We start from the raw sequence: 69535 nt of genomic DNA, 5'->3' as shown, positions 1-69535 counted from the left end.
GAGGGGTGCAAGATATGGAAGATGGAAAATAAGAGAGGCAGGGAAGAAATGACGATGGTGCAGATACGGAGAGTTATGATGATAGGAAAGAATGGACGAGGAAAAGGAAGAGGAAAGACGGAGAAACAATGCGAGGGAGGAAAATGGAATGAGGAAAAGGAAGGGAAAATACCTAAGACTGAGGACCGTAGGCTACCGTAGGGGGCTTCGTAGTATTATTTCCTCGGCGATTTATTTTGCGTAATTATGCCTTGTTCTTATCGGTTGTGTTACTGAGGCAAGCTATTTCGATACTAAAAATACATGAGTGCATAAAATAGAATATCAGGGAGTAATCTGCATAAATATCACTAAGATAAACGTACCACGAAGCCTCCGTTGTTAACAAGCCCAGTGTAGGACGAAGATGAAAGTAGAGGCTTGAGAAGGAGACATATAAAACTTGTATAATAATGGAGAACAGGAAGAAATAAAGCAACATGGATAGGTAGAGAAAGAACGAAGGAAGGGATAGGGAAGAAAGGTGAATGAGGAGAGAAGAAAGAAAAAGGAAGAGAAAGGCATGGTAAAATATGACAGGCTAAAATCGTAGAACTGAAAAATGGAGGAAGATGAAGGAAGGGGGAGACACGATGATGGAGGAAGGAGGCATCGTAATGAAAGATTAAAAATTAATGAGTTTCAAGATGGGGAAAGATAAAACGAGAGGGAGAAGACGAAGATGGAGGAGAAAGGTGAAAGATGAGGGAGGAAATGGAGGAGAAAGTGAAAAAAAGAGGAGATGGAGGAGAGGTAGAAGATAGGGAAGAGAAAAAGGAAAAATGGAAGGAAAGGGAGTGAACAAAAGAGAAAAAGATGAAGACAGGTGAAAGAAAATGGAGCAGAAAGCTGGGAGGAGAAGGAGAAGGTGGAAGAGAAAGGTAACAAATGAGGCAAGAGTTGAAGGAGAAATGAAAGAAGAGGAGAAGGTGGAGGAAGAAGAAGGTGATAGATGATGGAGAGGAAGGTGAAAAATGAAGGAGAAGAAGGTGAAAGATGAGGGAGATGATGGAGGAGAAAGATGAGACTATGAAGGAGTAAGTGAAAGAAGATGAAAAAGAAGGTGGAAGGAAAAGAAGGTCGATGAGAAGAGGGAAAGAAGGGAGAGGAGATAGAGGAGAAAGTTGAAAGAAAAGGGAGAAGATAAAAGAGAAATGTGATGCAAGAGAGAGGATATGAAGAAGAAAGAAGGTGGAAGATGGAAGAAAAAAATGAGTGCAGATGGAGGAGAACGGTAAAAGATGATGAAGTAGATGGAGGAGAAGGGTGAGCGTGGATGGAGATGGAAGAAATGTGAGAGAAGAGGAAGATGACGGAGAAAGATGGAAGAAGATGGAGGAGATTGGAGAGATGAGTAAAAAGATGGAGACGACGAAAAAGGAAGATGGTGGAAGAGATGGATACGAAATAAGAAGATGGATAGAAAAAAAGATGGAAAATATAATAGTGGATGGAGAAAAGAGGTGAAAACAGACTGAGGATAAAGGTGCAAGAAAGGGCAGAAGATTGAGGAGAAAGGTGAGAGTAGATGGAGGAAAAGGTAAGCGTGGAAAGAGAGAGAGAGAGAGAGAGAGAGAGAGAGAGAGAGAGAGAGAGAGAGAGAGAGAGAGAGAGAGAGAGACAGAGAGACAGAAACAGAGAGAGAGACAGAGACAGAGACAGACAGACAGTCAGACAGAGACAGGCAGACAGACAAAAAAAAAAAAGATAGACGAGAAAGGTAAGCGTGGTGAGTGAGAGGGAGAGATGGTTGGTGAATGTGAGGCAGGAGGTCAGGAGAACTGGGGGTGGAGAGGGGCTGAGGCACGCGGTTCCATCCCCATTTATCTCCGGTTCAATTTCCCCGGGGTAAAGCCTCCAATTATCCAGATCTAATTGAATTTTCGGCTCCAAAGGACGGAATGAGGCGCTGTAACTAATGCCGGACCAGAGACAAATTCGCGCCAGATTCGCCCCCTTTTAACACCGCCGTGATATGAGAAGCTGGCGCAGCGGGTAGGCGGTAATATGTATAATGAAGGGATGTTGTGCTGGCGACGTGGCAGTTCCCATAATGAAACCATGAGACCGAAATTCTGGATATGAATTAATTTGTATTGTCATTGATATCCTGTTGATCAAGGAATTCTTAGACATATTTTGGGGGGAAGAGAAAAATTAGCTGTTCTTAATTTATAGTTAAATTGCCAAAGAGAAGTGAAAATTTGGCAGTATCATTTGGTCTGATTTTTTTTTTTCTGCTGTAAATGAAGCTATGGAACTAAGAATGAGCTGGAAATAAAAGGCTAGGAAATAAAACTGTGTATGTATGTTCAGTGTATCCTGCAGAGCTTCCGTACAAAACAAACAACGTCGAATTACATGCTACTACAGACTCTGACCTTGGCCTGTGTTGTGTATTCACTTTATTGCCGAACAGTACCAAACTATTTCAATAGCACTGGATATCTGTACCAAAGTTTCCACGATTTCAGAGGAAACTCTCTCTCTCTCTCTCTCTCTCTCTCTCTCGTTTGAGAAATAGAAAGCAGGCAACGTCTACAATAGAAACATCTTCCTCATCATCGTCATCATCATTACATCATCATCCCTCATCATCCCGCCGTTGTGTACCCACGGCGTAGAGTGAGGAAGGATCCTGAGCACAGGGGAAAACACATAATAGTACGAGAATAAACCAATAGCAATAAGAAGATATCGTGGCAAGGGGAGGCTAAAGGAAGAAAAAGGTGTAAGAAGGAATATGAATATGAGTCGACATGATGGGGAAAGTGAACCAGAAAAAAAAGGTCAGAAAAAAAGGAAAAATGGCGATATTAAGAAAATGAAGGAAATAAGACGAAATTATATAGATGTGCAACAGAGAGAGAGAGAGAGAGAGAGAGAGAGAGAGAGAGAGAGAGAGAGAGATGGAATTAGTGGGTCGGTAGGAGGGAAGTGGGAGAAGCAGAATGTCAGAAGTGCAATAGGACGAAGGAAAAGCATATATGACGTATGAGAGAGAGAGAGAGAGAGAGAGAGAGAGAGAGAGAGAGAGAGAGAGAGAGAGAGAGAGAGAGAAGTGGAGGGAGAGAGGGAGGCAAGAGGAATAAGAGGACGGAAGAGAATAGGCCGTAATAGAGAAGGGGAGGGACGTCTCAAGGGAGGAAGAGGGATATCGAGGAGGAAGGGAGGGGAAGGATTAGAGGAGGAAAGAAAGAGGGAGTATAAGGAGGGGAAGGGAGGTATTAGGATGGTATGAGGGGGAGGGTATGGGGAAAGGTGAGGTAAGAAGGTAAGGGAGAGGCAGGAGGAGGTTGAAGGTGTAAGGCTGGGGGAGAGGTAACGGGACGGTGAGGGAGGGGTAAGGAGAGGAAGAGGTAAGGGGAGGGTGAGGGAGAGGTAATGGGAGGGTGGGGGAGAGGTAAGGAGAGGAAGAGGTAAGGGGAGGGTGAGGGATAAGTAATGGGAGGGTTAGGGAGAGGTAAGGAGAGGAAGAGGTACGGAAAGGGTGAGGGAGAGGTAAAGGGAGGGTGAGGGAGAGGTAATGGGAGAGTGAGGGAGAGGTAAGGAGAGGAAGAGGTAAGGGAAGGATGAGGAAGAGGTAATGGGAGGGTGAGGGAGAGGTAATGGGAGGGTGAGGGAGAGGTAAGGGAGTGTGAGGGAGAGGTAATAGGAGGGTGAGGAGAGGTAAAGAGAGGAAGATGTAAGGGAGGGTGAGGGAGAGGTAAGGGAAGGGTGAGGGAGAGGTAAGGAGAGGAAGAGGTAAGGGGAGGGTGAGGGAGAGGTAAGGAGAGGAAGAGGTAAGGGGAGGGTGAGGGAGAAGTAAGGAGAGGGAGAGGTAAGGCGACGGTGAGAAAGGTAATGGGAAAGTTAGGGACAGGTAATGAGAGGGTACGGGAGAAGAAAGGAGAGGGAGAAGTAAGGGGTTAATGAGGGGGAGATAAATGGAGGATAAGGTAGGGTAAGGGTAGGATGAGGAAGAGGTAAAGAAAGGTGAGGGAGAGGGAAGAGGAGAGTGAGGAAAAGGTTAGGGGAAGGTCAGGGAGGAATAAGCGAAGAGTGAGGGAGAGGTAACAGGAGGGTGAGTGAGAGGCGAGGAGCAGAAGACAAGGTGTGCGGTGGGGGAATGGGGGGAAAGGTATGGGAAGGTACAGGAAGGAGGAATGAGGAGAAGAGGGAGGGGGAGGTTGAGAGGTGGAGACACTGCGGGAGGTGAATAGAGGCGGTGACCGTAAGAATATAATGGTGGCCCTTTGGTGGGTGGCTAATGGACCGCTAGGCGGCTCTCCTATATACCACGATCGAACCGCGGACACACACACACACACACACACAAACCTCTCTCTCTTTCTCTCTCTCTCTCTCTCTCTCTCTCTCTCTCTCTCTCTCTCTCTCACAGTATATATCCGTATATATCCGTCTTTATGTCCATTTATCAATCTATCTGTGCATCTGTCTAGAAGAATTTATTCAGCTGTCTGAAATCCGTAAGACACCAGACTCCATACCTTTCTCATCTGCCTTACCTCTCCTACTCCTCTCTCTCGTTGTGCTTTTTAGATGGCAGAGGTTTCTATCTCGTGCTTAAAATCGTATAGCTTTAATACTGGACAACATATCCAAGTGTGGCAAAATCAGAACAAAATCTACCAGAGTTGGGAAGACAGTGTTTAGAGAGAAAGTGTGTAGTTTTTAATTGCGTCGTAAGGTGACAGGTGTGTGAGAGCGTCGCATGCCAGGCACTTACGTGTTTGTGTTGTTGTTGTTGTTGTTGTTCTTCTTCTTCTTTTCCATCTGAAAGAAAATATTCATTGAGTCATCGCCATGCCCAAAGCGGCCAACCCACAACGCCCATCTTCTCAGTGTGTAATATCCATACCCTAGCCCATCATCCACCACCATTCCCGCACATTCCACCCACCTCTCTCCACCCACCCCACGCTTTCTCTACCCAATTCCCTTAGTTGAACTACGAAGTCAAATTTGTGACTCGAACTTCTCAACTGTCAAACTTGCCTTACCATACAGCACCAGTCGACAGAGTGTGTTCGTTCTGCCCTATGCCATAACCCACCATAACCTCAACCTATCCTGTCGATTCCTATCTGCCCACCCACCAATTATTTGCTTTTCCACCTCTAATTTGCGTCTTACCAGCCTACCTGTAGCATCCAACTTCACATTGCATAATCAGCCTTGGATGCCTCACGACTCATCATTATTCTAGTTCATCGCACCCACTCCATCCATTAGTACTCTTATGTGATAAATATCATGAAAATTATTTCTTTAATTACCAGCCGTCCGACAGGACATGATATACTTCTCACAGCCTACTGCCCGCTACCATCCTCCTCCATCCCTCTTAGCCGTCTATGCACACCTCACCTTATCTTGAAAGTTCTAAATCGATATACGTATTGTATCTGAAAACTTAGTCCACCACTAGGTCTGTTTTATGGTACAAGCCTTCAGAGGCAACTCACTTTGATGGATGGATCAACATATATTTTCTGAGAGAGAGAGAGAGAGAGAGAGAGAGAGAGAGAGAGAGAGAGAGAGAGAGAGAGAGAGAGAAGTCTCTGGAGACTCCAAAGGACAAATTTTGAGTTTCATCTCTACCAGTTTGACAGTCACTACTAAGAGTGCTCACTTTACCTGCTTTAAGCACAGTTTTGGTGACATAAACTCTCTAAATTGTACAAAGAACATCTACATAAATGCCAGCGTTTATTCGACACCAAATATAGCCAGAGATCGCACAAATGCCCTAAATATAGCCCAAACCTCTCCCCGGAAATTCTAAAAATATTGTATTGGATAATTAGTACGGATAATTACCAATATATTGATAAAAATGCTAAAATATGCCCTCAAATACATTCATTTTCATTTCAAATCAATACTTATGCAAAACAGAAGTCTGTCAAGGCAAGTTGGCGTGCTGAAGTTGAAACACTTCCGCTAACTTTAGCCCGTTTGCACTCTAAATCGTTATTTTTTTTATTAATAGGTAAATGAAACACAAAATTTTGACCGAATTTCGGATGATTAGGTGTGTATAAACCTACTGTATTTAGTCATAAAAATGATATTTTCCAATTAAAAGTGCCGATTAGGTAAATGTCCACCGACTCGGTATTTCGTCGCACCGGTTCCAGGAGGAAAGGGCATAACTTTGAGATATGATAGATCAGGAAATTGTAAGTAAAAAAATGTTGTATGAATATTTATCCAAATCTCACCTTTCACGGAGCTATTTACTGATGACCGTATGGGCGAAAATGGTCTTCTTCAAAATTTGTCCATAAGATCATCAATAACTGTGACTTCGTAACTGGCGAGTTTTGGACACGTTCAAATAAAAACGTTTGCTTAGAATATCCTTATCTACCGATCCCCAAAGTTATGTCCTTTGCTCTCTCTCTATTGCCAGACGCCTTAATATATATATATATATATATATATATATATATATCATCAGCCGTTTGAGTATCCACTGCAGGACCGGCCTATCCCGACCGAAGTCGGGACTATACAGCCAATGTATCTCTACCAAGTGGCTTAGAGATTGTATGTAGGGTGAGAAGTGCTTGTTAGTGTAATTGTCGTGTTGGAGTGGCTTTGGATGTGTGTGTAGTCTGTGAACCAAGTGTAATCGGCCCGCGCAAGCCGGCTGGGTGCAAGCATACTTTTATAGTAAACGACACTGGTTCAACCACAGCACCCCTGGTGTCCGCCAATGCAGTACGTGGCCGGGTGAACACTCCCAAAGTTTATTACCCTGGCGGGGCGAGAACCCTGGCTCACCCGTGTACGAAACGCACACTCTACCACTGTCCCACAGAGGCTCCATATATATATATATATATATATATATATATATATATATATATATATATATATATATATATATTGCCAGACTCCTTTATTCCGCAAGGGGTGGCCACAAAAAAATCGCCTCCATGTCACTCTGTCCCCGCCATTTCATTGCCCATCTCCCAGCTCAGTGTCATAGAATAGGTCTCAGTTCACACGCACCCTCTCTCATATACCTCTCCACTCCCTCCCTCCCTCTCCAGATTCTCATCCTGGGCCTCCCCCTCCCTCCCCCCCCCCCCACCTCACTCACACACACTCTCCTCGACAATCTCTCACCCGCCATATATATATATATATATATATATATATATATATATATATATATATATATATATATATTGCTCACATGCAAATGTTATTGTAGAAAAAAAAAAAAAAGTCCACTTATTCTGCTTTAGTTTGCCATAATATTTTTGTTTTCTATAACTGCATGTTTCAGAGAACGGATTTAGATTAAAATAAGGTAGACTAGAAACTTCATATATGGTATTCATACATTTTATATATATATATATATATATATATATATATATATATATATATATATATATATACTCGAATGATTAGCAGAGAAAGTAATTGGTTTAAAATTGCACATTTTCATTAATTGCTGGAGGCTTGCAAGCTGTTCTGTCAGGTGTATCCTATGATCAGCTGCTTTGGAGTGTGTGTGTGTGTGCGTGGATATTCGCCCCGCACTTGTAGGGGCACGGGCAAACAGAGAGCCCGTCAGGGAAAAGGCGGGATCAAGCTCTCCAATCAGAGCAAAGCGGGAACAGCAGACTGAAGAACGAGGGGAAAGGCAGCAGGGGCAGGGGAAGGTGCGATGGTCGGTGGTGAAACGGCTGCCCGATGATCGACGAGGCACGACGGGGCAGCAGGCGGAAGGAAGCAGAAGCGGCTGGGCAAAAAGCCCCTCAAGTCTGCCCATCAGAGTCCGAGATGTCTGTGTACTCGGTGTCGAGATCTACGTCCTCGTACAACTCTAGCTCTCCCGAGTCCCTAAGGCGAGGTGGAACGCCTAACTGGGAGTCTCGAAGGACCCGGCCTAGAGCTAGAGTTATGCCGCGTTCGAGCCTGGCGGCGAGGAGCTCACGAGTACACGCAGCATCGTCGGACTCAGCAAAGGATGGCAGAACAAGGGTAGGTGAGGGGCTTGCAGGCGGCGGGTTGGTGGCAGAAGTCGTGAGATCCACTCCCTCAGCAGCAGGTGGAGAAACGGGAGGGGAAGGGCCCTCGACGTCGCGGTGGTCGGACGAAACGGGGACGGCAGCCCTTTCCCCCTCGGCTGCAGACGGCAAGGGGTGGATCTCAGCAACGGTGGTGATGGTGTCAAGCTCCATGGCCGTGATCGGTGCCGGGTCGGTGGGGGCAGAGACAGACAAGCCAGTAGGCCTGTTGAGTGGTCCATCCAGGTACAGCCGTTTGCGCGGTGTACAGCGGGGCCGAGGTGGAGGTGGCCGGGACTTAGGCTGCGCAGGAGGCCGCCGGGGACGACGCTCTGGACGAGGGGCTGAATGTACGTCGCCGACAAAGCTTTGGGGGATGGCAAGTCTTGGTAGCCCGTTCTCCTCGAAGATCTGAGGGAGGAGAACGTGCAACAGAGCCTTGTCACCTCCACAAAAAGCCTGTGCCGTAGCGACGCACATCGAGACCAAGAGATTAGTCTCCCCAGAACACCCAGGACCACGAGACTGGCGTCTCTGGGCCGTGGGGCGCCGCCGTGCATGGGCAGAGCCCTGCACAGCAGCACCTCCCTGCCCAGTGACATCCGTAGCCTCGGGACCCTTGGGTGACTGACGGAGCCGAAACTCCACAGCCTCACCCTGCTTTGGAGTTGGTTGGTGCCTTTAAGTCAGCCCTCTATACAGATCACTATAACTCAGTCTTTATACACCAGCTTAGTAATGACTGTTTTTGAGAGAAATAAAGTCACTGGATGTATAGTGAGGTGGTGTGATGAGGAAATGGAAAATGTGAGTGCATTTAGGACCCACTTGGGTAGTGTGGTGAGTAAGGGTCAAAATTTGGAGGGTGATACCAACTCTATAGAAACTAGAGAAAACAGAGAGCGAGACACTAACGAGGAGAGTGTTATTTTTTTGTTTTTAATAACAGAGCGGAGGAAGGAAAAACAAATGAGTCAAAAAAAAAAAAAATAATCCATACACCAGATTACTGGTGTCCTCTGTTCATAATATATCTGTAACAGTTAGACTTGAACAGATGTGGATTGAAATTTGGAGGGAAACAACTCTGGGGAAGCGAGTTCCAGAGAGATGCAGTTCGGGGAATAAAAGAATTCTGATAGGCAGAAGTTCTGCAATATGGCTGAGTGACATTCCAGTCATGAGCGCTACCAGATGCCCGTGTAGCACGAGGGAAGGCATGGAGAGGTGGCACCATGGACGCAACTTCGTCTGAGCATTTGCCAAAAAAATATCTGTAAAATAATGCAAGGGAGGCAACATTCCTTCTTACTTGCAGGGGAGGTAGTTTATATGTAATGGCAGGGTTGTTAATGATTCTAACAGCTTTGTTCTGAATTTTGTCTAGTTGTCTTAATGCAACCTCTCCACAACCATTCCACAAGGGTGAGCAATATTCCAGCTGAGAGCACACATGACTCTTATAAATTATAGCTATCTGCTCATCGGCGAAGAAGTTACGGACTCTGTACAATAATCCAAGTTTCTTTGAGGCGGTTTTAGCAAGTGATCTGACATGAGAGGTCCAGCTGCATGAGGGCACTGTTAAGTGAGACGCCAAGAATTTCAGTGCTTTTGGAGATGGGAATATCAGTAGCACTGAAGGTAATATACGAATCTGGCAATATCTGTCTATTAGTAAACTGTATATATTTAGTTTTACTAGCATTAAAAGAGACAAGGTTATTTTGTCCCCATTCACTGATTGTAAATAGATCTTGATTTATGGAGTTATATATTTTGAGGGGAGCATGTGGAGTTACACGGAGAGACAGACAGATGAGGAAGTGAAAAAAGGGAAATGTTCCCCCGAGATAGACCTTATTAGATCGTATAGCCCTGCTGGGTGACAGGAGGGCGCCACCCCTCCCGGCATGGCAGCTACCGGGCGTGGCTCGAACTCACGATCCCCCGTCCCGAGTCCGAGGCTCGTGCCACTGAGCCACCCTACCCCCTTGAGGAAGTGAGGGATCGTTGTGGTGTGGATGTGATAGAAAGCGTTAGGAGAAATAAACAGGTGGTTTGGCCATGCGTGGAGAGGATGGAGAGTGAGAGACCAACGAGGAGAGTGTATGTGAGTTAGATGGAGGGGGAGGCCGAGGATGAGATGGAGGGATAGAGTGGAGATGTATATGAGAGAGGGGGATGCAAGCTGGGAGCGGGGCAGTGAAATGCGTCTGGCAATAGAGAGATAAACAGACTGGCGTACAGATATGAAGTGCCCCATATACGTCTGAACCTTGCTTCTCGTAGCTTACTGTAGTTAACATGCTCTGGGGTAGCTGACCAGGTGAGGTTAGTACGTTGCTGATCTGGCAAAACATAATAATGACAACCTTTGAAGATAAAAGATTAAAAACAGTTTAAGCAGGAAATCTCCAGTCAACCCTTTGAGACATGAAAGATACGCTGTTTAGTAGTTACAACAGAAAGGAGTACAAAGTATTTTATGAAAGGCCTTAGTTTTTAAATTCCCCGCTAATTACAGAATCAAATGAGAATTCTAGTAATAATAGACAAACATTTAGGTAATATTGAAAGCTATAAATATTTCTTTTCATTACTACTAATAAAATTATTTTACATTGCATTTATAATGAAACTTGCAGCTGTAGTAATAAAGCCTGATTTTTTTTTACAGTCAAAAGATTTTGATTTGGTATGGCAGTGGTCAAGAACAACAGTGATGGCTGATTGTCAAAATAGGGACGGTATGTGATGTGCTTTTCTCCGTAACAAAAGCCCTTTCGGAAAATTTAGATAACCACTTAACAAGGTGAGTGAAAACCACAGCAGGCTGTGATAGTGGTAAAGACGAAAAAGTTACGTTTATGAACTAATGAAAACTAATTGCTGAAACGAAGTTATGAGCAACCTGGGGAATGTTATGACTCAATCAGCTGATTTGTGATGCAGCTCATGATCTTGAGTTTTTTTTTTAAATTAACCTGTATCAGATACAGATTACTCAAGGAAGTGTTAGGGATTTTTATGTGAATTGTGGTATATGTGTCGAGGCTGTTGTGTGAAATCCTTGATTGACATCCTCAAGACTGGTGCAACATTCCTGGGGTTTTGTGAAGCATCATGTGGGAACTAAGGGTAAATTTATGAAGTAACCAACGTTGTCTTTTCTTATTATTTTTATGTTTTCCAGTGCAAAATACTGTTTTAATTAGTTTTGACCTTCATTTCGGGGAGAAAATCCCCCTTTTGGAATTTTGAGTAAGATTTCCAAAAGAGGGTTTATCCCCCAAAATCAAGATCAGAATTAATTAAAAGCACACTGTTTTGCATTAAACTAACCCAAACTAACTTAACCTAACCTAACCTAGGGCCTGACATAGACCGAGTGCACGCGCCTGCACCAGCCAATATGGCGTGACATTCATCCACTACTGAGCGATAGCCTAACCTAAGCCACTATATGACTATCCCTACAAAATTTGCTCCCCCCAACTCAAACTAGGCTTAAAAGGTAAGTCTTAGAATAGTTCAGGGACGTAATATATTGAAAATTGGTAAAGTTGGTTACTTCTAAAGTTATACCGAACTAAGTTAGAGATATACTGTACTGTAATTTTACCATAAAACTATATAGAGTATTGGAGTTACTTTTGCAGACTTTTTTAGTGGGCCTTTTTATAATAAGAGTGAAAGATGAGTGAGAGTAGAAGCATGTATGGACAAATTTGAGAGGAGCGAGAGAGTGCTTTTGATTGGAGACATGAATGGCAAAGTTGAGAATGTACGAGTGGATGGAGTGGTTGGTCAGTGGGATGTGCCAGCTGAAGTAGATGGGAATGGTAGAGCTTTGGTGGACATCTGTGCTGGTAAGGGGTTGACAATAGCCAACACCTACTTTCGGCATAAGATGATCCACTAGTATACATAGAGAGTAATGAGGAGGATGGATGGTGAACTTGTTGAACGAAAGGCAATGATAGACTACGTGTGCGTGGATGAGCGAATGAGAAGACAAGTGTTGGATGCAAGAGTGTGGAGAGGGTGGGGGAATGGAGTCTCAGAGCATCACTTAGTGATGGCCAAGATAAAGCTGCAAAGAAAATGGTTAAGGAGACAAAGAGGAAGACAGGAGGAAACAGCTCCTGTGAGAAGAGTGGAGAATTTGCAAGATAGTGAGAAAATGGCAGAGTATAGTGGAAGAAAGATTGGGAAGGTATGAGCTAGAGCAGATGGAAGGGGTGGAAGACCTATGTAAGATATTCACGGAAGAGATAGGTGCAGCGTGTGAGGTGGTTTGTGGAGTGAGGAGGAGATGCAAGGGACAGCATGGTGGAATAATGAGGTGAAACGAGCTGTGGAACAAAAGAAGAAGGCATATAGTGAATTGTTAGCGAGTAGAGGTAGGGGAGAAGATGAGAGAGAGAAGAGAGAGGTATATGTGAGCAGGAGAAGGGAGGTTAAGAGACTGGTGAAGGAGAGTAAGAAGAAAGTGGATGAAGAGTTTGGGAGGAATCTGAGTGTGAAATGGAGGGAGAGTAAGAAATTGTTTTGGAAGGAGGTAAAGAAAGTAAGGCAGTGTGAAAGGGGATATAGTAGGGGAGTGAAAGATAGGAATAATAGATTGTTGGTGGAGAAGAGAGAGAAATTGAGGAGATGGAAGGAGCACTTTGAGGATTTGTTGAATGTAGAGAGTGAGAGCAATGTGAGTATAAGTGGTTGGGGAATGGCTGGGAGAAGAAGAGATGAGAGGAGGGAGGAAGAGATCAGTAGGGCGGAAGTAGTGGAAGCAATGAAGAAGATCAAGATGGGAAAGGCCCCAGGAATTGATGGAGTGTGTGGTGAAATGCTGAGGTATGGGGGTGAGATTGTTGTGGAGTGGATATGGAAGTTGTGTAGATTGGCTTGGGAAGAGGGAAGGGTCCCAGAGGACTGGAAATCAAGTATAATTGTTCCTTTATACAAAGGAAAAGGGGAGAGAGAAGTATGTGGTAACCATAGGGGTATTTGCCTTCTTAGTGTGACTGGTAAAATATATGGTAGAATACGGTACTCATTGATAGGGTTAGGCATATGACAGAAGAGCTAGTTGGAGAAGAACAAGGGGGATTTAGGAAGGGAAAAGGGTGTGTAGATCAGATATTTGTTCTAAGATGTTTAGTGGAGAAGTATAATATTTAGAGAAGGGTAAGAAAGTGTATGCTGCCTTCATGGACTTGGAGAAAGCTTATGACAGAATAGATAGGCAAGGTATGTGGAAGGTATTAAAATATATGGGGTGGAGGGGAAATTGTTGAATGCTGTGAAGAGTATGTACGAAGGAGCTAGGGCTATGGTGCGAGTGGATGGTGAGCTGATTGAGTTCTTTGGTCTCAATGTGGGACTGAAACAGGGTTGTGTGATGTCTCCATGGCTGTTTAATATATACATGGATTGGGTTGTAAAGGAGGTGCAAGGTAGGGCAGTGGATGTGGGGGTGGCTCTAATGAATGAGGGTGAGATTTGGAAGATTCCGGTGTTGCTGTTTGCTAATGATACAGTATTGTTGCGTGAAGATGAATGGGAGTTGCAAGGTTTGGTGAATGAATTTGGGACAGTGTGTAGGAGGAGGAAGCTGAAAGTTAATGTAAATAAAAGTAAAGTTATGGTGTTTGAGAGGAATGAAGTCACAGAATGTACAGTGAGGTTGGATGGTGAGGATATGGAGAATGTGAGTGCATTCAAGTACTTGGGTAGTATGATGAGTAAGGATGGAACTTTGGGGGATGAAGTGCGTGAAAGGGTACAGCAGGGAAGGAAGGTTGTTGGTTCACTGAAAGCAGTGATGAGCAATAGGGAGGTGAGTATGGAAATTAAGAAGTCACTGCATGGTAGTATTGTGATCCCTACCCTGACGTATGGAAGTGAGGCGTGGACCTTGCAAGAGGGGAACAAGTCAAGAGTGAGAGCAGTGGAAATGAGTTACTTGAGAGGAGCATGTGGAGTGACATGGAGGGACAGGTTGATGAATGAAGAAGTGAAGGAACGTTGTGGGGTGGATGTGGATGTGGTTGAGAAGATTAGGAGAAATACACTGAGGTGGTTTGGACATGTGGAAAGAATGGAGAATGAAAGACTGACTATGAGGGTGTATGTAGGTGAGGTGGAGGGAGGGAGAGGGAGGGGTAGACCGAGGATGAGGTGGAGGGATGGAGTTGAGAGGTATATGAGGGAGGGGGGGGTGAGTTGGGGGGAGGGTAGTCAAATGGTGGGTGACAGAGCGACTTGGAGGCATTTTGTCTGCGGCCACCCTTTACGGGATTAGGGCGTCGGGCTATAGATAGATAGATAGACATTAGATACCATATTGGTTCGAGATGAATGAAGAATTTAAAGTATTGAAGAAACTACATGTAGCCTTAGCTTAATTGTGTTGTCCTGATCATAGTATAGGAGAAAACTTCTTTGAGTTCCAGTTTTGGCATTGCTGTACAAGTTGTTACAGTTAACATTCTTCAGGTTTATTTTGTTCGTAATGGAGCTTAATGAGTGATGTGATGCAGTTTTTCAAAGAAAATCCAGGGGAGCTCCCTCTGATATGATAAATTATAATATATATATATATATATATATATATATATATATATATATATATATATATATATATATATATACATATATATATATATATATATATATATATATATATATATATATATATATATATATATATATATATATATATACAGTTTTATAATTACAGGACCAAAGTAGGGGAGGAGTTAGAATGAGTGAATTGGAATGATGTGGATCTAAACAGCCTGTGGAATGTATATAGGGATTGCTTAGCTAGAAATGCTAAAGCAGTGTATGGTGTGGCAAGAGTAACAACAAAGAAGAAAGGTACGGCATGGCAGGATGAAGAGGTTAAGAGAGCAATGGAGGAAAAGAGGAAGAAGTGGCTAGAGTAGTTACAGGACAGGGGTTCAATTGAAATAACTGAATATACTGGGAGCAAGGAGCACATAAAGAGACTAGTAAAGAGGAAATAGGAGGAGGTAGCTATATATCATATATATATATATATATATATATATATATATATATATATATATATATATATATATATATATGCATGCATCAGAGCTGGGCACCGCAAACAAAAATTCACTCCTCAAACGCAGATCTGCAAACTCAAATCATTACCTTCTGCAACTGCAAAATCTGCAAACTTCTTGAAATTTGTGGTTCCGCAAATGTAAAAGCACACGCAAACCATTTGTATCCCTTTCCATACCATGGCATCAGTTGCATTTTATTCTGGATGCCATTAGAGGATACCGGTATTATTAAGTTTAGGATGATATTATTCGCAATCAAGGGGTGAAAAAGCATCTCAAGTTACTCATCCACTACAATTATATATTTTTTTACTCCATTCTGATTAACAGTAGATGACTTTATGAAGTTCGGAAATTGTCTGGGTCGTGGTAGGTTGGGGCGCTCACCTTCCACTCACTCGATGTAGTGCTGCTCTTGGGTGTCTGCCCTTTCCTCTCCTTCATCCTTTTTTCCTTCCATCCTCTTCTGTCTTTCTTTCCTTCACAATCTTTCCTCGTCCTTCTGCCGACGGGTGACTTTACACTCCCTCTTCTGTCTTTCTTTCCTTCATTCTTTCCTCCTCTTTCTGTCTGTGGGTGACTCTACACTGAGTGACAAGCCAAATGGTTTCCTGTACACCAGGAAACCATTTACTGCGCTGGGTGGTAACGATATAACCAAATTTTGGCGCCTGGTGGTTTAGTGGGTGATTACGGAGCTCCAGTCAGATTGAGCCGGTGAAGGTTTATATCCAAGGGGTGGTTGGGGTTTATTGCTTATGTACTGCCATTCAGGGATGAGTGAGGCTGGTCACACTCATCTTAAATGTCAGGACCAACTTGCCTAGCCCCGGGCTCCTACGCTCTCATAGAGCAATGTAGGATTGGATGATGAATGAATGAATGATATATATATATATATATATATATATATATATATATATATATATATATATATGGTATGTACAGGAAGTAGTATATACAAGGAGTGTGGAAAGGTTACAAGAGGATGAGAAAAAGGCAGAATGTAAAAGAGAAGTTTAGGAGCAATAAGGTAAATAGGGATTGGAGCAGATAGGGGACGTGGAAGGTGTGTGTAAGATCTTCACAGAAGAAATCTGTGCAGCATGTGAGGTGGTGTGTGGGGTGAAGAGAAGACGAAAGAGGGTGCAAGGAACAGCAAGGTGAAATGAAGAGGTGAGACAAGCTGTGGCACAAAAGAAGAAAGCATATAGTGAGTGGATGAGAAACAGGGGCGTGGAAGAAATTGAAAGACGGAAGAGAGAGTTATATGTAGAGAGGAAGAGAGAGGTGAAAAGATTAGTAAGAAGAGAGTGGATGAGGAATTTGAGTGTAAAATGGAGGGAATGTAAGGAAATGTTCTCGAAAGAGGTAAAGAGAGTTAGACAGGTTGGCAAAGAAGTTAGTCGGAGAGTGAAAGATAAAAATGATAGATTACTAGTGGAGAAGGGAGAAGAAGTGAGCAGATGGAGAGAACACTTTAAGGAATTGTTGAACATAGAGAATGAAAAGTAGAACCTCTCTCATTTGGACTATATGGGGGTAAGGGTTGTCCGAATTAGCAGATTGTCCGGACCATCAGGGTAATCTCCAGTTCATATCAAACTCTATCTACATATGGTATGTTTGTTAATTATTAATATACCGTATGTGGCATATGTCAACCCTACATAACTGCAAAAGATGAAAGGATACTAAAATAACAAAACTAATCATGTACGACAGTTTTGTATTGCATAATTTACAGGTAAGGCCATGACAAGAAACTAGCCTACATTTTAAATTGTAGTAAGTGACTAAGGCCCGTGTAGGCAAAAAAATAAATTAATTAATTAACTAATATTTGGAATAAAAATAAGACTTATGTAGGCAAAAAATACATTGTCATCTTTGGCATATTGATAACACCCATATGGGCAAGAAGCTAATGTCTGATGTACAAGTAAAGCACATTTAAGTACAAAAAATAACCTACAGTAATCACTAAACACTGCAGAATATTCTGACCCATTTTTGTGTAAGCAAACTCCTCCATTTAACACCTTTATTCATTACAGAAGCTACACTTGCATTAAGGGGCATGGTAAGGAGGATTAACTTTTGAACTACAGCGTAAAAATATAAATGGTTGGTGAACTAGTTGATGGAACGAATGCTAGTGTGTGTTTAAACAGGCACCCATGCTGCGACCTAGCGTGATCCAAGACTAAACGAATGACGATCGCTTTCCGCGCCGATACTGAAAATGACTTTAGAATTACTTTCAACATATTTTTGGAGCTTATTATTTTTAAGTTTTGTCCGGATTAACAGAAATCCGGATTAAAGGGGTCCAGACCAAAGAGGTTCTACTGTAATGCAAGTATAAGTGACTGGGGAATGGCTGGGAGATGGAGGGATGTGAGTAGAGAGAAAGAAATCAGTAGGTTGGAAGTTATGGAAGCAATGAAGAAAGTCAAAAAAGGGAAAGCCCCAGGAATTGATGGAGTGTGTGGTGTAATACTGAAGTATGGGGGAGAGAGAGTACACTCAACCCTCGTAAATCGCGGTAATTTGGGTCTGGACCACTGCCGTGATTTACAAATTCCGTGGTGTATAAATAATAACTCTTTTGTGAAAAATGAATTTCGGTCTGGACTTTGGCCAACCATCCCCCACAGCACCCTATCTACACCTATCTAAGCACCATCAAACACAAACATACAAATTTAGGAATATTCAGTGCATGTATTTAATAGAAATAAGCAATGTTAAGGGATCTCACCTTAATCCTATGAACGGCCATGCCACATTGAGTACACCGCTTCCCGTCCGATAAGCGAAGTTAAGCAACGTTGGGTCTGGTTAGTACTTGGATGGGTGACCGCCTGGTAACACCAGATGCTGTTGGCATAACTCCCTACGTGTCAAGTGGGGTTGGTGGAGGATTAGTGCCCCTCCCTGTAAAACAATTAACTCTAAGCCCTTGACCACCCCGTTTGGGATACATGGCGTCTGGCAATGGATGGATGGGATATTGCTTAAGTGAATGATGTGGGGTGGTGTTGGGAAGACCTTAGAACCTCTCAGCATGAGGTGGGGGTGCTCCCTCATGCTGTTCTTCCTTCTCCAGCTCCTCTGCCTCCCTCAGGAAGCCCTCAAAGTCTGCTTCAGAGATGACAGATGCTACATCATCCACGTCCTCAGTGTGTGAAGGGTCAGGCTGTTGTTCAGGCTCAGCTTCTGCCCTTACCCGGGCAAAATAATGGGTGATGAGTTTCTGATGTTTCTCATTAACTCTGTGATTATGCAATTCCTTGTAAAAACACACAGCTTTTTCTAGGTAACCAATACTCTCACTACACCTCTCCTCATCACGTTCAATGGATTTCACAATCTCCTTGGCCAAGTCTACGTAAACAAGCAAATCACTGAGCTCCTTCTTCCCAAGGAGCTCTTTCGCCAGCCTTGAAAACTTCTCTCCCTTCTCAACACGACAAATGAGCTCCAAACGTTGACTGTACAACAACGGCGGCTGCTTCTTGATACCATACTGCTTAGAGCGCTTCATCGGGGGTTCGGTAGGGGCCATGGAAGGTAGGAGGCGGGGGGGGGGGAGGTGCACGAAAATGACAGGTAGCTCTCGTACTCCACGGCGATGGTCTGTAGTGTGCGGACTGGTGGGAAGAACAACAACAACGTGGCGGCATTAGTTTGCAAACTTGCCACCAGGGACGAGTGGTGATTGGTTGTTGGGTTGCGATTTTCAAATTGAATGCCGCAGTTTACGATTCTCCTCGGAAAAGGCCCACTTCGGTGCCTAGGTCCGCGATTTTCATGACTTAACAGCGATTTAAGGGTGCCGGCAGTCTGACAGTCACTTAGCCGTGATTTACGAATCTGTGATTTATAAACACTCGATTTACGAGGATTGAGCGTAGTAGAATGGATGTGGAATATGTGCAGATTGGCCTGGGAGGAAGGTAGAGTCCTGGAGGATTGGCAGTCAGGAATAATTATTCCTTTGTACAAAGGAAAAGTGGAAAAAGAGGTGTGTGGTAATCATAGGGACATTTGTCTTCTGAGTGTAATAGGAAAAGTATATGGTAGGATACTTATCAACAGAGTTAGGGAAATAACAGAGGAATTAGTTGGAGAAGAACAGGGAGGTTTTAGGAAAGGAAGAGGTTGTACAGATCAGATATTCATTCTTAGATCTTTAGTGGAAAAGTTTCTAGAGAAGGGAATGAAGTTGTATGCAGCCTTCATGGATTTGGAGAAAGCATAGGTCTACGACAGGATGGATAGACAAGGATTGTGGAAAGTAACTATTAAGAATATAATTATGGAGCTGATGGGAAGTTGTTGAATGCTGTGAAGAGTGCCATATGTATGAGGGTGCTAAGGCTGCATTGCATGCGGATAGTGAACTGAGCGAATTTCTGAACTTGAAGGTTGGATTGAAACAGGGATGTGTCATGGTTGTTCAGTCTGTTATGGATGAGGTTATAAAAGAGATACAAGGTAGGGCAGTGGATGTTGGAGTGGCCCTAATGAGAGAGGGCAGTGCTTGAAAACTCTCTATACTGTTGTTCGTATATGATACTGTGTCATGAAGTGAAGATGAAGGGGAGCTTCAAGGCTTAGTTCATGAGTTTTGGAGAGAGTGTAAGAAACGGAATCTAAAGGTGAATGTAGGGAAGAGTAAAGTTATGGTCTTCAAGAGAAGTGAAGTCAGTGATAGGACAGTGAGGTTGGATGAGGAGGAAATGGAAAATGTGAGTGCGTTTAATTACTTGGGTAGTGTGATGGGTAAGGATGGAAGTTTTGAGGATGAAGTGCTGGAAAGGGTACAACAAGGAAGAAAGATTGCTGGTTCCTTGAAAGCAGTGGGAAGAAACAGGGAAGTGAGCATGGAAATGAAAAAGTTACTGCATGACAGTATTGTGATACCAACTGTAACGTATTGACGTGAAGCTTGGACCTTTTTGGAAGGACAGAAGTCAAGAGTGAGAGCAGTGGAAATGAGTCATTTGAGAGGAGCCTGTGGAGTCACATGGAGGGACAGACAGACAAATGAGGAAGTCAGAGAGCATTGTGGTGTGGATGTGGATGTGATGGGAAGCATTAGGAGAAACAAACAGGTAGTTTGACCATGTGGAGAGAGAGTGATGAGGAGAGTGTATGTGAGTGAGGTGGGGGGGGAGAGGGAGGGGGAGGCCAAGGATGAGATGGAGGGGACAGATTTATGAGAGAGGGGGTGTGAGCTGGGAACAGGGCAGTGAAATGGCGGGGGACAGGGCGACATGGAGACGATTTGTTTGTGGCCATCCCTTACGGGATTAAGGCATCTGGCAATATATATACTGTATATATATATATATATATATATATATATATATATATATATATATATATTTATATATACACACACACACACACACACACACACACACACACACACACACACACACACACACACACACACAGAGGCACATCCCAGTTTAATGATGTGATTGGTTAGGTAAAGCCCCATCATTAGGTGGGGTATCGTATGTTGGGGTACTTTTAACATATATATAAAGTAAAGTGGTGCGCTTACCAGCCTTGGGTTTCCCCCCAAACCAAGCCCAAAAACATGTTTAAATACAATCTAAATGGCCTAACAGCTGTCAAGGAAGCTAACCTATGCCTAACACCTGTAAATAACTCACTAAAACCAACAAATAAAATCTGAAAATCGTAAAATATAACTCTGGAAAAAATCAAGGTTAGTAAACTGTACCCCAAAATGACAGTATTCACCCCATCTATGGCTAAAACACATTGATCTAAGTCTGAAAACAGTTTATAAATCAACTTAAACACACAAGTTTAGACTAAAATACAGTTTAATCAAAATCGTAAAAAAAAATAAAAACCCGTCGTTAAAACGTGGTTTGGCCATTGTTAGGCGGGGTATGGTGGTATTTCTGCCCCCATTGTTAAGCTGGGGCATCGCATCTAGGGGTATTGTATATTGAGGTATTATAATACTGTGTGTGTGTGTGTGTGTGTGTGTATATATATATATATATATATATATACTGTATATATATATATATATATATTTACATATTTATTTCAGACATCAGGATTTTTGTTTAGTCCCATGCAACTCGGCAAGTGCTTTTTTGTTAAGTTGAGGGCTTTTATCATCATAATTTGAGAGTAGATAAAAATGAATTATAATAATAATAATAATTATTGTACAACACAGAGAACACAACTTAGTCGGTATCCATGCATGTTTGCTTAAACGAAATTTTGGCTGTCAATCAGTCAGATAGCTACTTGAGTCTCCAATACAACCCTAACTTTTTTTTTTTTTATTATTAGATACAGCTGTACAAGAAGTTCTAAAGCCTGCAGAGAAAAGTTGGAGGTGTCTCAGTCACTAGCTATGTCTAAACCAAGTGTATGTAAAAGTGACCTGTTGTGGCTGTAGTAAGGTATTAGAAAATAGTTTGTAATGGAAGTAAGTGTGCTCTACTATAGGTTATAGTGCAGTACCTACCATAAAATTATCTTCATAACAGGAATGTTTTATATTTTGTAGTCAGCATCTTCACCGCTTACATACATACAGCTGCAGTGCCTACCTTCTCTACCCAATAGTAGTGGCATTAGTTAGTGGCAACCATCATTCACTCACTTGGTGTAGTGCTACCTGCTTCTTCCTCTCCCTTTCTCATTCTGTCTGTTTTTGCTTGCCTCTCTTCCTGCCTCTCCTTTTCCCTCCTGTCACTTTTTATTTCACTTCATTCTGCTTCAGGTGGCTCTACACTAAATGACAAGCCTAATGGTTTTTTTGTTACTCAGGAAACCATTTACAGCACTGGGTGGTAACCATATAACCAGATTACGAGATGAAGTGGGGCCTACTTTTATGCCTCTGCTAACTGGTTGGAGAGATGCAAATGGATCTCTTCAACCAGATAGCAGAGGCATAAAAGTAGTCCCCACTTCATCTTGTAATCTCTCCAACCAGTCAGCAGAGATTTTCCACACCTTGAATGAAATCAAAATAAAAGATCCCAGAAAACTTAGCTAAGACCTCATGTATTCCCAAATGGCCAGCAGCTTAATATGTGAGTAAGTAGTAGCACACATACATAAATTGTTTAATATACGTAAGTACCAGATACAAGATATCTAAGAAAAAAAAATGTAACCATTTTCAGAAGAAAGGCAGTTAAGTAATACTAAATTTATTTTAATTTTTTGTAGGGTAATTTTATTTTGTTACAGTAATTTAATGTAATTGATGGTCGGTTTTGCCTTTTTCACTAATGCCAGTTGCTAGGGGATAGCCTCATCTGTTTAACACTGACCGTAACTTCATTCTGCAAAATTGACATCTTTGCACTTTCAGAACTAAACACCTCAGAAAGGTGGTTATCGAAAATCTGTACCATTCTCTGTCTTAGGAACGTAACCACTGTTTATAACGAAGGAGACCTGTATACCTCTGTAGAGGAGTTGGATAGAATAACGTTATCTGATAGGGTCTGAGCTGAATTATGATGCATAAATGGGAGATTACAATTCAGTTATTGTAGTATTGTAGTAGTTATTAATAATTATGCTGTAATGTATATGATATCCCTTTTCAGCTAGCAGGACGTACCTCCACGATGTCAAGTGACCCAGCTGCCTTTGTGGCTGGCGTCCCTGTAAAGATCAGTGAGCGGTACCGGCCTCCTCGCAAAGTTACCCTCCCAGCAGCCTGTCAGCATCAAGTTAATCCTGAAATTTTTACACAGGAGGTAATTGATGAATTGTGTTCCACTTGAGTTTCAGTTCATATATAGTAGGGGAGGGCGGTGATGATTCGGCCACTTTTTCGAAAAAAAATCATAATAAATAAAGTTTAAGAAATTCTTAAAATCTGCTTATTCCAAGAGGAAGCCACATCTTTTGGCTCTTTTGTGTGCTATTGTCAGTTCTTAAACTTACGTCATTTCTTGGCAGTAATCCAAACTCTTAAGGTCTCCAAAATGGCCGAACCATCCCTCTTGGTGTGGATGATTCGGCCACTGGCGTTGGATGGTTCGGCCACCATGTGGGATGATTTGGCCACTTGCCTCTGGGGCTCAATTAAAGAATTAAATACAGTAGGAAAATTAAGAATCAAATTTTCATCTGTGCTGACATGATTTATTGGATTTATTTTTACCTAAACAATCTCCTTTTAATGAAACAAGGAACAAACAATCTCCTTATAATGAAATTAAATGGCTCTACTCTTGCCTATCTCAGATAAAATAAAACTATAATTTTGTGAAAGAAAATATCCGAGTCAAATGAAAGCTACTTCTCTTACATGCTGTTTACTCTTAATGCATTTTAAATCCAGTGAAACAAAAATCCAAAGTTGTAATACCTTTGCCTTCGCTTAGTGCTTTGTGAAACTGGTTCAGGTAATACTCCAATTATAACGATTCTTGAAACAGAAGCTTCATCAATTTCTGAGGAAAAGTAGAGAAAGAGAGAGAGAGAGAGAGAGAGAGAGAGAGAGAGAGAGAGAGAGGAATATGTAATTTTATAGAAAAAAGGTAAGGGGATGAGTCTGCTATGATGTGGCAGGGGTAAACCAGCTCTGCTGTCGGGCCCTGCTGCAGATGTCACTGATTGCATTGCGCAGTTGACCCTTGTGCGGTGTGGTGCGGTGAGGATCTGTCCGTTCTCCCCTTTGGGGCTAAAATGCGAATGAATGTGTTTGAATGGATGAGTAAATGGGGAGTGTGTCGTCCTGTCTCGGCTACCTCCCTTTCCTTGGGGGAAGCAGCCTAGGTATATAGATAGATAGAGATAGAAAAAAACTGTTAAATAAAGAAAATAAATCATTAGATAATTATGAGAGATGGTTCGGCCACCTGGCAACCCTGCCGAACCATCCCTCACTTCAAGTGGCCGAATCATCCCCCATGTATAAAGATGTACACATGGCGCCCCGAAACCCAGAGTTCATAAGCTGTTCGAGTGTTATCTACTCTCACGTCACCTATAGACAATAAATGATATTTGCACTATATATGGACAACAACCCTGAAGTATTAATGGAGCTACTGCTTACGTTGGATCACCGAAAAAGTACATAGGGGTCATGAAAAATCATAAAATCTAACCTGATGTTGCTGTTTCCCGGCCAACCAAAACAAAAACACATGTGCCATTTGTCGGCAAGATCACGCAACTTCATGTGAAATCTCAATGATCTAGGTCCCCTACATTATTCAGGAAGGCCAGTGGCCGAACCATCCTCCTGGCCGAACTATCACTGCGCTCCCCTACAGTATTTTTAGCACTAATAATCCAGCTTGATAAATTATTTTACATTTCACTCTCCGTTTTAATTTTCTCTGAAGTATGTGTAGTGTATTTATATGCACATGCAAGTAAACAGTGTTCAGTATGAAAACAAACCAGAGTTGGCTTAATCAAAATCCCACAAAATATTGGCATCTATGGCATATTTATATACATCCCAATCCTGGTAATGACTGATGATATGCAATGTGAAAGGGGGAATATTATCTGTTATTTATTTTTATCCTGATACAATACATAGGTGAGAAAATTTTATGTGCTTAGTGTCTCATAGAAGACACTAGTGGAGGTTAATAGGGAGACATGAAGTTGGTGTTGCTCTTTTTAGCATTCACATACTTCATGTATTGTAGTTGTCTTAGTATAAAATGTTTAATATTTTTTTCTGCTTGTTGCTGTATTCAAGCATTGTTTTCAGTACAGTAGAACTTTGATTACTAGTATCCATGGTGTGACTGTATAATCCATACAGCTTTCATGCTGTGTTTGGTGCAGTAGAATGTTTTTATGACAGTAGCAAAACATCTACAGTAATGCCCCAGTATGCAATGGTTGAATATGCTGTCAGTCAGTACTGTACAATGATTGATGAAAACTTGTACCCGGTATGCAGTGGTTGACTGTGCGTTCAGTCAGTAGAACAATCGATGAAAACTTATACTCGTTTTCAGGTTAACTATAGCGAAAAGTACTTACACGATTTTTTTTGATGGCTGAGAATGATGATTCCATGTGGACATGTGCCGGCCACACAAACCAACAGTCGTATGTTTGAGCAGAGATGGCCGCCCAGTGTTTACATGTACATTGAAACACAGCTATCACAAAATAACAGTGCAAGTGCATGAAGAGTAATGCAGTGTGCAATATTAATGGGTGGAAGGCAGGTTTGTTAAAGCAGAGTTCATGAAATCCAGGGGTCCCCCCCTTTAGGTGGGAATTCCGGCACGTTTAAAAGTAGAGTACCGCACAGTGTCATATTCTAGTACAAAAAATAAGACATCCATCCATCCATCCATCATCCAATCCTACATTGCCCCATGAGGAGCATAGGAGCCCGGGGCTAGGCAGTTGGTCCCGACATTTAAAATGAGAGTGACCAGCCTCACTCATCCCTGAGTGGCATTACATGAGCAATACATACTCGAACCATCCCTTGGATATAAACTTTCACTGGCTCAATCTGACTGGAGTGTTGTAATTACTCACTAAACCACCAGGTGCCATAATTTGGTTACCATCCTGCAAAGTAAATGATTTCTTGGTGTGCAGGAAACCATTTGGCTTATCACTCAGTGTAGTCACCCATAGACAGAAGGAAGAGGAAAGAATGAAGGGAAGAAAGACAGAAGAGGGAGTGTAAAGTTACCTTTAGGGAGAAGGACGAGGAAAGAATGAAGTAAAGAAAGACAGAGGAGGAAGGAAGAATATAAGGATGGAGGAGAGGAAAGGGCAGAAACCGAAGAGCAGCACTACATCGAGTGAGTGGATGGTAAGTGCCCCCACCTACCACAGTAGATATGAAATACGTAAAATATGTAATTTTTAATAATGAGATAAGAATCTCATTAGATTCCTGCTTTTCTATACATATGAGTCAACTTTCCTGTATTGTATTTGCATGAGTAATGTTTGGCAGTAATTTTTATTTTCAGTATCAATCATTGGCTTTTTTATTGTGATATACGATTAGCTGCCTAGGATTGTACTTCTTAGGATTGTACTTCTGGAAAATGTTTGTGTAAAGTCTGAAAAATGATGGAAATGAATAACAGCAGCTGTCAGTGAAACTTGTGTTAGTAGCCCTTCCTTAGGACTGCAGTTGAGGTGGAGGCAGTATTTGCAGGATACTGAAAAAAACATAAAGGGGTGCATTTTGTATGAACTGTTACTTGGATGTGGTGATCCATGAAGACCCAAAGGCACCAGCAAAATGATGTTAAACAAGTACAGTACATAGACACACAAATCAGTGAAGTTGTTTCCTGCTTTCATTGTGCTATTTTCTTGGAAGACTGAGGGCAAAAATTACAATGGAAAATCATGTGCTAAATCCAGTGGTTGGCAACGCAAACGAAGAAAGACCTTGCGCAAGTGCGATGCGCAATCCACAGTTCACTACCTTGCGCAAACGCAAGTGTGCAATCTGACAAATATTTAGCTTGCACAGTGTCGCAAAGCGCAAGCGGAAACTATTTGCATATGTTTGTGGGAATTACTGTAAAATATTGAGGTATTTAAATAAAATAGCATACTTACTTTTATTTCTTAATATTATTTTCTGTTATTTGTAATTTGCGCAAGTGCGCAATCCAATATTTAGCTTGCACAATTTCGCTAAGCACTAGTGCAAACCATTTGCATATATTTTTGGGAATTATTGTAAAATATTGAGATATTTAAATAAATTAGCATACTTACTTTTATTTATTATTATTCTATCTATCTGTCTATTGCTAGATGCCTTAATCCCGTAAGGGATGGCCACTGGCCACAAACAAGCAACAAATCGCCTCCATGTCACTCTGTCCCCTGCCATTTCACTGCCTTGCTCCCAGCTCACACCCCTCTCTCTCATAAACTTCTCCACTCCATCCCTCCATCTCATCCTTGGCCTCCCCCTCCCTCCTCCCCCCTCCACCTCACTCACATACACTCTCCTCATTAGTCTCTCACTCTCCATCCTCTCCATATGACCAAACCACCTCAGTGTGTTTCTCCTAACGTTTCCTATCACATCCGCATCCACACCACAACGATCCTTCACTTCCTCATTTGTCAGTCTTTCTCATCATGAAACTCCACATGCTCCTCTCAGATAACTCATTTATTTCCACAGCTCTCATGCTTAACTTCTGTCCCTCCAACAAGGTCAAAGCTTCACTTCCATACATTAGAGTTAGTATCACAATACTGTCATGTAACTTGACTCGTGGAAGTTCAGAGGAGTGAGTGGTCTGCAAAGTGGAGGGACAGGGAAATGTGATGTTGCCAGTTTTACTTTTATCTGCATTTGTGCAAGACGTTCTATTTAATCATTCAATATAGATATACAACAGAATGTGTAATTCCTTACAAAAATCATTAAAATGTATTATTTAAATCAAATATCCACAGCCTAATAAATTATTAGTGAGAGACTAATAAATTATTAGGCTGTGGATGATTTATTTAAATAATGTTTTAATGATTTTTGTAAGGAACTGCATATGCTACTCTTAATATATTTTTAATTTATTATTATTTACTAATAATAATAATAATTTAAAAAATATTAAAATACATTATCTCTGTTGATGCATTTTAACCCCTACACCGCGGGCATGTTTACCGATGTTTTGCGTGTGCTGCGGGGTTATTCGGGCTCCGACAGACTCTCAAAAAATATTTGCCAAAAATCAGTTATTAGTCCTAGAATATTAAAATTATATATGCTTATGGCACATACCTTCAGCTTTCTCCTGGAATGTTTGTTGAGCCTTCGTCAGTTACAGTAGGACTTGTGGAGACCTCTGAAGTTGGGTAAATAAGTCTCCACTTTACAGTTCCCGACAACCCGTAATATGATTACCACAGCCAGATATTAACACTATAAATACTACTCTATGATTTTCAAGTAGTTTGGGATCCATACTCCAAAAAAACCCCCACTGTGAAAGCAATGAAAATTATGAGCGCGTCTGACCGCCGCACTTCCGCTAGTTCGCTCTTGGTACTCTGTCATTTATTATTCATAAAACCCCTCACACTTTATATTTCTATAACTACATAACACTTATATATATCTACAGTCTTTATCCATAAGTTTCCTTCAGTAGTATTAGTTTATTGCCACTGTAGGGATTCAATTTCTTTCAGTAAAATACGTAGCATTCACTTTCTCGTCCTGTATACTGGCATTGAGAGTGAATGTCACTTTCATCTTCACTCTCATAACTCATAGTATTCAGACATGCTATAGTGAAACTTTCACTTTCATTACTCCTAGGGTATATACTCGTATTCTTATAATACTACTCATTTACATTTCTATTTACGTTCTCTATTTTATTTACGTTATTTACATTTCTATTTTATTTACACTGTGTTATGCACTATCACTTGAAGTAACTTATAAAACTATTTTCCATTGTTCACGTATATTTACATTCATTACTTTCACTTGCTGTTTACACATTATTTACAATTCCACTTGCACTGTTTTACTCAATAGAAAGATCGTAGTCACTCTTTGATCAATTGTCAGCCCTTTACCTCTTTCCACACGAGGTTTAGTAGGGGGTAAAGGTCACAGGGCCCTTGCATGGGGGTGAAAAAAGGCCCTGAAGTCAGCAAGAGGATGAGCCGTACCTCCTCTTCAGAATCTGAGAGAGAACTGATAGGAGGGCCGGCCCGGGTTGAGGCCTACTTGAGGGTTATTCAGCACTACCAACGTAGCTCTTGAAACAGCTATGTATTTCACTGAAATGATTGGCAGGAAATCTAGACAATACATTATAAATTAGGTAGTTCCAGGTGAATGTAAATATCACTTAGGCTTCTCCCTTCCCTCCTTATGTGTATATTTATTACGAAAATAGATTATATGGCATATTTCAAGGGGAAAAAAACAGCGAAAATTAGCGAACGAGTGCACGTGAGGTGTTGTCAGGTGATAATTAGCCAATTCCAGGTGTATGGCACTCTCACTTACCTTATTTCTTTCTTGTATATATTATTTGGTATAAGAATAGGGCATAGGGCTTATTTCAATGGATGAAATCAGTGAAAAATTCCAGGGAAGATTTACTTAGCGTAGCACGGCCAGGCAGGCGAGTGGATAGTGTAATGGAGGGGGGGGTAGGGAGGGGAGTCAAGAACGGGGAGAAATGGCTAAATTGTCAACAATGGATGGGAGTACAGATGAGATTAGGAGTGCTGACTAGTGTTGGACATTGGCAGTACTGATAGATGATACAAGCCCCCACTTGGAAGCCCGGGTGAATTCAAAATAACACAGAATCACAAAAGCGACGCCCCGCGGTATGATCCCTTGCTCCCAAGCGTCATGAAAGTGACGCCCCGCGGTTAAGGGGTTAAGAAATGCTACTACCCTCCATCCCTCCCGCCTCCCCCAGAACCCTCGTTACCCGCCTGAGCCTCCCTCAACCCTTGTCCAGACATACGGGAAGCTCCCAAGACCAGGTGACTCTTGGATTGCGCAGTGCGCAGTCCACAGGACTGGTGCGCAAGGCAGGTGCACAAGCGCAATATTGCACTTTGTCTCATGCAGTGCGCAATGCGCAAACGATATTCACCGGAGGGGCATGTATGCATTGGGGGGAGGGGGCATATATACATTGGGGGTAGACATATTGTAGGGGGGAAGAGGGAGGGGGAGGCCAAGAATGAGATGGAGGGATGGAGTGGAGAGGTATATGAGAGAGGGGGGTGTGAGCTGGGAGCAGGGCAATGAAATGGAGGGGGACAGGGTGACATGGAGGCGATATGTTTGTGGGCCACCCCTTACAGGATTGAGGCTTCTGGCAATAGATAGATAGATAGTTCTACTAAATTTAATGTGTTAATTAGGATAAAGGAATGTCTTGTAATTGTATAACTCAGAATTATACTTTTCAGTATGACTTTGCAGTAGAAAAAACAACTCTTCAGTGGGTACAAGACAGAAGAAAGGGACTTGAAGAGGAGGAGAAAGAAAGAAACAGAAGAATAGCTGAGTATGACAAGAAAAAGGCTGAGAGGATAGCAAAGGAGGAGGAAGAGAGACAGCAGTGGGAAGAGGAGGAAAAGGAGAGATTAAGATTAGCGAGAGAAGAACAAGAAAAACTAAAACAGGAGGAGGAGGGGGAGGAGGAGGAGAAGAAGAAGGAAGAGAAGGAGGAGGAAAAGAGAAAGACTGAAAAAGAGGGAAAAGATGATGATGAGAATGAAGAGAGAGAGGTCACCGCAGAAATGGAAGGCAGTGAGGGCTTGGAAGATCCACCTCATGAGGCTGTGAGCTCTGATGAAGGTGGTTCTGAGCCTGCTGCAATTCAAGGAGGCACAGACAAGGAGTTTAAGCAACCACAAATGGATCCACAAGATTCTTCACCTGTTTCTTCTCCTGTTATGAGATCTGTTATGAGTAACTCATATGGGGCAGAAGCATCATCATATGAATGGATGCTCCAGCCAACTCCTTTTCCATCACAGAAAAGTACTGTTAGGTCTCCAATAAAAACTCTGACAAATATAAATTTTGCTGATTTTGAAGGAGAAGGAAATGACCCTTTTGATAGTGCTGCATTAAAATCTATCAATGATATGGAAGAACTTGCCAAAGTTTTGGATTCATCCAACATTGGGCAACAGACAGTAAGCAGAAATAGTAGTGTGCCTGGTAAGAATGCTAATAATCCATTCTTGAATGGCCAGGGAGGTTATAGTGCCTATGGACAGTACTCATATTATGTTCAACAACAGCAGCAGCAGCAGCAGCAGCATCTTCATCAGCAAAATATGCCTCAGCCAGGACAAGCCTTTCCACAGTATGGGACTCCTGTAGGTACAGTTTCTCAAGTGACCTCTACATCCTCTGCCACCACAGTCCCTTCTTATACTTCTAATTCACAGTATGGAAGAGATCTTAGCAGGAACTTTCAGATTCCGTATTATCCTCAGCAGTGGAATAATGGATATAATGTAAATAGTCCTAGTAAAACTGCACAGTTTGTGCCTTATGATTACCGTCTTCAAGCTGCTAATTTGTCTAATAATGCTAATGGGTCCCAAGGAGTTGTTAGTCCTGTTAATAACCAAGGAAATACATCCTCTGTACAAGCATTTACCAAGTGTGGCTCTGGGGATTCTGGAAGAACTCTAAGTAAAAGGCAAGATCTCGAGGATTTTTACTCTAAATATTACTCACAAAACAAAACTGGAAGTCAGCAGAATCAGTCATGTGGCGGCCAGTCTGGAGAATCCACCCCAAGCCACAGCAGCAGTTCAGGAGCAGCAGGATCCACCAGTGGTTCCCTGCGTTCCTGTCGCAGTGTCCCAGACCTTACAGCCCCTGAGGATTCAGAGGTGACCAAGCTTAGTAGTGGAATCCAAAGTGATGGCCGGGGCTTCTCACATACTCCACCTCCACGGCCTTCTAGTACTGGACTCACCGGGCTTGAGGTGGGAAAGCTTGTTTTTCAGCAGTTGACCACATTAATTTGACAAATGATTATTACATTTTGTATATAGCTTTAGAAATTGTGTTTTGTCTTGTTTTAGAAATGATAACTTGAATTACCACTTTTTTTTTTTTCTAGATCAAATCCCAGAAATCTTTTGAACTGGGATTGTAAAAATACCCAAGAGGAGAAACCTTATGCCCTTGCTCTGCCTTGGACACAAGAGCAATGAGAGTGAGGAATTTATCTTAACACAGCTAATCATCATCATCATCATCATCATCATCATCATCATCATCATCATCCAGACCTCCTTTCCCACCCAAAGACAGGGTGAGGAGTAGCCATGTCCAGACAGTTAATAATGAAGAAAAATGATGCTGTAGCTCTGCCATGCTTTAAAATTTATATAGAAGTTTTCCTTAATTTTTGAACCTCTCCAGCTAGGGAAAGGGATGTCTAAAGATGACTGAAGTCATCTGGTGTTCGACAGAATAAAGTTAAAAAGATCTATTCAGGTTGAATTGTTGAGAATGTTTTCAACTTATGCATGCTGTGAAAATCAGACTTTTGCAAAATAAAGTTGTCAGGAGTCCATCAGAATGAAATATAAAAGATGTGCCCTGGCTGAGGGGATAAAGTATGAAGTCTGTAGGGAGAGTAGGGGTGAGCCAACTCTGTCAGTTGTCCACATGACCTAGTTTCTTCCTAATCCCTGCTTTGCTCCGCATTCAGTAGCACCTGCTGTAGAATGCTCATTTCAGAGCCTGTGTGTGTAGTGGTGCCATTATGGATTGTCACTGTAAAAGACTGTATTGGTACAGTGTTCTCTTTCCGAAGCATATTATTATTTTGAACTTAAAAATGTGTTTTTTGTGTTTGTGTGTGAGTGTGTGCATGTGTGTGTGAGAGAGAGAGAGGGAGGGAGAGGGGGCTCCTTTAATTGTCTTCTTTTTCCAACAAACCTAGCTATAAATTGGCATAACCAGTCACCTTGTTTTTGTATTTTTAATTTTATTTATTTATTTACTTCTTTCCCCTCAGCAGAGGGTTCCATTCTCCACTGAGTTTTGATGCATGATATATGTGTCGTTTAACAGGTCAGGACAAGGTCAAGTTTTACAGCTTTGAAATAATTTAAACCAAACTTGGTGTAAGGGTTGAGGGTCAAGGAAGGGTTCTGTGATTCATTTTTGAGAATAGTTGGTTGAAGGTAAAATGTGAGGGAGCAAGGTCAGTTTTCCAACCCTTCAGCACCAAAAGTTTTTATTCACAATGGATGAAACTTGGTGGAAGCATTTAAGGTCAGCCATTAGTGAAATTATTTTGAGAACAGTAGGTCAAAGATTAAGTCACAAGTTAATGGCAGTCAAAATAATTTTGATCCAGCTTGACAAAGTTTATGGAGAGGGAAGGTCACGTAACAGTAAAGTACTTTACTGTATCTCAAGTTTGAGAACAGTGGGGCAAAGGTCAAGGTCACAGAGTAGGATCAAAAGTTTGCTTTGAGACCTGTTGTAAGGTGCAAGTGTTGCACTTTCCCAGTGTTCCCTATTGATATTGTTTTTGGATGATTTTGTTAAACTGTAAAGAGACATTTCAATCGAGACAAGGTTAGTCAGAGCCATCAGTAATCCTGTCGCTACAGTGACTCTTTCCTATTTGAAATAACTTACAAATACCTTTGTAACTTTCTAACACAGAGGGTTTAAGAAGAAAATGTGAATTGAGTTTAGAAAGTAAATTATATAAAATTTATGAATACAGGTATCAGCTATTTCACATTCTTTGTTTCTGGATCCTGCCTTACACTGTTTTTAGATGGAAAAAAAGGTCTGGATGATTTTGATGATAATGTGTGAATGCTTGTAAGAGTATGTGTATTTCAGCTTAGACTTCAAATCTTTGTACTTTCTACCTAATTCCAACCCTATCATGAAAGAATGTATGGTTTGTTACCAACCTTGTAGCCATACATCACTTACAGTAGTACTTTCCAGAGTCAGTGATAACCAGCCACTGTCTACCAGAACTGAATTGTAGAATGGAGTACAATGCAGCACACCCCTGTTATATCTGATCTCCCATTAATCAGTAAATTGCTATAAATTATGAGATAAGTTAGGGGTATTTGCCTTCTTAGTGTGACTGGTAAAATATATGGTAGAATACTCATTGATAGGGTTAGGCATATGACAGAGGAGCTAGTTGGAGAAGAACAAGGGGGATTTAGGAAGGGAAAAGGGTGTGTAGATCAGATATTTGTTCTAAGATGTTTAGTGGAGAAGTATCCAGAGAAGGGAAGGAAAGTGTACGCTGCCTTCATGGACTTGGAGAAAGCTTATGACAGAATAGATAGGAAAGGTATGTGGAAGGTATTAAGAATATATGGAGTGGAGGGGAAATTGTTGAGTGCTGTGAAGAGTATGTACGAGGGAGCTAGGGCTACGGTGCGAGTGGAGGGTGAGCTGAGTGAGTTCTTTGATCTCAATGTGGGACTGAAACAGGGGTGTGTAATGTCTCCATGGCTGTTTAATATATATATGGATGGGGTCGTAAAGGAGGTACAAGGTAGAGCAGTGGATGTGGGGGTGGCCCTAATGAATGAGGGTGAGATTTGGAAGCTTCCGGTGTTGCTGTTTGCTGATGATACAGTATTGTTGAGTGAAGATGAATGGGAGTTGCAAGGTTTGGTGAATGAATTTGGGACAGTGTGTAGGAGGAGGAAGCTGAAAGTTAATGTAAACAAAAGTAAAGTTATGGTGTTTGAGAGGAATGAAGTCACAGAGTGTGCAGTGAGGTTGGATGGTGAGGATATGGAGAATGTGAGTGCATTCAAGTACTTGGGTAGTGTGATGAGTAAGGATGGAACTTTGGGGGATGAAGTACGTGAAAGGGTACAGCAGGGAAGGAAGGTTGTTGGCACACTGAAAGCAGTGATGAGAAATAGGGAGGTGAGTATGGAAGTTAAGAAGTCACTGCATGATGGTATTGTGATCCCTACCCTGACGTATGGAAGCGAGGCGTGGACCTTGCAAGAGGGGAACAAGTCAAGAGTGAGAGCAGTGGAAATGAGTTACTTGAGAGGAGCATGTGGAGTGACATGGAGGGACAGGTTGACGAATGAAGAAGTGAAGGAACGTTGTGGGGTAGATGTGGATGTGGTTGAAAAGATTAGGAGAAATACACTGAGGTGGTTTGGACATGTGGAGAGGATGGAGAATGAAAGACTGACTAAGAGGGTGTATGTAGGTGAGGTGGAGGGAGGGAGAGGGAGGGGTAGACCGAGGATGAGGTGGAGGGATGGAGTTGAGAGGTATATGAGGGAGGGGGGGGTGAGTTGGGGGGAGGGGAGTCAAATGGTGGGTGACAGAGTGACTTGGAGGCGTTTTGTCTGCGGCCACCCTTTGCGGGATTAGGGCGTCGGGCTATAGATAGATAGATAGAATAGTTAGGACCATCCCCCTCTGTCCAGTGCATCACTTCCATTATGATGATGGTGGCAAATGAAAAGCCCGGCATGCATGCCGACACACATGCATACGCAGACCATCACCTGTTTGAGCCAAGTTGGCCACCTATGTTTACATATGCCAAAAGCCGCTCCAGTGCTTTTGCATAAGCCCCATAGCTCCCACCACGCTTTGAAAAGCTTTGTTGCTCCCCCCTCATTCCCTTCCTCCCTCCCTCCTCCTCACATCTTGAGTTCATCACATTGCATCGTTCTCTCACTCTCCCGTGTAATATCACAGACCCCCTTCAGTCAAATGTGTGCAGTGTTAATAATCGAAAGGCAGGAGAGTGATACCACTCATCACCACTCTCGTCACTACTCCCCACCATACTCTCCACCTTCAGGTCAGACCCAATTCGGTCCTTGTCGCTCCCACCCCCATGGGGAAACAGCTTTGCCCTGATCTTGGGGCAGGAGAGGGCGGTGCTGGGTGGGGGTCAGGGCAGGGAGAGAGGCAGAACTCGGGCGTCCACTCATCATGAAAGTGCGTAGTGTACAGACGTGTGGGGTGTATGGGAGTGTAGGGTAGGTCAGTCTCAAGACGTTCAGAACGTTCTTTCATTTCCTCAAAATTTTCACCATTTTTTATAGGCCGCGCTCAGACAATGCCCGCGGCCAAGTATTGGCTAATCGTTGTTCGACTCTGGCGTCCAGGGAGGAGTTAAACCAAGGCCTTCAACAAGCAGCAAGGATGAGCTGCAGACTTCCACCATTTGATCACTTGTGCATCCACCTCCTACAGTGCTGGCCCAAGACACCTGATTCAACTCCCTCAGCTTCTCCACATCATTTTCCTCCTCACAGACCCATTCTTGATGACAGTGAATGAGTGCCCAGGAACATAACACGTCCTCCAGCCTCTGGGGGGACCTATGATGATGACTCGACCAGGACCCAGTACCACTTAAGTTTAGTTACATGTGTTTTGGGACTTTATTAATTGTCATACTACTATTCTACTTCACTTACTACTCTTTCTTTCATAACAATAGGTGATATGATAAAGGAAAGTTGTCAGGTAAGGATTTAGAGGAGGTCTAGGAACCATTTTGTGTGTGTGTGTGTGTATGTGTGTGTGTGTGTGTGTGTGTGTGTGTGTGTCATGCAGGGAAGAAGGAACCAAATGCTACGAGCCCGCAAAACGGTTCCTTCTAAGAAAACAAAACAAAAACAATACAAAAGAGAACCAAATTCAAGATCTGTTCATTTCGAGATGCTTGGACACACTGCATTTGAAAGACTGGAGATCATAGAAAGTAGGAAATACAGACAGAGGGAGACAGTTCCAGAGTTGACCTGGTGCATAAATGAAGGATTGGGAGTAACGGTTAACTCTTGCATTAGAGAGTTGGACAGAAAAGGGATGAGAGTTTATTGCTAGATGGGTGCTACACACCTGTCTTAGAGGTGGAGGGATGCAAGCAGACAGTTCAGAGGAGCAGTGACCATGGAAGTAGCGACTGAAAAGAGATAAAGAGGCAACAGTTCGGCGAAGAGACAGAGGTTGAAGGGAGCCAGTAAGAGGAGCAGAGTTAATGAGACGAAATGCCTTTGACGCCACCCTATTAAGAAGAGCTGTATGTGGGGAGCCTCCCCACACATGGGAGTTGTACTCCATACAGGGGCAAATAAATCCTGTGTATAAAGTCAACAACTGTGCATGGGTAAAGAAGGTACGGAGTCGGCTTTGCACACCCAATCTTTTGGAAGCAAATTTTACAAGAGATGTAATATGATCTTTCCAAGATAAATCCCGAGTGAATGAAACCCCAAGCATGTTCAAGGATGATGCTGGATTGAGCTGGATATTATTAAATTTTAGTGGGTACTCCTGTGGAAGATTGTGTCGGGTTGATAGGTGTAAAAACTGTGTGTGTGTGTGTGTGTGTGTGTGTGTGTGTGTGTGCGCGTGTGCGTGTGTGTGCGTGTGTCTGTGTAGGGTGGATGCCCTTTGGCTTCAAACATAATCCCGTTAAACTCATGTTATAATCATCTTGGTGTCCAGTAAATCATTATTCAATTCACTTTCCATAACATAACCCCATCAGTTAATGGGGGTGTGGTCTAGGAATTATTTTTCTTCAGCACTGGCACAGGGAGTGTCGATTCATTTTTATTTTTGAATTTTTCTTTGCTACAGATTCTTTATCCCCAGGACTGGAAACCCTTGCCTGACATCCCTGGACTGACAGAGACATTACCCCACCATCAACAGCCTCCTCCGTACACTCCTGTTAAGAGCCGTCTCCCGGACCCCTTCACAGAGCTCACTACTGATGCTCAGGCTTTGGTTCAGAATATGGCAGAGATGGGCTTCCCTCGACCAAGAGTTGCCAGAGCTGTACAGAAGCTAGGCACAGATCACAAAAAGGTAGAAATAATTGGAGAATGGCTATTTTGGGACAAAGTTGCCAAGAAATTAAGGAGAATCTAGATTACCTCTGCAGTATAATACATATATTGTAATTGTAGTAAAATTTATCTTTGATGGTGCACTGCAGTGACAGAACAGTAAAAGTAATCTGAATTCTTGAAAACAAATCTTAGCACATACACACATAAATGATCAAAAGTACGTGAGGTAATGGCATAACTGCAAGGCTTGAGGCAGTGGTTACTGGTCCACAGCCCCCCTCTAGCTCTCCGGAAATTCCTCAATATCAACCTCAGACACTCAGAGCCTCAGTGATAGTTATTACCAAAAGCATGTTATGACATAACATACTCTACACTTAAACACTCATGTTAAGCGGCACCAACTTCCTTGTTTTCACTTTCAGGCTATGACTTGATTGTTGATAGCTGCTGTGATTAAAGTCTGTAAACATGGAACACACAGGTTGTTGCTTAGCCTGGTCTGTCAGGCTGAACAGACCTGTTGATCACAGATAAGCAACAGTTTCTGTAGGGCTGGCCTACAGGAACAGTACAGTACTTACAGTACACCATCATCCCCATTGTAGACAGTAGTAGGGTCTTTGTACAAGTGAGGTGCAGAGAAATATGAGGAAGATTGACTCCTTTATATGTCCATCCATGCATCATCCAATCCTACCTTGCCCCATGAGGAGCATAGGAGCCCGGTTAACTCTTGCATTAGAGAGTTGGACAGAAAAGGGATGAGAGTTTAAGATGAGAGTGAGTATACTGTATATTTATATAAATATATATATATATATATATGGAGCCTTTGTGGTACAGTGGTAGAGTGTGCGTTTTGCACGCTGGTGAGCGCGGGTTCGCCTCTCGCTAGAGTTGTAAAAACTTTGGGAAGCATTCACCAAGCCACTTGCTACTTTGGCGGACACAAGGGGTGCTGTGGTTGAACCAGTGTCGCATACTAGTATCCTTGCACCCAGTCGGCTTAAGGTGGGCCAATTACACTTGGTTCACAGACTACACACACATCCAAAGCCACTACAACACTACAATCACACTCACAAGCACTTCTCACCCTACATACAGTCTCTACCAGACAGCCTAAGCCACTAGGGAGAGATACATTGGCTGTATTGTCCTTGCTTCAGTTGGGATAGGCCCATCCTGCAGAGGACCACAACGGCTAATGATGATATATATACAGTATTATATATATATATATACAGTGAGTCTCTTTAATCCGAAAATCATTGGACTTTCAAACTTTTGTTTAATCGATTTTTTCGGATAAAAGATACTGTAATAATATGAAGGATACAAGGGAACAGTATTGTACTCACCCATCACCCATTTCTGGCGATGTCAAGCCCACCACCACCACCAGCACCCCAAAAGCCACTCAACCATCACCAAAACACTTAATACATTGTAGTAACTACATATGTAACTGTACTTTTGTAACTGTAATAGAAACTGTCAACTTAAATTAATCTTCACTCAAATAAACTTAAATGGACCTTCACCAAAACATATAGTATATACTATATATATATATATATATATATATATATATATATATATATATATATATGTATAGTACAGTCACTATTTTTGCGATATATACTCTCATGAAATTTCGTTTTGTGATGGCAAGGGAATGTTTTTCCCCCAGGAGTCTTGCGATTTTCCTACGATTTTCACAAGCCCCCGCATCTCCACAGTCACTTGTTTTGAACCGACCATTGAGGAGATGTTGAAAACAGACAGACGAGTCATTGACAACGAAGTTCAGGAACTTTTACCTGTCCCACCAGGTGAGCCAACATCTCGCCAAATCACAGACTTGCTGGCAACCACTGCTCGTTTGAAAGAGCAAATTGAGGAATGTGATAGGAGGACAGATATCAGGGACATTTTCTTCCCGAAGGTGGATAGACTTCTGGCTAGTTACAAGGACCTTTTCAATGCCAGAGTTCATGCACATCATCAGACTCTGATCACATCATTCCTGTCCTCTCGTATATCAACAAGTCCAGGCTTTGGAGAACATACAGGCTGGGGAGGATGAAGGTGCTGTGGACGAGGACATTGACGACATTGGGGAGCTTGATATGCTCCCACTGGATTTTGAGGGCTTTGATGTTGAAGTAGCGGGAAGTGGTGGTGTGGGGGACTCAACAGTGGTGACGGGGAGCAGTGAGGGGGCAGGTGGTAACTAACCACCATTCTCAGCCTCGGAACGCACCTTCAAGCCCCATCAAGCAGTTCAGCATAAGTGTCAGTGTTAGTAAATTCTTTGTTCAGTAATATATGTCTGATTAACTGTATGTAATTTATAGTAGGGGTATTGTGTCATTAATGGGGGAATGAGGTGGCTGACCCTGGAACCAATTACCACTTATAACGTGTAAAGTATACACACGAATTTCATGAGTTTAAGTTTCGCGCCGCACTTGCGGTACCAGTTAGGCACGAAAATAGTGACTGTTCTGTATACTGTATACACACACACACACACACACACACACACACACACACACACACACACACACACAGTAAAAGTCCTCCAGTCCGAGCACCAATAGTTCAAATATCCCAATACTTCGAATTTTTCAAGGCGAAATTTTTCGAATTTTTCAAGGCGAAATTTTTCGAATTTTTCTGGGCTTTATCTAAAGATTTATCTGGCAACGGCCATACCACGTTGAGTACACCGCTTCCCGTCCGATCAGCGAAGTTAAGCAACGTTGGGTCTGGTTAGTACTTGGATAGGTGACCGCCTGGGAACACCAGATGCTGTTGGCATCCCTACGTCAAGTGGGGTTGGTGGAGGATTAGTGCCCCTCCCTGTAAAACAATTAACTCTAAGCCCTTGGCCACCCCGTGTGGGATACATGGCATCTGGCAATGAATGAATGAATGAATGACTTGCCCTTGGACTTGGATGTACCTGCCTGCAACTGTTCATCTACACTTCTGTGCATTTCCAGCGAGTAAAACAATAACCTGTATCATTTAAGTGTTTATGTAATGATCATGTATATACATATTTCTAATGTTTTCAGAGATCCCTCCCAGTAGTCCGAAAAAAACACTAGTTCCGAAAGACTCTCGGTCTCCTGTGATTCAGATTACAGGACTTTTACTGTGTACAGTATATACTGTATGTGTGTGTGTGTGTGTGTGTGTGTGTGTGTGTGTGTGTGTATATATATATATATATATATATAGACAGATGATAGATAGATACAGATATATAGATATATATTTATGTGTATAGATAGATATATAGATATATGCTGTACTATACTGTGTGTATATACAAAATATCATCCAGTCTAATATCAGTATCCAGTACTGTAGCAGTACAACCAGCCCAAGTAAGGTGAAGTAAAAAGATTACTGTATTTGAGCAGAAGTTCACCAGCAGTGCCCAGCTAGCTGTGTTTCTTGCTTTCCTTGTTTCTCATTCTTCCCTCAGTGTCAGAGAGCATCTTTCCTTCTCATACTTTTTTGTTGTGTGCTTTATATTGCTGTGATATGAAAATATTTCATATACCACTTTCCATTGCTGCCACCATTGGGGAGTGTTGGCAAAGTTTTCTGATGACTGAACTGTGAAATACACAAATACAGTATACTGGTATGCATTGTCATTACAGTATTATTCTTTAGTCACACTGATTATATTAATGTTGTTTCTTGTTATATTACAGCTGATAGAAGTTCTGCTAGTCCTTCAGTCACTTCAGGAAAATGGTGAGGATGGCTATAAGGCTGAGCGTGCGTTTTACCACTACCTTGGAGATGTACAGAAAACACGTGATCATATTGCTGCTGCAAAGCAGGTAACTATTTCTGCAGTGTTGAATTGCAAGAGACAAGCATGTATGATGTATGAGTATATTGTACAGTCATTTCTAGTAGTTTGAGAGAGAGAGAGAGAGAGATCGCACTCTTTCCTCCTTTCCAGAAGCGAATGTTTCGGAGTGCATGTGTAATTGTTCAGTCTCTCTCTCTCTCTCTGACTTTGAGTGTGTGTGTGTGTGTGTGTGTGTGTGTCTGTGTCTGTGTGTGTGTGTGTGTCTGTAGTAGTAGTAGTAGTAGTAGTAATAGTAGTTTGAGAGAGAGAGAGAGAGATTGCACTTTTTCCTCCTTTCCAGAAGTGAATGTTTCGGAGTGCATGTGTAATTGTTCAGTCTCTCTCTCTCTCTCTCTGACTTTGAGTGTGTGTGTGTGTGTGTGTCTGTAGTAGGAGTAGTAGTAATAGTAGTTTGAGAGAGAGAGAGAGAGAGAGAGAATGGGTTGATGATACAGTAATCACAAGTGGTCCTTGCCCAAGGCCATGTTAAATATAGGCTGTTTTTCCCAGAGAATACCCTTCCTCACCTGGTTCACCACAAGTGGTTGGGTTGCTCACACCACCAGCTGTTCATCTTCTGGCCATTTTATCTTGCCACCACGTGGCTTTATGTGGTCATATATATATATATATATATATATATATCCATCCATCCATCATCCAATCCTACATTGTCCCATGAGGAGCATAGGAGCCTGGGGCTAGGCAGTTGGTCCCGACATTTAACCCCTAAAACGCGGGTGTTTACAGTCGATCCCCCCCGAGTGGCAGGGTTGTATCGCGGTCTGAGTACCTGTAGGAAAATATTCGCCAAAAATCAGAGATTAACCCTAGAACATTATACTTGGTATGGCAGATAGTACTTACATTCAGCTTTCTCCAGAGACAGGTGTTGAGCCTTCGTGGACTACCCAAGGACTTGTGGAGACTTGCAAAGTTGGGTAACCAGATTTTCACTTTCACACCTCCAGCAACCCGGTCTCCCCTCTACCACAGCCTCATTGTCACAGTAAACTTTATACTACAACGTAAAGGTAGTTAGGAATCCGTATTTGTACAATAAGCACTGAAAATAAGGCTAAAATCAACGGAGCGTACGGCCGACATGCACTGTGGCGGCGGTCTTCCCGTCACTGAACAAACATTTCCATTTTCACAGCTAAAAACATGTATACTACATTATTTTCAATCATATTACTTCCCAAAAGATCACCACCCCGCGCTTTTTATTCTGCCTTACGTCCGCCACTTTATTCTCGTTCCTGTCGGCCGCTTGCACTGACTGGGAAGAGCTAGAACTCGCCATAATCTCACTTTGAAAGCCTGCAGTAAACTGACGCTAAACAGAGGCAAACTCTGAGAAAAAAAGCTAGTGTTACAACTGGGGAAACAAGTGTTTCCTAGTAGCATAAACTGCTTGTGAGAGGAGATCGCAGATTTACAGTTCTGAGCGCTCAGAGCGCTGCCATGTATCACAGCCAGGCTGGCCGGGCCGTGGTGGGGGGGGTACGGGGGGGAAACACGATATTTGGCAACAACTGAGGTCAGTAGTACAAAGGTAAAGTATGCTAGTTGTAGCTAGAGGGTGGTGGTACTGATAGACAATACCAGCTGGAGCCTGCTTGCCTGCGGTTATTCAAAATTTACTAAAATCGCAAACGCGACGACCCGCCGTCCTGCCCTTATGGCCGAGCGTCGCAAACGTGACGATCCGCGTTTTAGGGGTTAAGATGAGAGTGACCAGCCTCACTCATCCCTGAGTGGTATTACATGAGCAATCAACCTCAACCACCCCTTGGATATAAACCTTCACCAGCTGAATCCGATTGGAGTGCAATAATTACCCACTAAACCACCAGGCGCCAAAATTTGGTTATATGGTTACCACTCAGCGTAGAAAATGGTTTCCTGGTGTACAGGAAACTGTTTGGCTTGTCACTCAGTGTAGAGTCACCCACAGGCTGAAGGAAGAGGAAAAAATGAAGGAAAGAAAGACAGAAGAGAATGGAAGGAAAGTAGGATGGAGGGGAAAGGGCAGACACCCGAGAGCAGCACTACATCGAGTGGGTGGATGGTGAGTGCCCCCACCTACCACCAATATATATATATATATTGCTAGATGCGTGCGAACATTTCAAAGATGATGATGATGTGCGTTTCATTCAGTTCTGTAAGACTCGAAATTTCTGCCAAGAAGTTACTTAGCAATAGCTACCTACGGAACCATTATCACTCTCCACAGGTTAAGTGCCCAGGGGCAGTGATAGAGAAGAGAGTAAGTGTGCAAAGGAAGTGGAGGTAGAGTAGTACAGAAAGGAAGTGGTTGGTGTTATGATGACTGTGATAAAAAAGAGAGGTCTGTGTGCTGTTACTGCAAGAGGGTTGCATGAAGGAGATTACTGCCTCAGGGATAAGGGGCTGAATAGGGAAGCTGCCAGAGATCGAGCAGCATGGAGAGCCGCCATTAGGAGACCAAGGCTGACACATGCGTGCTGTGAAGATAATTGTCTGACTCACCTAGCAATGTGTTATTTAGCTTCCTAAACCCATGCTATGATTCACTACGAGTCATGGAAAAATTGATAAAGTTACGATGCATTTACCAAATGGGCGAAAACATCTGAGATTAACCGACCGCCTGACCGCTTGGAATCGTAGCGTAGAGTCGTTTAAACATACCAGTGACCGTTCCCTCCCCATAATTGTTCAGTTTTCTGTATAGCTCACACTAACTTGACATCACTGACATTGGTACTGTAAAGGGTTGTTCAGTGCCGGAGGTTATTAAGGGGTTAATGGGATATATTACTGTTTGCATCAATACTCTCTCTTTCACATTAAACACAAAAACGAACAAAAGAATGAGCGCTAAATGTACGTTTAACTTTCATCAGAGAGACCTTAGCAATTCATATTCCTCCAGTTTATTTTCAAGTATTTTTCTGACTTTAGGTTAGGTTAGGTTTGGTTAAATTGTTAGGTACAGTTAAACTTGGTTAGGTTGGACAGTCCCTTCCACCATTATGCTGAGGAATAAAAATACTAGAGCTGTCACAGCTGTGCGGCTAAAAACATCGGGGAAACTGATTTAACAAGCAACATTTATGTATGGGTAATGCATTACAGTATCAGTAGTTCATGGGCTACGCAATTACTGGTAAATGTCATTTTCAGGAAGGCGTCAAGAATGAAAAAATTTCAAGAATTAGTGAGGGGACTTCAAATGTAACCCTCACTAATTTGGTGAGGGGTTATTGTACTGTATGATACTGTGCAATATTGTAAACAATACAGAACTTTACCTGAATCTGAAAAAATGTAGAAATTAGTGAACATAAAGAAGTGTAATGAAACATTAGGCCTACAAGTCACAGATAACACTTCATGGACTGCCGAGATGATTCCGAACATCTGCTGAACAATCAAAGATTTTCTTAAATGGGACTATCTCTCAAAATTTGCCGAAATGTCAGATCTACCGAATAATCAGCTGCTGAATAATAGGACTTTTACTGTATCTATCTATCTATCTATCTTTCTATCTGTATATATATATATATATATATATATATATATTTACACAGATTGAGAGATAGATAGTTAGATAGATGTATACAGTATATATATTGAGACACTTTATAATTTACTGTAATCGTTAGTAGTAGTAGTAGTACTAGTTGTTCCCTAGGCAGTCTGGGCGAACAGCCCTGAGTCCCTTAGGAAGGCCATGGCTGAGACCGGGCTTTCCCACAGAGCTCTCAAAGAGTGTGTGTTGTGTTGTTGGTGTAGGTGATTGTGTGCAATGCAGTCTTCCATAATATGCTTAATAAGTATGGGGTACTGTGTTGCATCCTGGACAGGCAACAGCGACGGAGTCATCCAGCCTCTTCTGGTAGCTTAAGAGGGCTGGATGGCACCCACAAGTCAGCATGGCCAGGTGGACCCTGTCCTCACGAGGGAGATAGGATTCAGAAGGGTGGATGTCAGGAGGCCGTGCATGCAGCTGTGTGTTGTCTTTAAGTGACTGAATGGAGCGGCGAGTGATCTGAGTGTGGATATGCTTCTGGAAGCTGGTCTGACGTGGGTGAGGGGGGAGAGATGACAGTACCAGTATTTGTGTATGGTGTCATGTGCTGGGTGTTGTTTTGATGTTCCATGGTGTGGGTGTATGTACTGCCATGTTATATAGTGGATGTTGTGGGTTTGTGGAGGCTGCAGCAAGAAACTGTGTGTCTCTCATGTCTAGGTGATCCTTGACTTTGAGGACTTTGGTTTCTTGATGTAGGTAGTCTGTGGGTGTAGTAGCTGTGCAGCCTGTGATTATTTTTAGGGCCTTGTTCTGTATGGTCTGTAGAGTGTTGTAGTGTGTTTTGGTGAGGTTAGGTGCCCAGGCAGGGCTTGCATAATTTACCACTGAATATATGTATTGTTTGTATACTGTGGTGGCGGTTTCTTTGTTGTGCCCGAATGTTGTATGGGCAAGTGACCTCAAGGCATTGAGTTTTGGTGTTATTTTTAATGTTTGTGATGTGTTGTTTAAATGACATTGATGTATTGTATGTTACACCAAGGTTTGTGTGTGTGTGTGTGTGTGTGTGTGTGTGTGTGTGTGTGTTGTTTATGGTGAGGTGTGGGATGTGACTGTTCTGCTCTCCAGTTTGTGAGAAAGGTCACTGTAGATATGGTTGGGGTTATTTTGAGCCTGTTTGTGGTGAACCATTTGTGTAGTATGATGTGTGCAGCTGTGTTTGTGTTTTGGTGCATACATGTAAGTGTCATATCATCTGCATAGGAAGCTATGTGTATCTGTGGTGTGTGGGGTGTGGGTGTGTCGTGCATGTATAGGTTAAAGAGTGTAGGGTACAAAACAGATCCTTGGGGTAATCGTTAGTAATATCCACCAGTAATACAGTATACTGCGGTACCATGAACTGAAAAGATTATGTACAGTCCAAACACTTCCATATTCATTAGGAAATTTAAGGCTAATACCAATCCATGTTCCTTCATTACTAAAGAAGTTTTTGTGTTGTAAGCAGCCTTATACCTTGTACACCATAGGAGGTGGGGATGACTGTATTTGTAGCTTTTGCTCTCCTCTAATATATATACCTAAGATCAAGTACAGTGAGGTCTCCCAGTGTGTGAGAATATCAACAAAATGTGCCGCATATTGGAAATTTCGCATATTAGAAACCTTTGAATCATTGGAAATAAATGTATTTGGTCAACACCTCACCCTATCTTTATCATTTACAGTACTTCCCTATTATTGACTATCATTTTTAGAAAGATTTTTGCTCAAAGAAAGATAATAGAATTGTGAATGTAGTGTGCTAGGTAGCACTCCATTTGTATACTGCTGTTGCAGGATTAGCAACTTTACTCAGCCCGTCCACTCGCTGGCCTCCATAAGTCTTGACGGTTTGTAAAATCTCCATGTTCTTGAGTGTTCCTCACTGTCAGTTCACCTACCAAGTTAACATCCAGTGTTTGAGTTCATTTTACCTTGCTTATTCATCTCTAAAACATTCATTTTCAGTTCCAAAGTGATCCTCTTTTTCATGGAATGAATCAGTGGGGCCATGATGTAACAGGTGAGCATGAGCGGGTCTTGTACACTACAATGCTAGAAACACCATGGTATGCGAGTGTGGCGCAGGTAGACACAGACTGAGAGTTTTGAAACATGACTTGAGAGATGCTATGAGGGAGGGAAAGGGCGGAAAACCAATCAGTCATCTGGTGGTGGCTTTGATACTACTATTTTGAGTGGGAACACTGTTTTACCTTGCTATCAGACGAGAGATTTGCATTTTAGAGTCACATTTTGCATATTTAAAATTTTTTTTTTTTTCCTGGGTTGAGTTCATGTTAGTTTTTTTTGCACATACAGATCCTGAATATTGGGAGACCTCACTGTATTGTACCCATGTTGTGAATTTAGAGCTACCACAGAAATAACTTCATTAACTGTTATTTAATTTCAGCTGTTAGACTTGGGATTTGAGGAGGAACGAATTGTTGATGCTCTCCTAAAACATGACAATGACCGAGACAAGGCACTGGAGGAGCTCATCGCTTAAGTCACCACCACATTGAAAGAACCTTTGACATAAGTTATCATTTTCCCAGAAGAGCTTTTAACCTAAGCCACTGCAGTCCTGGAGAAGCTCATAACTTTGGCTACAATTGTCCGGAAGGTAGTCTGGGCCACCACTAGCCAGGCATCAGACTGTCATGGTATGGTTTAGTAATGATCTGTTGACAGTAATCTGCCTAGGATGTTAGAAAAATTTGCCACTTCATCGTACTTTAAAATGTCAGAGGTATTATGAAGTCAGTGAACATTTCTGACAAAGTGTATTTTAAAGAAACTTTTCCTTTTCTGTACTAAGAAGACTACCAGAGTTTATAAGCATGTTTATTTACTTGTACACAGTTACACACACCAAGGTTCATACATACAGGTACAGAATCCACCCAAAATCAGGAAAGGTTTATGTGAATTTGAAATTTAGTTAAAATTTACCCAGTGCTAATACTATACCACATGACACACAAGAATACCCTCACTGTGCTTCCTACTGCTTGCCTTTCAGTGTGCAGTTAGATAAAAATTGTGACACCTCAGCCATGCTGTTGTAAAGCAGGACTTCCTGCTATCAGAGAGGTGCTAACTTCCTTGTTGCAGCAGCCACAATCATTTGGTAGGAAAACTGTCATGTTTGTATATTTTTGTTCATAAACTTATATTTCTGTCACCTTTGTCAGTGTTTTGTCTTGAGCAATTAGCTGGAGAGCTCATTTTTCCTGAGTAGACTAACACAGTAGCATATGTTGATTTTTTAAAACTTGTGTTCATGTACTGTTATTTGTTCTCTGTAAGTCAGGGTACGTTATGGAGCTTACAGAATGATCAGCCATATGCAGTATATTGTTAGCTGTCTCTCCACACTTTTCCATGTCTTCAGTCTAGGTAAATTCAGACACTAATGTTAATAATCTAGAGAAGTATTTGGAATCCCCCTGGGTTATAATATATTTTGCCAGGTTTTGTTGAGCATGAATGTATTTTAGTAATTATCAAGTCATCAGAATTTACAGCTGAATCACCATGTATGCAGTTATTCCTTTCTGAATTTGTACTATATAGGTATATAATTCACAATGAAAGGGTATTTCTTGTGACCCCCCAATTGTTACCCTTTTTCCCATTACCCGAAAATCAAGTGTGGGGTCTGTTCAGAAAGTATCCAACCTTAGGCTCTAAAAAAAAAAAAGAAAAAAAAAAAGAAAAAAAAAGGAAAAAAAAAAAAAGCTAACCAGTTGACCCAGGACACTAATCCCCATCAAGGTAGGCCCCTTTTGACTTGACACACAGTGTCCAGCATTCTTTCCACTTTATGAAACATTTTTAAAAGTCGGTATTTGGTATCTCCCTCAGGTGCTTCATCTCATTCATCATGATCTCCTCTCTTGTATCAAATTGGGAACCCTTCAGCAAAAATTTTGAGCATGGAGAATAACGAAAAGTTGCACGGAGCTATGTCTGGTGAATATGGAGCCTGCTGGACCTGCGGAATGTTGGCCAAAAATTCCTGATTCAGTTGAGAAGAATGGGCAGCGACATTGTCATGATGCAGGTTCCAACTTGCTGCTTTCCAAAGGTCTGGTCTCTTTTGCCGAACTGCATCACAAAGACAATGGATAGCATTGAGGTAGTAGTGTTTGCTGACAGTGACCTTCTTGTGAGTATTTGTGATGCACAACACCACAGTAGTTGAAAAAAACTGTCAACATGCATTTCACCTTGCTGCTGACCTATCATGGTTCTTTTGGCGAGGCAACCCTGCGTGCTTCCACTAGGATGACTGTACTTTGGTTTTGGGTCGTACAGGTATAACCCGCTGTATGATCCCCCCCTTTATGCTGTACCCTGCCTTAGCAGTGTAAAAAATTAACAACTTCCCCACCCATTGATGGCCAGTCCTCAGTTGTACGATTTTTTTTTTTTTTTTTTTTTAAATACTGATTTTAATGATAATTTAGACAAATTTCATGTTTAGGTTAATTTATAAACTGTTTTTTGACTTAGATTAATGTGTTTAAGTCATGGGGAGGGTGAACACTGTCATTTTGAGGCACAATTGACTAAGTTTGAGTTTCTTCCAGACTTATTTTTGATGATATTCAGATTTTATTTTTGGGTTTAGGTGAGTTATAAACTCCCTTTAGGCTTATTCTAGCTTGTTTTAAAGCTATTTGGGGGTATAGGTTAGCCAGAACTTTGTTTTTGGACTTCCTTGGATGGGTTTTGGACTTCGTTGGAGGGAGGGAACCCAAGACTCCCAAATACATCCCTATACTTTCTGTGTTATAATGTCCCCATTTAACGATACCCCGGCCCAGTGATGGGTTTTCCCAAATGCATCTCATCATTATACCTGGGACAACCTGTGCCTGTTCACCTAAGTCTCATCTCCAGTGACAACAGTCTTCAGGAAAGTCTGGATCGCGATTTTCACGCTCCTACGTGTCTTGAGCAACGTTCATCCGAGAGAAGAGATCATGATGAATGTGATGAAGCACCTGCCGGAGATAATGAAAACTGACGTTGAAAAATGTTTCAGGCAGTGGAAAGAATGCTGGGCTATGTATGTCAAGTCAGAAGTGGCCTACTTTGAGGGGGATTGGTGTCCTAGCTCAACAGTTTAGTCATTTATTTTTTTAATCTAAGGTCAGGTACTTCATGAATAGATCTCATACTCAGTCCGGCTCAAGACCTTTGATTGATGTCAGAGAAGGTATCTGGTCCCAAAGGGGCTACCAAAAACCAAACTGCTGCCTAGGATCTAAAATTCTAGCCATCTATGCAAGAAATTAGAGGCATCAAAAGTTTTTTGTGCCACAACTCTTACACCATGTTTGCATGCACCTAGGAAAAATAGGTTAACCTGACATGAGAAGTAAGCCCAACAGCACCTACTCCCATGTAAATGTCTGTATACCTTGTGTTAAGATCTCTCTGGATTTACCATCATTGCATATGGTATATTACTCTGCATTTATCGTTTTGGAGGTTCATGGCAACTTTGTTCCATGTAGAAGATAATTGATGCAGGTTTTGTACACACACATGATTTGACAAGTACAGTAGTATACTGTATATTCAGGTGTTTTCACTTGACAAGTGCAGGTTAGAGGATTTGTTGAATACTCACTTTAGTAATAAAGGCTTTTTTTTTTTTTTTTTTTTTTTTCCAAGTATCTTCTATAAGTATTTTTTGTATTGTTTATTATAAGTGATTTTATATTTACACTGATGTGTATAATTATATTTGATATTGAACTGTTACATACATAAGATTGAAGTTTATCATGAATTGATAGTATATAATTTTAATGATGCCATTCTTAGATGTAGGTTCATCGTTGAATATCTGTCCATCTATCTATCGCCAGACGCCTTAATCCTGTAAGGGGTGGCCACAAACAAATCGCCTCCATGGCGCCCTGTCCCCTGCCATTTCACTGCCCTGCTCCCAGCTCACACACCCCTCTCTCTGTACCTCCACCTCGCTCTTATACACTCTCCTCGTCAGTCTCTCGTCCTCCATCCACTCCACAAGGCCAAGCCACCTCAGTGTGTTTCTAACGCCTCCCATGACATCCATATCTACACCACAATGCTTCTTCACTTCCTCATTTGTCAGTCTCTTCATGTGACTCCACATGATCATCTCAAATAACTTATTTCCACTGCTCTGACTCTTGACTTGTGTCCCTTCAACAAGGTCCAAGCCTCACTTTCATATGTTAGAGTGGGTATCACATTACTGTCATGCAGTAACTTTTTCATTTCCGTGCTCACTTCCCTGTTTCTTATCACTGCTTTCAAAGAACCAGCAACCTTTCTTTCTTGTACCCTTTCAAGCACATCATCCTCTAAACTTTCATCCATACTCATCACACTACCCAAGTCATTTAATATAATGCCCAAAAGTATATGCCGCATAATACTGTTGTTTATTATATTATGTGTAGCATATTGGCATTAACCTTTTGTTATCAGAGTGAAGCAAGCATGGTAATGATATATGGCAAACTCTCAGTTATCCGTTGTAATTCAGCCAAGCCCTGCACTGATTAAAAATGAAATACCAGATATTGCATATCCTGCTCAACATTTGGCTTTGAGCTGGATGTTATGATTCTACTAGTCTCGACCCTCTATCCAAAAACTTAACCATGAGTAAATGATGAAAACTAAGTATATGAAAATAATACAGTAATGATACAGTACAGTAATACAGAACTGTACATAGTGTACTACATATGTACTCACCAGGTGTTTGCATCGATGGGGAGAGACAGTACTGGGGGGTTCACACTTGTAAACAGTATAGTATGCAATACAGCACGGGGGTAGTTTAACAATCACAGTAGAGCACTAGGACCTGATCACTAACAGGCCATTAGCTTTGCAGTACAATACAGTACAGTACAGTAGCTTGAACATAAGATACCACATTGTTAGTGAGAGCACCAAGGTTTGGCAACGGCATGGTCAAAAGAGTGGGAGCGCATAGTTACATATTGATTCTGCAATGTTCACAGGTGAGAATGAGAGCGCTGCGGCATTCTTAGTGCACTGGATATTCCACGCCCACGACGGGTTCTGAGTGGCTGGCGCGTAGTGGGCAATTTCATTGGCTCCGGAGCAGGGTTGGCATTGATTAAATCAAATTGATTTAATAATGTGATTATTATTTTTTTTAATTATTATTATTTTTTTTTTTCAAAAAACATTTTATTTTTATTTTATTTTATTTTTTATTTTTTTTATCTAAACTGTAACAAAAATGAAATTTGAAGGTTTATAAAAGGTGTGTACAACTTTGTGTTTGGCATTCATTTTTTCAGGTACTTAAGCATTAAGTCAGCAGATTTTGGAGAATGGTTCATTCATTCATTCATTGCCAGACGCCATGTATCCCAAACGGGGTGGCCAAGGGCTTAGAGTTAATTGTTTTACAGGGAGGGGCACTAATCCTCCACCAACCCCACTTGACACGTAGGGAGAATGTTATGCCAACAGCATCTGGTGTTCCCAGGCAGTCACCCATCAAAGTACTAACCAGACCCAACGTTGCTTAACTTCGCTGATCGAACGGGAAGCGGTTAAGTGCCATTAGAAATTGCTTCATTGTATGACAGAAAAAGCATTTTTACATTTGTGTAACTATTAAAATTATTTGTACATCTGAAATAATGAGCCATAAATAAAAAAACAAACCCATAAGACTAGGTAGGCTATGCTTGGTCACTTAAGGCCATGTCATAATAGTATCAGCTTAAAGATTTTTCTGTGTGGTAATATAATCAGCTTTGGAATGTGCTGCTTTGATTACCACTAGCAACTCAGCCTTAACCAGTAGTGTACAGACAGGACTTGAACAGGTATGTATCTGGATTCTGGGCAGTGGCTTTCAGCCTGAACCATCATTGGATAGACAGGACATGAAGTTAATAGTATTTAGTATATTGTCTTTGAAGTATTAGCAATATAATTAACAGGAAAATAAATTTTAAAAAATCAAATAAATCTAATAAATCAGATTTTTTTTTTTTTTTAATAAAAAAAATCACCATCCCTGCTTCTGAGTTTGGGGATTTACCCTAGCGCCGGTTGGCTATTGCATTACATCTTCGATTAAGTCCCATTTCAGCACCAGATGTTATAAAAAAATTGCCGGATATTGCTTTAATAGAGCCATAGTAGCTGCACTGGATATTATGATGACGGATAATTTAAAGTTTACTTTGTCATCATACACTCTCTTCGTCAGTCTTTCACCCTCCATCCTCTCCACGTGGCCAAACCACCTCAGTGTGTTCCGAGGCTTATTGTTTGTTTTTTTAGTTAGTTGTTTTCTGGGGAGGGGCACTAACCCTCCGCCAACCCTTTTAGTCGCCTTTTACGACAAGCAGGGATACTGGGGGAGTATTCTTGACAAACCCCCCTACCCCCATGGGGTGGAGAGGTATATGAGAGAGGGGGGTGTGAGTTGGGAGCAGGGGAGTGAAATGGCGGGGGACAGGGCGACTTGGAGGCGATTTGTTTGTGGCCACCCCAAACGGGATTGAGGCGTCTGGCAATAGATAGATAGATAGATAGACTTTGTCATCATGAACCAGAATAGAAAACCTTGTCACTTTTTCAACACCACTGCCCCCTCAACAGCAGCCTTCTTATATGTTAGGTTTGTATTCTTGTCAGTTAAGGAGGCTTCCTAAAACCATTGCTTTAATAGTTTATTCCTATACGCATTACATTATCTTGTATGTTGCAGTAAATAGACAGACTGTGGAAGGCACTGAAAATATACGGATTATATATATATATGGGAAGTTGGTAAATGTTAAGAGTATGTTTAAGGGCACTAGGGCAGCAGTTCATGTGGAGAATGAACTGAGTTCTTTTGTCTAGATGCTGGATTGCATAGGGATGTGTCATGTCTCCACTTTTGTTCACTGTGTGTGTGTGTGTGTGTGTGTGTGTACTATAATGTGCTTGTTTTGGACTTTTCTTAGTTAGTAACCCCAGTCTGTCTGGCCAAGCAGAACTACCAATCCCAGGCAAGCAACCACCCCTGCAGTGCTGTCCTATGCAGAGAATTGATGTTCCCTCGCAGTAGATCATGCCTCGCCACAGCAAAACACAGGGAAAAGTGCAGAAGTTTAGTTCCTGGATGGATGCTGCATTTCCATGTCTCCACACAGTTAACAGGGACACCATAGGAGGCTCCACATCACCCCGTTATGTGGTTATATTGCTACCACCTGGCATTGTTCATGGTTTCCTGAGGGACAGGAAACTCTTTAGCTTGCTACTAAGTGTAGGACCTGTACAGTTTTTTGCTGATGATGCTGTATTATTAGTGAAGATGAATGGGAGTTGCAGTGCTTGGTGAATATTTGGGAGTGTATATAAAAAATTTTATCTGAGAGTGAATGCTGGCAAGAGTAAAGTTTTGGGGTCGGATTATGGAAGTACACCATAGCTGCAAGATCGATGGGTCTCTCAGCTGACCATATGAGGTTGGACAAACAGGATGCCTGCAAGATAAATCCAACCCATATCAAGATTGTGGGAGGGAGGTCATAACCACATCATGTCATGTTTGTTTACATCATATCTCCTAAGTGCAAGAGTCTTTATAAAACTGGATAAGCCTCACACATCACATCAGCTGTTTTTCCTCATCCAGTCATAGGGCTTCTGTCAAACCAGTTTGAGAGAGATGTAGCCAATTAAATAGCTGGTAGCTGTCAGGTGGGTCATTTTGACAGAAATGTCTAGTTGCTCGTAAACATAAGAATAAGTACTTTACACTCTACATGCTACATACACTCTGTATACATGCTGTGGTATCTATATGCAGTATATAAATACTATGCAAACTATATACATGCCATATATATTATATACTGTACCGTACAGGCAATATACGGTATGTGCTATATACACGCATACGTGTTATGTATTCTACATGTTGTTCATACTATACTGTATACACATAATGAATGTAATATACTTGCCATGGATACCATACCATACCATGCACACTCTATACACCATATGCATCATACATATACTGTACAAACAGTACAGTACACTTTATACACCATGTTCACATGTGCACTTCCATTATAGGGTGGAGCCACCTTGGCCTGTATGAGGTAAACTGATGTACAGATCCATTAAAATTACTATACAGTAAACCCTCAATAATTCAGATTAATTGGGGGGAACCCTATGTCGAATTATCCAAATATCCGAATTACTGGAGCTCATGCTTGCCCATATCCCCAAATCACACCCTCGCTCACTAAAATATGGCTTTTTCACAAAAACATTGAACAGTACAGTATATTATTATTTTATACTCAAAGAGTGCACATTACAATAAATGTCAAAGCTTGATAATGAAGTCTTGCAACACAGTACTGTAGTAGAGTACAGTACACTTAACAGTACCAAAGGATCCTCCCCTGACTAACGGTTATTTTGCGAATGCCAAGTTGTTAGACTGCAGATACGTCCATAACAAGGTGAGGAATGAAACAGACAAACAAAAAGAGATGAAGGAAATTGCCGAAAATGTGAGCAGTAGCGAGGAGGAGATGGAGGATCCTCCCCTCACCACCTCCCCTGACTTTCCCGCCACTGTCGTCTCCTCCTCCACTGCCCCACCTGACTCACCAGCTGCCTCCCCCTCCACCTCCACAGCCCCACCTGACTCACCTGCTTCACCTGGCATACCTGCAACCCCCACCATAATGACTGTTGCTGCATTCTGTAAGAAATGTAACATTCGACAGGCCGTAAATTTCTATGTCAAAGCCTGGAACAATACAACATTGGCAACCGTTAAACGTGGTGCAGCTGGGGCAGCGGCGGGGGCACTCTAATTGTGTTGACGTACCTCTGAACCCCTGATATTAAAATCCATCAGGCCTGTTATCTAGTGTTGTTAAGGTGGCTGACCATATTTTTGTTACTGTAGCTATATCTGTAGTATATGTCTGAAAATTTTCCCTTTATTATGTCTCTAAGGGTCAAAAAATGTCAAGGTTTGAGGGGGTACTGCCCATATGTAATTTTTCCCATAAGATTATAAATTCACAGTGCGCGATTTGACAGTGAGCGAGGACCAGGACCACCCATCCACTTGCGCACTGTGGGAGCTTACTATATTATTGTGAGAGGGGAGTGTGTGAGCTGGGAGCAGAACAGTGAAATTGCAGGGGACAGGGCGACCTGGAGGCAGTTCGTTTGTGGCCACCCCATACGAGATTAAGACGTCTGGCTATACATACATACATATATATATATATATATATATATATATATATATTCAATGGAAGGCCATATAATGACCACCACACACAGTTTTGTATAGCTGTTGAGTGTGTATTTACTACTTATACCAGTAATATATGTACAGTATGGTCACATAAACATGCCTATTGAAGTGCTTTTAGTATAAGAGGGTAGCAGGGTAGCTCAGTGGTAAAGCCTGTGACCCTAGATCGCTGGGCCAAGAGTTCATGCTGCGCCTGGGTGGCTTCCGTTGCTGGGAGGGGTAGCGCTCTCCTGTAACCCTAGCAGGGCTATATGATCTATATAAGTCTAGCTCGGGGGAATAATCCCTTTTTAGTATAAGAATCATTTTCAGGGTGAGGTGGTATTTTCCGTGTGCCTGTTTAAATCGGTAGATACCAGTTACTTCATAGCCCACCAACTTACCCATACAAGACTTAAGTTAACTGCAGAAGTTAGGGTGCCTGTAAAGCATCATAAGCATTCATTCCATTTTGTTTATGTGTGGTGCTGTAGCAAATATATGTATTTTTAAATTATTATTCTACTGTACAGTACTTAGAAAATATCTTTACCTGCCTTCTTTATTTTTAAAGAAGTTGTTCATAATGAAATTCTTCATGTCTTCTACCTGTGTTTTGTATGTGAGTAAAAAATGACTATGATTAGGCTGTTTGTCATCAATGTACAGTATGTATCATGGCCACACACGTCGTATAATAATTTTTCAAGCGCCTCGTAGTGGAGGTGCATGAGCCAAGAAATAGATTTTATAATGTATCTCATTTTTCTATAAGTGCACTGATGATGGTAGTTAGAATGAGAGTGTTAAGTCAGTGGAAGTGCAAACTGTGATAAAAAGGTAGATTGTCATAGAGACAAGTAATAGCCGAGGCTTACTATTGGTAAGTCTACTTTAACTTTCTCTTTTTATGGTATGAAAAAGACATTTCGGTGAATAAATTGTATATAGTATGTACGTAGACAAATATCTTGTTTGTAAGCATTTATATACCGAAAGATGTATAATATAGCTGTTCAGTACCATACGATGTGATTACCATATTCTTAGCTTATCGTTTGCCCTGTTAAAAACAAGGATATTGCAACAATCATCTTGTTACTATTTAGTATTTTATGTATTAAGCTGGTGTTAGAGAACACACATTCCTGTAATGCTCTCTGGGTATACTATTTTTGTGGGAAATTCCTAGTCAAAATCTGCCTATAATCACAATCGTCCTTCTGCAGGTTTTGTTTCCTTCTGCTCTCATATGTGTTTTTTACAACTTGACACTGTTTATGATGGGAATTATATTATTAGAGAGCAGACCACTCAGACCACAAACTCCACACAATAGTATCAGATACTAACTGTTATAGAAAGAGAATACTGAATTTCTGTACAGTACACATCTCTCATCCTGCTGTCCTTATTATTATAGACTTCCTATGAATGTGAGAATGATAAATGTAACGTAATATGTAAGGAAATTCAAATATTTTGTTCAGCAGCTGGGAGAGAGGTAAATACAGCAATAGAGAACTTGAAGGGGTACTCAGACAAGATGGAGCCATATGGCATCCTGTCTTAATCAATTCCACCTAAAGATTGTGGTATTTGAGGTGGTTCCCCTCCCATCATTAGTTATAATTTCATATAGCAAGGATCAAGATGGATGTCCACATGTTTCAAGTGCCTGCTGCACACTATAGAGAGTGCTTATAGTGTGGTCATTTAAGTTTTAGTACTTTGACTACTGTACTCCACATTACTGTACATCTTTGTCTGGATATTGTTGCTGTTCATCTCCATTCCATGGTAATAAGTTACCTCATATGGTTTTATTTTTGTTGTACAGACACAAACATGCAAAAAAGAAGCAAATTTTTTGTGAATCCTTTTGGTTGGCTTGGGTAATAATGATACAGACTGAGGGTTACAGGGCTGTAATCATAGATCATAGGTGTTTCAGGTCAGTAACATTATTGCATTGACGTACAGGATTAGTTTCATGGAAATTCACTTCTTATTTATTAAATATGTCAAAGTTAATCAAAATCTTGGAGCTGAGTTGTACAGTATATTGGTACAGAAGCAAATACAGTATACAGTGATCCCGAGGTTTTCGGGCGTAATTGATGCCAAGCCTAGTGCATGATAACAAAAGCACAGAATCTATGGGATTTATTCTAATTGGTACTGGGCACCTGACTCATAAACCCAAATTTTCTCTTTTATGGCAGTTTATACCCACTAAATACATACATAATTGTTATGGGAAGTATCAGAAACACACAAGCATGGTTAGGTTAATAGAAAGTAATGAAAAGGGCATAATAAAGAAAACACACATACCACAGAGAGACCTGAGATGGGCTCAAGGTAAGGCATTCTGAGGCTTGGGAATGGAAAGGTAATGGTCTCTACTACATGGAATTAACTCCCTGAGTATGGTCTTATGTTTGAACCCCTCATAGCCTTCAGAAACCACACATACTGCATCATCATTGTCGATGGAAACTAGTTCAGGTGCACGATAATATTTTTTAGATGAAAAATAAACGATAACGACAGGAGTGCAGATTTTCATCTTGCAGTGATAATGAAAACCACCACAACCAAGTGCACGATAACCAAGGGATCATTATAGGTATACTTATTAAGCATTTCCTAAAAATAACCAGCACTGCATGTGAAATTATCAAAGTACTGGAATGTACACCGAGTTCTCTCTTTATAGAACTGTATTTAATTTTACATGCCATATGTTATGACATTCCTTCTACTCAAAGCCCATTTTATATGAAAAGCAGTTTTTTTGGAGTATGGCATCAGTGGAATTAATTTGCATATCATGTGATGCCAGCATTATTATGTTGCAGTGCACTGCAGTACAGTTTTTTGCTCACTGGCCTTCATTCCTTTTACTGGTATACTGTATTATACAAAGTATGCAGTATTATATGAATTTCCTCAAGAGCTGACAACCTTTACCACTATAGGTTTCCTGCTGAAACCTATTTATTATAAGCTACCATACATTTATTATGCTGAGTAACATTACTTTTTTCAGTAGAAATGCAGTCATATGCAGTATGATACCGCATTATTTTATTACTATGACTAGATACCAAGATGTGTATCCAGTGTACAGTATGTGCAGCTTTTGTGGGCTGAATTTAGATAAAGAGAGGACTTACTGTACTGTAATGTTTTATGCTGTTAGCAGATTAGCAATTTGTCATGTTATCTTTTTCCCTGTTAAAAAAGTGTTAGTGATTACTGGTTGCATTATGTAATGATCTGGTTCTTTCTGGATATATCTTGTTCAAGCATAAATTTTTAGATTGAAAAACCCAACCCTACCGGACCCTTAAGAACTTTATCATCAGCCACTTAGCGATTCAGGTTGTTAGATTAACTTACGTATGTACAGTATGTGTTAATGTAGTTAATTATATTTAGGGAGAACATCAGATTATTTACTTTTCATTTATATAAACTTTTATAATCTCATCCCAGATTACATTGTAAATAAATCCTTTAGTTTGATAGCCTTATGTATATCTTGTAACATATACAGTAGGTATATAACAGTAAAGATTTTATTTGCAAGATATGATGATCTTTTTGTATCCTTTAGAATGGCAAATGTTTTTATTTCAGAGAGCTCTAGTAGTTCATAATTTATATTTCAGAGAACATAATTTTGAATATTATTTCATTGTGTGGGAAAATGTGAGAGATGAAAACTAGAGAAATGCTACTATTGCAAAGAATCCTGGGACAGATGGAGAGAATATTTTGAATAAGAACACTCACCAAGTGTGAAAGTAAAAGTACAGTACTTTTGTATTGTCTCATTGTATTTAGCTGTTTTGGACAGAAGTGTTGAAATGTAGCAACAGTTGTAGAGAACAGTCGTAAATAGGGGTGACAGTGGAAGACTGCTTACAAATGGAAGAGAAATAAAGGGCATATGGAAAGTTTGTTTTGAAAAACTGATGAATGCAATTAACTATTACAGCGTGGCAGTAAATATGATTGGATAAGGTGGAATATGGTGGTATGTATATGAAGTGAAAATTTCGAAAAATATGGAGGTGGCCGGTCGTGTGTAATACATGTATGCAGAAATTATCAATTATAGCAGGAGTGGAACGAACTACAGTACAACCTCCAAAATCGTGCGATTCTAAATAGCGGATTCATAATACACAGCAACAATTTGCAATATCAGTAACACACGGAAATTACACCAAATTCGCAAGTGCAGCCTCAAAAGTGGAGCTTTTCCAATGCTTCGTGTAATACACACCACCATTACCTCAAGCCCGCGTATCTAGCCAGGTGTAAGCCAATTGTAGTCAAGCAAGGCAATTGCTAAGGCAATCACAGCACTTCCCTCCCATGCCAAGCATGAAGTACATGCGCGCTTGACGCCGTGGCCCCCGTCTCAGTGTATTGTCTCCACTGTCAGCGTGTGGTTCCAGTGTGGTTTACAAGAGGATTTTTTATTTTTTTTTCCTTCGTGTTTCATCCGCCTGTCCATCGTTACCATGGCCAATTGGAACCCTCCTAAGCCTACAACTTCATCGAGGAAGGGGAAGAAGAAGAAGCCAACATAAACCCCAAAGTTAGATGTAATAAGGACTGACAGCGGTGAGAAGAAAGCCAAAGTTGCCCACCATTACGGACTTTTAACAAGGTATTTCTTTACCGAACAGGCGCGGCGATTCCCCCTATATTATAACAAACTCACGATCTCAACTAATTTTGGTACATATGCAACACAAAAATAGTTGACTATTTAACAGCGACTGCAAGACGTGAATGGAAAAACAAATATATATACCTACTCTGGGGTATTTAAGGAAGCAGGCAGGTCGCCTGTGGGCCTATGGCAGTGTTTACCGATGACCTCTCCAACTGGCCGCGTTGTTTACCAAGCGCCTCTTCGACTCACTGAACTCAGTACTGTATAGAGGGGTTATCTCCACAGCGAGCATGTGACTTTGCCTGCCACACTGAAACTCCCGCGCCTGTCACCTTCACCATGATGTTCTTAGCTTGCTGTTTCTGTTTCGCTGTTGCTTACATAAGCTGAGCAGTAGGCCATGGCACTATATTTTAGCTGCACAGTGGACCATGCCACCATATTTTCCGAATTCATGGGCTGATTTTAAAAGGTGCGGGCGTCGGGTGTAGTGCATAAACATCATTAACGCTGCTTCTGGCCCCCTGGGACTGGACCCGTCAGTGTATCACGCATTCTAAACCCTCATTTACAGCTTTCAGAGGTAAGTTTATAATAATGCCCAGTAGCTGTGGTAATCCAGGAATAATAACAAGTAACCTGTGAAAGACTCATTTCGATAGAAAATGTGAAAAGGCCGTGCCTGTTTGGTACCCTAAATAATTAATCTCAAGGAATTGACAAGTCTTATAACGACTAGGCAGCTGAGGGCGATAACACCACCACTTCCGTTGTCTCCACACTGGACATTGAGGGGTTCCTGAGGGAGACTGATGTGATGGGGAAGTAGCACAGAGGCAGCAGCATGAGACAGCAGCAGACTTGCCTTGTGCTGACAGGCTGTAGTCTGCCTCAAGCCTCAGAGCCCCTCCCCCGTCCCTCATCCATTCAAGCGGTATTTTCAGTCAGATTAAGGAATGAATCTTACAGTATTGTTCATTCCCTGTAAATATGCATTACCAATTTCTTTTCCAGTTAAAGCAATGTTTTCAGTCAGATTAAGGTAAGAATCTTACAGTATTATTCCCTTTAAATATTGTATGCTTTATTAATTTCTTTTCCAGGTTGTCAGTGCTTGCTGGTGACCAGTTTGATATAGGTTTGGGGGTAAGGGGAGGCAACTGTTCCTAGATGACTGACTCGTAGTTTTCCCTATTAGATTAATTATGTCTAACTTGCGGAATTCTTAAATCGCGGCATGTAATCAGTCTCACTAAGCCGCGCTTTATGGCGCCGTCACACTGGGACAGAAGTGCGAGCCAGTTTTGCGAGCCAAAATAGCTAGCAGGGTCAAGTGCCCGTCACACTCGTGTGTTTTTGCAAGCCGAAACGGCTAACAGTGTCGTCTGCCTTGGCACCTCGTGGTCATTTATAAACAAACCACCACAGAGTACCCACTCCCTTTTCCTCAGTTTCTGCAGCCACCTTACGTACTTTAGCAACTCAGGGCCACAAGGCAGTGTACTTGAGTTTTCCTTGCCGCAAGATCCTTATCGAATACTGGTCACACTCTGACTTCCACTTGTTGTTTGGAAACAATGCAGAAAACCTCCACAGCTGGTTACCAGAGTGTTTGAATACTGATTTAATGTCACAAGAAAAAAATTGAAATGAATAAACACAAGAATTAAATTAACTTAATTTTAGTTACAGTTTCCTTCTGTGAATAACAGAATATTTTCTCACCAGTTACAAAATTTATATAGGCTCATTTGGGTTCTAATCCTACCTACAAGCTGTGAGCAAAAACTGTTATCCATTTCGCCTCACAAGCGAAATCTCACTCACTGTGGGTCAGTTTGGCTAGCGGCTCACAAAAGTGGCTCGCATGTTAGCCATTTTTGACCCAGTGTGACGGCAACTTTAGGAGATTCCACTGTATCTATCAATCTAACTACTGTATAGCTAAACGCCCTAATCCCGTAAGGGATGACCACAAACAAGTTGCCCTCATGTCACTTTGTCCTCTGCCGTTTCGGTATCCTTCTCCCAACTTACACCCCGTTTCTCATAACCTCTCCACTCCATCTCTCCATCTCATCCTTGGCCTTGCCCTTCCTCTCCTTCTTTTCATTTCATTCACTTACTCTCCTCGTTAATCTCTCATTCTCCATCCTTTCCACATGGCCAAAAAACCTCAATGTTCTCGTATTTCTCCTAACGCTGATCCCCACTACAACACTCCACTTCCCCATTTTTTTCCCCATTTGTCAGACTCCATGTAACTCCACATGCTCCTTTTAGATAACTCATTTCCATTTCCTTCACTCTTGACTTGTGTCCTTTCAACCAGAGTTGGGAAAAAAAAAAATCCTATTTTTTAAATTTAATTTTTAAAAATTAAAATCGTATTTTTTTAAATTAAAATCGGAATTTAAAAAATTAAAATCGATTTTTTTAACATTTTTACCCAGTTATTGACATAATTCGTGTATAGCATAATGCACACCTTTTGCTACATAATTTGCTTAAGTCATTACCGTATAAATATTGCTACACTGTGTTGTGACTTTGTTTATCGATCTGTAAATTCTATCTATCTACTGTATAGCCGGAAGCCATAATCCCGTAAGGGGTGACCGTTTGTCTCTGAGTTTTTTTGCGGGGAGGGGCACTAACCCTTTGCCAATCCACTTGCTGGCATGTAGGGAACACGTATGGGTTGGTTATATGGTTACCACCCAGCGTTGTAAATGATTTCCTGGCTTACAGGAAACCATTAGACTTGTCACTCAATGTCAAACCACCTGAATTGGAAAGAGGAGTAATAAAATGTGACAGGAATGATGGGAGAAATAGGAAGAGAAGAGGGCAGACACAGAAAAAGAGTGATAATGGTGAAGGCAGAAGTAAGCAGCACAACATCAAGTGAGTGGATGATGGTGAGAAACAGGAAGAGAGGGGACAGACAGAAAAACTGATAAAGGTGAAAGAAGTAGGGAGCACTGCATCAAGTGAGTGGATGATGGTTGCCACCACCTACCACCAATCTGTAAATTATGTTAGATTTTTAGATGATAAATATTAATAGAGGGTACACAAAATAGTATAAACATATTTTAACATTGTATTATAATCAAAATATTTTTTATTATAATCAATGATTTTTCTATCTATCAATCTCTTGCCAAACGCTTTAATCCCGTAAGGGGTGGCCACAAACATATCACCTCCATGTCGCCCTGTCCCCCGGCATTTCACTGCCCTGCTCCCAGTTCACACCCTCCCTCTCTCATATACCTCTCCATTCCATCTCTCCATCTCATCCTTGGCCTCCCCCTCCCTCGCGATCCCCCTCCACCTCACACACTCTCCTCGTCAGTCTCACACTCTCCATCCTCTCCACATGGCCAAACCACCTCAGTGTGTTTCTTCTAACGCTTCTTGTGATCACATCCACATCCACATCACAACTTTTCTTCACTTCCTCATTTGTCAGTCTGTCTCTCCATGTGACTCCACATGCTTCTCTCAAATAACTCATTTCCACTGCTCTCACTCTTGGCTTCTGTCCCTCCAGCAAGGTCCAAGCTTCAATTCCACACGTTAGAGTTGGTATCACAATACTCTCCTGTATAGTAACTTATTCGCTTCCATGCTCACTTCCCTGTTCTTTATCTACTGTGAGCAGTGAATGATTTTTTTCTCTTATTATAATCGATTAGAATCAGTTTATTAAAATAGTTTGATTTTAATCGTGCCAACCGTGCTTCTAACAAGGTCCAAGTTTCGTTTCCATAAGTGTGAGTGGGTATCACAATACTGTAGAGGCTTTTTTACTTCCATGCTCACTTCCCTATTTCTTATCACCGCTTTCAGTGAACCAACAACCGTTCTTCCCTGATGCGCCCTTTCAAGCACTTCGTATCCTCTAAACTTCCATACTTTTTCATCACACTACCCATTTATCTATCTATAGCTAGACACCATAATTCTGAAAGGGGTGGCCGTTTGTCTTTGAGTTAGATTTTCACGGGGAGGGACCACCATCCCACTTGCCACGCAGGGCACGTACGGGTTGGTTACATGTTGAGGTGTATGGCGTGTAGGAGGACTACTGGGCCTCGGGAGCAGGCTGTGAAGCCTATGCCCAGAGTCGAGCACATAAGAAGAAGAAGAAAAAAAAAAAAGCATTGTAAATGGTTTCCTGGCATACAGGAAACCATTAAGCTTGTCGCTGAATGTAAAGACACCTGAAAAAGAAGAGTAATAAGAAGTGACAGGAAAGATGGGGGAAGTAGGGTGAGAGGAGGGCAGACGCAGAAAAAGAATGAAGAAGTAGGCAACACTACATCAAGTGAGTGGATAATGGTTGCCACCTACCTACCACACAACCCAAGTACTGAAATGCACTTTCATTTTCCATTTCCTCAACATCCAGTTTCACTGTGCATTCAGCGACTTCATTTCTCTCGAAGACCACAACTTTTCCTACAGTCACTTTTAGATTCCGTTTCCTACATGCTCCCCTAAACTCATTCACCAAACCTTGCAGTTCCCTATCGTCTTCACTTAACAATACAGTATCATCTGGAAATAACAGAACAGGAAGTTTCCATACACTGCCCTCTCTCATTGGGCCTCCTCCAACATCCACTGCCCCACCTTGTATCTCTTTTATAACCATCCATATACAAATTGAACAACCATGGAGACATGACACATTCCTGTTTCAGTCCAACATTCAGACAGAAAAATTCACTCAGTTCACCATACAAATGCATTGCAGCCCTAGCTTCCTCATACATGCACTTCACGGCATTCAACAGCTTCAAATTACTCAACATTTTTTTTTAGTATTTTCGACATCCCTTGTCCATCCACTCTGTCATATGCTTTCTCCAAATCCACGAAGGCCGCAGACAACTTCTTACCTATTCCATTCTTTAGAAACTTTCCCACGAAACACCTTAGGATGAATATTTGTTATACAGAATCTCTTCCTTTCCTGAACAGTTTTTGGGAAATAGGACAAGTGGGTTATTATTGTAATGAATGGAGGCTATCACTGCACCTTTGTACATATAATATCGACGACTGAAATCTATATACCTTTCTATAGCCTGACGCCATAATCCTGTAAGGGGTGGCCGATTGTCTTTGAGTTATTTTACTGGGAGGGGCGCTAAACCTCCGCCAACCCAGTTGTTGACACATAGGGATATGACTGAAATGAGTGCAAAAATTACCGTAGCATAGGTGTAAGAAAGCTATATGGAAAGTTAATGGTAAAGTATACTGAGCTTATTCCGTAGTACTCCACCGTCACTCCCGTGTGACCAACCTATGGTGATCGCTTCCTTGAGTCGGCTCCTCGTCTGCCTTGCAGCCTTGGTGAAGGAAAAAAAGAACAGCAAAAAAGGAAAAAAATGGAAATGTTCCCCCGAGCTAGACCCTATTAGATTATATAGCTCTGCTAGGTGACAGGAGGGCGATAACCATCCCGGCATGGCAGCTACCAGGCATGGCTGAAACTCACGACCTCCTGACCCCGAAGCCGACGCTCTACCACTGAGCCACCCTGCCCCCTTACGGCTGAAGGAGCGAGTAGAGACCTGCGTGAGAATGGAACATGGGATGTGGGTTTAATGATAGGAAGAGGAAGAGAATTAGCCGATACTATGACAAGGAAAGCAATTATTTTATGTGTACAAAAATCCAGTTCGAAAGGACAGCCAGGATATTGTGCTATGGAGAGGAGAATGGTACAGTAATGACGTGCGAGTAAATTTAATATGGGAATGGAGCAGGCGGGTTCTGTAGGTAAAGAGTAAATAACAGGTTTATGAATGTTAGTCTTGGCAAATAAGGGTGCTAATGCGCCACAAGTGGGCTGTCGAGAGAAGAAAAGATTTAGAGAGGAATTGGAACAGCTTATACAGGAAGTCATGGACTGGGAGGGGTCAATGGTTGGAGCAAATCTGAACGACAACTGGACAATCGGCGGATAGATAGGAGGAGCACCAATCATGATTATGGAGAGAAATTATTTAAATTCTACAACTTTTTTATGGTAATACTTCATTCAGGAAGAGGATTGAGCATCTGATTGCTATGAAAAAATGCAGGGAATTAGAGAGAGAGAGAGAGAGAGAGAGAGAGAGAGAGAGAGAGAGAGAGAGAGAGAGGATGACTGATAACAAGACATATGAACCGTGCATGACTCAGCATAGAATAGCGGTAGTGGACTGTAAGTGGCAGAATTTAGAATATAAAGGATTAAAACAAGGAAAATCAAGGTGTAGGAACTGAAAAAAGAAGTAGACAAGATTTAATGAGGTGGTAAGCAGGGTTGGATCAGTTCAACTTTTATCAGTTCCAGCTCAAATCCAATTCACTACAAAATTGAATATATCAGTTTGATTCAAATTCAGTTAATTACAAAATTGAATATATCAATTCAGTGCAAATCCAATTCATTACAAAATTCTATCTATCTATCTTATAGCCCGACGCCCTAATCCCGCAAAGGGTGGCCGCAGACAAAACGCCTCCAAGTCCCTCTGTCACCCACCATTTGACTACCCTCCCCCAACTCACTCCCCCCTCCCTCATATACCTCTCAACTCCATCCCTCCACCTCATCCTCGGTCTACCCCTCCCACTCCCTCCCTCCACCTCACCTATATACACCCTCTTAGTCGTTCATTCTCCATTCTCTCCACATGCCCAAACCACCTCAGTGTATTTCTCCTAATCTTCTCAACCACATCCACATCCATCCCACAACGTTCCTTCACTTCTTCATTCGTCAACCTGTCCCTCCATGTCACTCCACATGCTCCTCTCAAGTAACTCATTTCCACTGCTCTCACTCTTGACTTGTTCCCCTCTTGCAAGGTCCACGCCTCGCTTCCATACGTCAGAGTAGGGATCACAATACTATCATGCAGTGACTTCTTAACTTCCATGCTTACCTCCCTATTTCTCATCATTGCTTTCAGTGAACCAACAACCTTCATTCCCTGCTGTACCCTTTCATGCACTTCATCCCCCAAAGTTCCATCCTTACTCATCACACTACCCAAGTACTTGAATGCACTCACATTCTCCATATCCTCACCATCCAACCTCACTGTACATTCTTTGACTTCATTCCTCTCAAACACCATAACTTTACTTTTGTTTACATTAACTTTCAGCTTCCTCCTCCTACACACTGTCCCAAATTCATTCACCAAACCTTGCAACTCCCATTCATCTTTACTCAACAATACTGTATCATCAGCAAACAGCAACACCGGAATCTTCCAAATCTCACCCTCATTCATTAGAGCCACCCCCACATCCACAGCCCTACCTTGCACCTCCTTTGCAACCCCATCCATGTATATATTAAACAGCCATGGAGACATCACACAACCCTGTTTCAGTCCTACATTGAGATCAAAGAACTCACTCAGCTCACCATCCACTCGCACCGTAGCCCTAGCTCCTTCGTACATACTCTTGACAGCACTCAACAATTTCCCCTCCACTCCATATATTCTTAATACCTTCCACATACCTTGCCTATCTATTCTGTCATAAGCTTTCTCCAAGTCCATGAAGGCAGCGTACACTTTCTTTCCCTTCTGTAGATACAAAATTGAACATATCAATTCAGATCCAGTTCAGCAGAATTGGTACCCATAATCAATTCACATTATTTCATGCCTTTTTCAATTCAGCTCAGTTCCAATTCCTTTTGTTTTTATTCTTTCCTTTATACTGCTTCTGCTGCTGAATATTATTACACGGATTAATTATAATCTTTAATAGGTCTTATTATTTATATTTCCACACTGAAACATGTACATAAAGTAACAAAAATCAGTACTTGTATTCTAAATTAGTTAATTCTTGCCCCCCTCCCCCAACTCATTCGTAAATAGGCATTACTTAGGCTATTCATTATTCTTTCACACCAGTCAGATGGAACATGTGTTGCCAAGTTATACACACACACACACACACACACACAATTGTATAACTTCCCTTTAGAGGAGCTTCAAAACAAATAACTTCCGGTTAAAATTCGAGGACCCCCTCCCAACCCTTAGCCTACTATTCCCCATAGAAATATTTATCATGATGTTATGACCCAGTTAGTGGGAATGAGTCCTAATATTGTTAACTGATGTAACTTTTTGCCCGACACTTACTAAAAGAATCACTAAATTACACATTTTAATTGATTGTAGCATCAGTTCATATAATTCCATTGACATCAGTTCCATTTCAATTTAATTCTTTTCCAGTATCCTCTTTCTTCAATTCTGTTCAAATCCAATCCATGCCTTTTTTTTTTTTTTTTTTTTCGATCAATTCAAACCCAATTCCAATTAATTTCTTATTTGATTCCATGTCTGGTGGTGAGAGAAAACAGAACTAGAAATGAGCAATGTCAACAAGCAATGAAGAAGGAAAAAAAAATGAAGTGTGGCATAGTAGAGACGACAGAA

General features: G+C 41.6%; 1 protein-coding gene, 1 non-coding gene and 1 pseudogene across 2 annotated transcripts; all 3 read left to right on the top strand.

Moving 5' to 3' along the window:
* The first annotated feature begins 10819 nt into the window (after nucleotides 1-10819).
* LOC145412532 (uncharacterized) lies at nucleotides 10820-47527 on the top strand. The gene is made up of 6 exons (XM_080282427.1): nucleotides 10820-10887; nucleotides 22810-22962; nucleotides 30146-31687; nucleotides 37356-37571; nucleotides 41296-41427; nucleotides 47432-47527. Exons 2-6 carry the CDS (start codon nucleotides 22831-22833, stop codon nucleotides 47525-47527), a joined length of 2118 nt encoding a protein of 705 aa, XP_080138553.1. The 5' UTR covers nucleotides 10820-10887; nucleotides 22810-22830.
* Nucleotides 17949-18067, top strand: LOC145412659 (5S ribosomal RNA; annotated as a pseudogene).
* On the top strand, nucleotides 40266-40384 carry LOC145412703 (5S ribosomal RNA). The gene has a single exon (XR_013899614.1). It is a non-coding gene; the product is annotated as a 5S ribosomal RNA (ribosomal RNA).
* Nucleotides 47528-69535: the final 22008 nt, after the last annotated feature.

The sequence above is a fragment of the Coenobita brevimanus genome, chromosome 93 (genome assembly GCF_032717465.1).
Source record: "Coenobita brevimanus isolate Jiangsu-jjx chromosome 93, ASM3271746v2, whole genome shotgun sequence".
Lineage (NCBI taxonomy): Eukaryota > Metazoa > Arthropoda > Malacostraca > Decapoda > Coenobitidae > Coenobita > Coenobita brevimanus.
The sequence above is the reverse complement of the archived record's forward strand: the minus strand, read 5'-3'. Positions and strand labels throughout refer to the sequence as shown.

Excerpts from the sequence above, each read along its gene's own strand:
- LOC145412532 (XM_080282427.1), top strand. The coding sequence starts at position 22,831 with ATGTCAAGTGACCCAGCTGCCTTTGTGGCTGGCGTCCCTGTAAAGATC. Across the intron at positions 22,963-30,145 it reads CTGAAATTTTTACACAGGAG|TATGACTTTGCAGTAGAAAA; the intron begins GTAATTGATGAA and ends TATACTTTTCAG. Across the intron at positions 37,572-41,295 it reads TAGGCACAGATCACAAAAAG|CTGATAGAAGTTCTGCTAGT; the intron begins GTAGAAATAATT and ends GTTATATTACAG.